Source organism: Pecten maximus, chromosome 4 (genome assembly GCF_902652985.1).
Source record: "Pecten maximus chromosome 4, xPecMax1.1, whole genome shotgun sequence".
Lineage (NCBI taxonomy): Eukaryota > Metazoa > Mollusca > Bivalvia > Pectinida > Pectinidae > Pecten > Pecten maximus.
In genome coordinates this window covers 45423360-45495448 of record NC_047018.1, presented here as the reverse complement: position 1 = coordinate 45495448, position 72089 = coordinate 45423360, and the positions used below count along the sequence as shown (strand labels likewise).

Below are 72089 nucleotides of genomic sequence, written 5' to 3'. Positions count from 1 at the left end.
GGGGAAATCGTAATATCGTAATATTAATTTTCTTGAAGACAGAACTAAATATTGATTTTGATTAAAAGTTAAATGCTTAATGGCATTTGGGATACATATCTGGGCACACGGTTTTTTCCTTGATCAGCACACATTGCTATGAGATTCCACATAAGACAATATATTTTTTTTCTTATCATGTCTTTAATATAAAGACATACAATTCGACGTTTAAACTCACCTGATTGGGATTTGCACCATTATCAAGAAGCAATTTAACTATGTCTGTGTGACCAAATTCTGCTGCATGGTACAAAGCATCGGACTGAAAAAATGAATACCATAGAACGAAGAAATCGTCATGCTACCTATACTAAACATTGTTGGCATGTCGTGTAGCTAAGCAATGTCGGATCAGTGTATGATTAAAAAAGAAACAAAATGTATAGATACAGTATGACGCATATCTCTGTGATGGATATCAATTATGTCGAGTTTCGGATTATTGGATTACCATCAAACGATGTGCCTCTCCCTCAGCTTGATTTTGTATTGGTTAAAATGCCATTGATATTTTTTGGTTTTGTTCACTTGATGTGTCAATATTCCTTTTCCCCATATATCAACTAGTAACATAGTTCTGTCGTTAAGTTAGCAAGAGGCCCATGGGCCTTAACGATCACCTGAATCTTCTATGTATTTACAATGTATTTCTAAACAGTTCCTATGTAAATAGTAGTATAGTTTCGCCCAACCTCATTATTCTAACCTTTGAATCATTTCAATTAAAATGCGATTTTCCAGCATAAACTAAAGTAAAATTTAGTCCCTCTCCAGGAGAAAACATGAAACCTATGGCCCATGAAATTTACAATTTTGATAAGTCACTTTAAGACCTCTGCCAGGTTTATAATCAGGTGACCTAAAAATGATCGGTATACAGACCATATCTGGATTGGCTCCTTGTTCTAAAAGTGATTTCACAATATCTGTGTGGCCACGTATTAATGCATGGTACAACACACATGACTGAAACAAAAGTAAACCAAGAAGTATTGCATGGAACGATAATATCAAATGCCAAAATATGTGCGGCCTATCTGTGTGTATTTTCAAACTTCCTAGTATGCACACATGTGACAAAAGCACCTAAATATAACAGTTTTACATAGTTTATCTGAGTTTTGTGCATGGAAATCATGATTGCGCATTAATGTAACAACTGGCCGCCGTAAACAGGAATTGATTTCACTTTGTATCGTAAACATTGTTGAGAATAGATTCTAGTCATCACCCAAATTCAAACATAATTTATAACGTAATGATATCAAGCGAGCCAAACTGCAGTTTATTGGTAGATAAATCGTCCATCTGCATTTTATCCATTAATTTCAGTGCTTCATTCACTTGTTCAAAAATATTTTATATTGTTATTCAATAGTTATTTCAACATTTCATCTTTCCCTTGATAAAATACTAATAAACTAACAATTGCCTATGAAATTGAATTGTTTCTGACATCTACTTTAGTATTGATTGTGAATCAACATAAACCTATGTGAAAATGACATATTGATTGGATTACTGACATGATTTGGATTGGCTCCTCTATCCAGGAGTAGCTTAACGATGACTGTGTGACCAAGTATTGTTGCATGATATAAAGCATCTGTCTGAAGAAGTGTAAATAATGTAAGATATCATGCACCGAGCAAATAGCCACCATCATGATATAGACAACATAACAAGTAATTATCTATCAGTATATGATTAAACATACATTGTTCACGTGTCTTGTGGCCAAGTCATCCCCGATTTTGCCTGTTAATTACATACGAATAAAAACGTCGATATAGCTATATGGTTTTAATCATTGAAAACATTGGAGCCAAAATGAGTATGTTTGCAGTCCAATTATTTGACAGCACAGAAAAGAGTTCAGCAGACACTTTTAAAACACAACATCAATATGAAAAGTCTTCTGGAGCAAAGAATAATTATCACAAAAGAAAAAGAAGGAACATTTACCACCAAAACATAATACAATACAGTGAATTATTCAAAACATTAGCATTAATATATTATAATCCTAAGTGTAACATTGACCAAGAATCACTTTTGGAAGCAAAATCAAAATTGATAGGCAAATAAGAAAAACCTAACTTACTCTCTAAGAGAAAGTGATGAATGAATAAATGAATGAATGAATGAATTAATTAATTAATATTGTCGACAATTACATATTGCATTGCCCAGACATTCATAACTCGTATATTTTCCTCTTCTTTCAAAAAGCAAGGTCAATAAAGTATCCAGAGAAACGTGTAATAGAGATAATCAGCGGGTATGCTATATACATTGTATACATATAATTTTTTGATTATTTTTTTAATTGTTTTATATTTATTTTTTTTTTTGATATAACAATCACCGTAATTAACTTTTCAGAATATATTTATTTTATACTGTTATATTTAACAGAAATTGTCTACCAAATTGTCTCTTTGTCCTTTGCGTTGTTACTATGTTTTATATCTAATTATCAGCACATTGTATCACATGCACTATGTGTTGTAGATCCGAAAGTTCAAAATCTTAATTTCATAGGCGACGGCCACGTGCACTTCAATATATAGCACATAGAACCCATGTATATAAATCTAGAACTGCCGGGCCATATTTTACGGACTTCCGGTTACGCAAAAAAACCCAAACACGTTATTATGGGAATTAAATCGCTAATTAGCGTTGTAACGCAGGGAAGGCCATAAAAACACGAAAGCAAAACACGTAAAAACACGAAAAACACGAAATAACGTAAATCAAAACACCTTTTTTTTGCGTTATTACGCCTTTTTCTGCGTTACAACGCAAATAAGCGGCTTAATTTCCGTAATTACGTGTTTTTTCGCGTTATAACGTGTGTCAATTTGCTACATTTTCTCTTATATGCTTTCGTAGGAATTTTCTTACATATTCTCTTGTTGTAATCAAACTTTTACTTAGTATTTGATTTACTTTAGGCAATCTTCAAAAATATCTGTTTGCTGTAACCGACCAGGGGATTTTACATATGGGTAGGTACAAAATGTAGGTAATGCTGATTCTTTTTTTTCTTTTTTTTTTTTAATCAGTTCTGAAAACAACCCAGAATATAAACTGTTTGAAAATCATTATCTGTTTTGTGATCTTAAACAAAAGAAACACACACCAACCTTATTTGGGTTTGCAAGACGTATTTTCAAACTTGCAAAGCAGCTTCCGGACATAAATATCCGGAACGGTCACGTCATTAAAAAAAAAAGAAAAAAAGGTTTATTTTTCAAAATAAAATTGTCTGAGTAGGTGTATTTTGTCTGGGTCGGGTGGGTTATGCCAAACCAACTATATCTTTATTTTGGCCTTACCGGTTTACTTCCGCATTTCTGTTTAATCTGTGTCATTCCCACGCTCGCAGTTTTCAGTAAAGTCGTCGAATAGCTTTTGTCCTTTCGTTTGTTTATGAAACAAATGATTAGACATGTTTAGTTCCTAGTTTTAATTGTGTTTGCAATAAATTTTAAGATTAAAAGATATAGCAGGTTGTGTCTTTGTTGCAATCGAGAAACATTCAGAATCGCTTGTCTCTCATATCGTGACTATTGTTTTGTGACGTAAATCCCCGTCTTAAAAGGTCAGCTCGTGCAATCTGTCATACTCTAGGAGTTGACAGAAAAATAACTTTAATATCGACAATGTTAAAGCGTTATTGAATAATGAAAGGAAGAAATAATAATATAACTATGAAATAAGATATATAAGATGTATAAGTACTAATATATATATACATGTAGTGAGTATGCAGTTTGACTCTATTATACGATAGCTTGTATGTGTTATTGGTAGAAATGGGGAAAATGCTGTGATGTAATTGTATTGTGGTGTAGTATGTAAGTTTATTTTTAATGAAATATTGTTTAAACTAAAATGCTACAATATTATTTCTTCTTTTATGTTGAGAAAAGTAACATGAACTTGCTGACGAGTATGACAGAATATCGATATTTTTTACGAATGAAAAATATCGAAATATTCTGTCATACGAGTAAAATATATGTTATATTAAACGGGAAACCATCCAATTTTCTTTTTCTTGCATGTGACATACTTAAAAAAAATCAAAACATCGAAAAATTGATAGGGTCAAAAAGTGCGGGAATCAGTAACATAACTCATGACGTCATCTCATCACGTTACTCCAAGTCAACTTGACGGCGCCATTTTGAAAGGACTTATGAACGCAATTTGAGCGATTTCTGCTGTTATCGGATAATATGTGCATGAATAGCTAACGACAAGTGAGTATTTTGTCAAAAACTAGCCTGAATAATTGAGAGATACAGCAAAATAACCAATTTATCTATCTTCGCTTCGATTGGAAAAATCGGCAAGTTTCCATGGGGTGAATACAAAGGATCGCTCTGATTGGTCAAAAACGATAAACCTATATTTTCACTGCAAAATCTTCAATGCTCATCATTGCAGTGAAAATATCGGTTTCATTATTTTGATAAATGTCTATATTTCACTGGCAAAAATGTAATAAAACATATTATGTTGGAAATGACTACAGGTAACCAAATTAACCATAATCATTCTTGTTTCTATCATTTCCCTTTCACTTCTTTTTAAAATCATGCGTCATGTTAAGTGTGAGCGTGGATGTACTAGTATGTATGCATGGATATATTGCTTTAAATGAAATGATAAATTCATATGATATTGATTCAATAAGTAAGTTTAAGATTGTGTATGAGGGATAGAGGCCTAATATGTATGTACATTTATGTATGTAAGAATTTATGTTTGTGTGAATGAGAATGCTGTAGTAAAAAGTCTGAACACAAACTTGTGATATTAGATCTGTGTGCTATACATGTATGTTTTTTTTCACTATGATTAATCGAAACTTCGTGAAGGTCAAAAACACAACCTCTATTGCAATCCATTCGTAGTTTTGTGCTAGAAATACCCTCAAACAGTATACAATAAATTGCCCCAATATAGTAATCAAGAATTTTGTTCAAAGTAATTAAAATTGATTGACAATATTGCTGTAATTTTTTAACACAATACGAATATAGCGGAAGTCTGGTTTGCGTTGAAATATTGTGAACTGAAATGAAAAGTGTTATACTTTGTTTCATTTGTACACAGTGACTGAAACCTACACTAATAACCAACTTAAATGAAATTTCCACTTTCAAAATGGCCGTCATTCGCCCTGATAACCACACATATCAAATGTTCTTATAACTGCTAAATCAATTATTCTGACAAGAACGCTACTTGATAGATTTATGTTGGTTTACACAATAACCACCTAATTTGGAATCCAATATGGCTTCCTTGTCCTAGAATCTGAATGGCAATGTCAGTGTTGGTTTACATCGTGGTCCTAATTGTCCAAAGTTACCCAGAACAACAGTAGTGCATCTTCGTGGTTTGGAGTGTAAATATCAGTATCAATAAAGGACGAACAATGTGAACAAAAATCTCGAAATAGTGTTCTTGGTCAGCCTGTCCAGGCTTTACAATTCCCATCATACATAGAGGATAGCATTTGTGATCTCCAAAAGATTAATGATGTTTTCCTTTGATCTGGAAGGTAGCCGAGAAGTCATATTTCTTTTTCATCAATGTCAGTAGATTTATTGTCATCTGTTTTTAAAACATCAAGCACTCCATTCCGCTGGGTCTTTTGTTTCTAGCAGATTTCTTGGTTTGAATGTCACAACTTTACAACCCATACCTACACGCCTATCTCTCATTGTGAGAACGGTGCCGTATTAGGTGTTTAAGTCTCCGCCGGACGAGATGTTATGAGTAAAATAGAAACGCTTTGATATGATATTTCAAATCATTGACATAAAAGATATTTACATGAAGCAAATGTGAAACGTAATATCAAAAGAACAATGACATTGGGTTTATGGGTCATGGTGTTGCAATATTTGTTAAGACACTGTCCTTCATATAATATATTGTATTTAACGTCCAAATGATAAATAACAGCGATTGCCAGGGTTAGGGCAAGTGATAATGCTTTCTATACACTATATAATTTTAAATGGACTGAATATGAAAGACATTGAAAATATCATTTGTTCACAAAAACATGACGTTTTTTTCTCACGAAATACTTAAAAACTTTTAACGGCAGTTTACTAACCGTTTTAGTTTTTTGGTATTTAGTTTATGGTTCAAACTTTCCTATTTCGTTAAAACTAATAGTTATTTTGTACCTGTTTATGACAATCTGCTTTCTTCGATAGGTAATTCAGGAACATACTTAGTTAATTAGACAAGTGCATCATCGATAAATTTGGGTCAATTGCATAGCCAAGGGGTACAACTTTAATTTGATGGCACAAAGTAATGTATCGTTGAGTAGTCTTTAAGGGTAAAAATCGTTAGGCCGACCCCTTTGGCAAAGTAACACTGCTTGAAACCTCACCCTTCGAACAGATATAAACACTCTCTAACATCATTCATTGTTTTACATTCTAAAGGTGGGGCTAACATTTGGACCTTTAATAATAGTATTAAGGGCACGATTTAAAGTATGGTCTACTTCATCTCTGCTGAAATCATGTTTAAATCTCATATTCATACAAAGACTACAACAAGGTAGTACACATACGAGGGCTGATTTATAAGTTGTAAGCCTCATATTGAAGGATTTTTGTCCATTTTACCAAAACCGCTTGTCTTGTTTACTTTAGAGTGCAACCTCGTCGATTTAAACTAACAAAATGAGACCAGTCCTTGGGTACACGGCCCTATATAGTCAGAGAATAGTAGGAAAATCCTTGAGAACCTCCTTCAATACGAGGCTCACAACATATCAATCAGCCCTTGTAATACGTGGTGAAGTGTTTAACAGCGGGCCCTAAAAATAGATGACGATAACATTAAATACGACCCGTGATTTAAAGTACAACATCAATCGTCATACACATATGTATACGTGTGTACACCTTTTTAGTTAATTCAGGGGTTATTTCCCCTGGATAATAATTTGTAAGACTTTCTTGTTTTTCGTTCCCTAGTAAGCAGTCTGTTTTCCTTCCCTGTTTGCCCGAGATAGCTTCACACCATGGGACGAATGCAGGTAGCATTTAAACGCTATCTTATTAACAGACTACAGTTTGAGTTGTACGGGTTGGATGTTTTAAAACAAAGGGATACTTTTTTTAATAAAAAAATCAATGTTTCAAATATCTGAGTTTTTGTGTTTATAAAAATGCATATAAACAGAAATGTTATCACACACATGCAGATTGTAGATTGCTAATAACTACAGGGTATGGAGATGTATCAGGTGTTAGAAATATTGGTGTTGTATAATCGGATCGTTAAATTCAGGCGAAATGTCGAATCTGATTTGAAAGATTCGTCTGAAACAATTTATATCTGATATCTGATTGTAAATAAGATAATTGAAGTGAAAACGCAAACGAGAAAATCCAAGATCATGTACACCGGACTCAAACACAGGAGCATATGAATCATAGTGTTTATATTTGGATAAAACAATCACAACTGACAAAGAAACAAAGTGTATTGATACAACATATGGTTTTCATTATCATCTTTTCAAAAGGATTGTAGGAAACAAGAGCCACTAATCAAGTTAAAATGAGGAAACATGTGAACTAGTCTGGTATTCTCAGTAGCAATCGCAAAATCACAAACTAAAGAAAAAAACTCACTCACTCACTCACTGACTTACAACTCAATCACCCACATCCTTAAATTGAAACACTTACATACCTACATCACACCTACAAGTACACCCTCACAGAAAAGACTTACATACCTATATCACACCTGCAAGTACATCCTCACAGAAAACACTTGCATACCTACATCACACCTACAATTACACTATCACAAAAAACACTTATTCATCTTTCCTCATTTATAAGCACTCCCACATCCTCCCTTAAATACAAAGTTTTATACATCCTTCCTTGTACATGCATACGTATTTACTTTTCCTCACAAATGCAATCACATATATATCTTCCATTTAAATATACACAAACTTTCTCTCACTCACATATACATTAATGTACACACAAGCACGTCTGTATGCATGCACAGTTGAAACTTACATCCAAATGAGGATGTTGTAATTACTTAAACACTTGTCAAATTAAATATGTATACAAAGTTATTGATACAAGTATATATATAGCATTCGCTATTTTAGAATTAACGCCGTAGCATTTGAATCAAAGGAACTTTAACAACCATGCTTGACCAATACATGAAGTTTGGACAAAGTTTGTTAAAAATGAAGTCAATTACGGGACAAGCAAATATTTTCATTATATAATACATTGTAACATTTCCTTGACCGGGAAACCAAAATTCATTCGAAGTATTCTCATAATTGACCATCTTGTGAAGTAGATTAAAATGCAAATTAAACATGAACCTGCTAGATCGCTAACAAAGATTTTCTTGAAAAAAGCAACAGTGACTTTGTCCTTGACCTCGACACAATGAAAAGAGCATGTGTTCGAATTATCATTGTACTTGTCCATCATATGAATTTCGATGAAAGAGATTAGAGAGAGAGACAGACACAGAGAGAGACAGAGAGACAGAGAGACAAGGAGAGTCCATCTAAAAAGACAGTCCACGGTTTTCGAACCTCATCCGATCCACAACCGCGCACCTCAATTCGCCAAAGAAAATCGAGTATGATTTTCTGATTTCTTTAGAAACCCGACCAACCTCTTTGAAACTCGAACTCCTATCAGGTAATTCATTTGCCAGTTCTGCAGTAAAAAAAGATCCATTTGAATAAAACTACAAAACAACATCGTATTTATAATTATTGCCATGATACCATATATATGATTTCAAATGCTGATGACATTGCATTTGAAGTTTAAAGAAAATATATCGATAATGACAACTGAAATGAAATCTACTGTAGAACAAAATCAAGTAAATTCAAATCAGCAGACGGGGTTACATTTTTGAGGAAACATCGGATGTGGTACGAGTGCAATAGACACAATAGAGTTCAGAATATTGTCAATAAACTGATTTTCTATTTTTAGGAACAGTGACTTCAAAATCAACAAAACGACGGCAAAATATAGACAACAACTTTGATTTACCCAGATATCATTATGAAAGTACAAGAGAAATGAAACCGAGTAAGCGTTTTCTACTTCATCGACAGCATCCGTCATTTAAATGTAGAACAAATCAAGGTAATGTCACATTATCAAAATGAGAACGCAATATAAAATGCAAAATCTGATAAGCTATAGCAATGGTAACCTTGACCAGCTAGCCAGTTACCAAGCCAAACAAACAGATACACACAAAATAAAATTTTAAAAAACCTTTCTATAACATATTAGTATTTGCTAAGCGTCACATGCATCCTTCGTTGTTCAATGTTCCCTATTCGGGTGGTGTACAAGAACTTCTATGTTAAATACAAAGGTAATTTTAATTAGAGGTTATTGGGTCAGTCCCTCATCCTTCACTGGTCCCTCACTGATACAATCTGCCAGGAGGGAATAACTATTATATATCAACACAGGAGTGTACGTATGAGGATCGATCACAGATTCATTTTTTTTTTTGTATTTAATTTTCAGTTGTCCTATGTCCTTTTAATTCATCAGTTTAATGTTACCAAGTTCTCGACTTAGTAATATGATTCAAATTACAAATCTTATCAAGTATTAATTCTAAAACATGTATACTATATCACTCGAGGAAATCAAAAGCATTTCATTATCTCTTAGCCATTACAAAAATAGTATACGTGTCAGATCTTCAGAAAATAGAGGTGCATAATTTTTCCGCGAATTTGACTCACCGTTTTATGCAGGCTAGTGGTAAGGTCGCACAACGCGGATGTTTTATCATATGCACTGTTGCACACCGACCTACTTAATCAACAAATACACTGCTCATATTTCTGGCCGGGTAAATGTCCTGTTCCGGCGGACGGGTGTACTACCATAGCCTCTAGGTAATGGTCGTGATAACACACTGAACTTCTGTTTTGGTAAATGTGTATCCTACGATTTGTAACAGAGGAGGAATGTCTAATATTGGACCTACAACTTTTTAAAACATTTGATTTATACATGATGTTACACACATGATAGTCGTGGGTGGATGTGAGTATTCGGACTTTGGTAAAGGCGGGCTATCATCTGAAACTCTGTGAGTATTTTTGATGTTTCTATAAGATTGATTAACCATAACCTAACGTGTTTCAATATATAAATTTCTAAACCAAATTTTTCTTATAAGATGTCAAATGCGAACATTTTAAACCAGACTAATGAAACCACACCAGAACTGACTAATATCAGAGACCTATATTAATTAAGTATATAGGTCTCTGCCAATATTTGCTTTGCGTAAAAGGACAATTCTGTCATTTTTTGCATAATATGACATGATGATATTGTATTACAGGACGTATCTGACATTTGTATAATAAGAACTGTTGGAAGTTATTGGATACTCCTGATATTTTTGCATAACAGGACACATCATACATTTTTGTATAACTGGACATTTACGACATTTCTGTATAGCAGGTCATATAGCAGGATATATATGTGACTTTTCCCTTTTTTGACAACACGTCTTGTCTGACATTTATTAAACGGCATATCTGATATTTAACATTTTCGTATAGCAATACATATCTGACATATTTATATATAACTTAGCAACACAAATGACGAGGGAAGACAACTTATTGACTCGTGCCCTGACCGGGCCTCGAACTCACGATCTACGGCACCCAATATATGTATATCAGGGAGAATAATTTTATTATCTAATAACAGGATATATCTGATATTTTTGGACAAGGGGACATGTTTAAGATATCTTTATAATATGTCAAATATGATGTTTATATAAATATATATTTTATAACAGGACATACTATTCAAGATACAACGCAAACACTATAACGAACGAAAATCCCATCTCACAGCGTTAAAAAATTTATTTATTAAGTGGTAAAAGATTTGATTTTAGCATAACAAAACATATACAAAATGCAGGTAATCTATTTTATCAAACTACAATAAAATAACCAATATGAGGTTTACCAACGAAGAGGAAAGTGGGTGGGTGTTCAAAACTTTAGTCTTTGTTGATCAATTCTTGAGACAGGTACACATGCGATACAGTAAGTAATGAAAAGATGGCTCTCCGTTATGATGTGTCTTGTTGAAATATTTGGGGTATTGTAACCCCTTTAAAACAACTGAGCTATCACATATTTTCCTTAAAGTTAGCCTTATCATCCCAGTGAGAATTGCAAACATAGATCATTTGAATTATTGATGTTGATGATATTTCCACTTTTGTAGAAATCGCATTAAGTTGCATATATATTAAACTGCTGGTGGTAGTGGTGGTGTGGTTGGCGTGGTAATCAGACCCGGGTGCCAATAATGATACAAAGCAAGGATTTATATATCGGTAGTATTCGTTTAAAACAATTAACAGCAAACATCTGAAAATTAAGCCACGATCTGTGATGTAATGATAACTAGTCTAATGCATTGTACCTGTATGTTGTTTCACTTTCCAAAGTTAATATTTAGTTACATATTCTACAGCAAATGAGTAGAATTATTCACGTGATCACAGGGCTTTCCTCAGAAACACAAACTAGTTTGATCCCTGTCCTTGGACAAGACACCAACTACTATGTTCAGGGAGGTCCAGCCTTTAGTGACCCTGTCTGACCCCAGTTCGAGAAACCAAGCAGACAAAGAAACCGTGATTTTTTATTATTATTATTATTACAATAAAAACAATATAGTCCGTTTCATAACTTCTGCGAACTTATTTCGATGTTCGCATACATTCTTCTTTTCTTCTGAACAGAATGAAACTTTAGTTAAGCAACCTCTACAGTATATATATGTTGTTTAACTCACACTATTGTGTGGAAGAAAATTGCATATAAAGTTGAATGGTGTCTAAGGATAAGTGTGCCGTACATTCAATACAAGTCATTGCTTGTTTTACAATACGCATCTTACTGATGTTTTGTTAGCTTGACGACTGCTGTATAGTCAGTTACGAAATCGAAAATAATACCAATAACGAAACGATACTGTTACAGTGTTTTATTCACTGAATCTCTAAACCCCGAAAACTCCATCAGGATGCGGTTATAGTGACAAAGGTATTGAAGTATTACGAAAGGTATAATTTGTTTTATCAATATATGATAATAATGATAAGAATTAATGCAGAAATATCCTAGTTCCATAGGTAAGAATTTGGTATGCTATCTATTGACGATTTTTTATTATCGCTACTCTTTCCTGTGTTTAGCGTTTAATAGTGCATTTCAAATAACGTGTTTGTGTACATTTGTTTACACAGTCCGTGACAACTGATAAAGCAGTCTCACACGGTAATTGGACTGGGTACTGATAATTCACACAATTTGTATTTAATATGAAGCGTACGTAGGTGATGTGGTATAATTTGTCGTTTTATGTTGACGTTCTGTTATAATTTGTCTCTGTGTGTCGATGATCCAGTAGTTGTTGTTATTGTATGTTAATGATATGATATGTGCTGTACATGTGTGTTGACGCCGTAGTATATGCTGTCGCTGTTTGTTGCCAAGTGCTGTACTTCGTCGTTTCACGTTGCTTGTCCAACCAACAAATTACACGCAGTAACGCTCGAACCAGTCAGAAAAATGTAAAACCTGAAATAAACATTACCATGTCAAATCATGTCTTGCTGCATTTCACAAATTTAGATGCTCTCTCGAGTAATGACCCGGGGGTTTATGATAAAGCACATTATAGGGAAATGTGGCACCATTCAATTTTAACTCCTTAGTACATGTACTTTGTGTCGGTTTAATAAGATGTTGTCTGTTGGCTCGCCAGTTGTCAGTATGATACGACAGGATGGGTGTCACGTTACCGTGTCCAGGTGTGTCGCATATCAGAATGATTGTATTCTAAACACTACCAAAGCGTTAGTCTGAAATAATCGTCAACAAAGCATAAATCAATGGAAAACGAAACCAAAGCAATCTTTTGATAGTGTTAGTCCTGTTTTGGGTGATACATTGAAGATTTGTAGCAAATTCGTTGCATACTTTACCGTGTAAATGATATTGGTATGCATTTTACCTTCATCACATGATGTTCAAGCATGGCTGAATCGGATTATTCCACGTCCTTCACGGCCGTTAACTAGTCTGAGTGTTTTGTGTGGATTTCGCATAATGTGTACCCAGTCTGGTTACCCTACTCAATTATACACTTATCTGGTGGGTTGTAATGCTAAACTATCCTTGTTTGGCATTGTAGAACCGTCACCGTATACTTATCGTCTGAATTATATTGCTGTGTTATCTCATTCCAACCTCTGATTATTTCTAGTTGTTATATACAAAGCTATCTATGTACCTTATCAATTTAAATGAAGAAAATAATGTTGTATGCAGATTTTGCTTGCGGACTACTTTTTATGATGGCAAACTTGGCATCATCATACGGTTACAACGTCAACAATTTTGAGGTATTCCCATTTCTAAGATTTTTTTTCTGTTTTTGTTTTTGTTTTGCAGTTAATCTTGTTTCTGGAAGCCATGAATATATTTCAAAAAGCTTTTGCAAAAGGTATCTACACAAATGTCAGATTAGGAATACAGAAACCAAATTTGGTGAAAACTTAAACTTAAAAACTAAATATTTCAATCCGTTTACTGTTCCTGGTACAATAGTAAAATTTATAGTTAGAATTTTCTGCTCCGATTTTCCGGTAAAACTGATATAATATGAGTCATCGAATAACAACACCTCGTGTATAGTTTTATTGTTTGCTGTGTGTTTAAAATCACTCACAATATTTTGCCCTCTTAATCAGAGTTATTACAATGACTATTAATTCTGGAAATATTTCTACTTCTGTCGGTTTCTAAAGAAAGATTATGCGCATATGAAGTTAAATAATATTGCGGACCTATATATGTAGGTCACATTTACTCCAAACATTCATGAGGTCAAATAAAGTTTCTTTTGCCATATATACATTGTTATTAAAGGCAATAGGGTGATGACGGAAGGAGTGAGTTTCGTCAATATATAGCCTAATTCAAGTTTAAAAAAAAAAAAAATCTTTTATAAATGCGAGCCCTTTACATTAAGGATAATATATCTCCACAACCATTAACAAACTCCTACCTATATACTTCACTTAATATATAATAATATAATACCCCTATCACCATTCGACTAATTAAACAAATATTTCTTCATTGTGAAAAATATGTTGGTTAACCATTGGCAGCAAACCCAATTTGGCGTAAACCATTGCAAATAATACCACGTTTTTTTTAAACTAATCTAGGCCACAGTATATAAACCGTACAAGGAATGTTGCAGTTTACGAGGCCCTTAAGGAAATATTGTGATAGGGCTTGATAACGTCAGGACAAGTACATTCTGACAATTGATCTGTTACAGCGCTGCGCGCTGAAGTGTGTACAGTACATTTTCAATAGTAGTACAGCAACTGATTGTATTGAATCGACAACCGATAAGCTTGAAACAATGTATCGACCTTCCTGATTGGTTCTGTGCCGAAAGGGGCGGGGCGAACACGGAGTATGTACTGTACCAGGACCGTGGCTGTGTCTACACACGTGTGCGATAATTACATGACTATGCAAAACAACGACAACTTTTACGTTTGAGTTTTAAGCATTTAATAAAGATCTGATACTGGGTTACTACACACATTTATATGCCATGTTGTTATGAAGAACTTATATTTACATATCCACACTGTCGGAAAAATCCAGACATGAACGAAGCAGGGAAATCAAGAGCATCTTAAATACTTGGCTTACATTTCTTTTTGAATTCGATGAATTCTATAACATCTTGAGTCACCTTTTTACTTTTCAGTGGTTTCCGTTTGACGATGGGCGCTAAAGACTTAGTCGCATCAAAAATCTTCATAATTTTGTGACATCCTGATTAGACAAACCGGTCTTATCACTGATGGCTGAAAATGAGAGTCCTTCTGAATGTAGATTAAAAACAGTTTTTCTCGTTTCCTCATCTTTACTTTTCCCTCTGGTGTAAACACGGCCCTTAGAATTTTGCATGTTTGAAGTAGTACGTTATATGTGTACCGTCGTGTACACCGTCTAGACCTATAATTTCCCGGGGGTTTTTGTCAGACACGTAAGTAACCAAGGTGATTTGCATTACATAAGCTCACAACTACATGTATATAACTGCAACTTGCAAGGTTTAACCAGCTAAATTTACAATATATCTAATATTTATAAATCTAAAAGTTTATTATGCAGATGTTCTTTCAATATGGACAACAAAGTCAGTGTATTTTGAAAATTACGCACGTATTGATTGATGATCGTCAAGCTAACCAGCCCTTCGAACTTTGTCACCAAGCTGACCCGGTCGACCCTTCAGTTCGGTGATATATTTTCCCAATACACTGATTTGAGAGTGTGAAAGTCCATTGTATAGGGTAGATAGCATTTGCACTTCCTTTCACACCTCGTGTACAAGCTAAACTATCTGGGTCACGATCGCGATTCAGTTTACATGTAATTTGGAAGGGTCAAACATCAGACAAAACAGGGTTCCGGAGCAAAGGGGCTTGGCACGATAGTGATGACGTTCCATATATGTATGTATAGTATATACATTCATATATGGACCTTCATTTATAAACTTGTCACTGAATATTTCAGAAATTCATTTTTAAACGGGACCAATCCCGGATCAATATCATCCAAAAACTTTACCACATTTCCATAACCCGCCATTCTCGCAAGTTTACTCATGTGCACACGAGTGCTGAGAAAGGTGTGTGCATTCAGTTCGACCAATCAAATCAACGCTTACTCAGCGCAATCGACTTTGTTAGAGTACTGTCGATACACAGTAATGTAGTACCAATACCTGTCGTACTAGTGTTACACTTTGACCGTACACACTTCAACGCGCAGCGCTGTAAGACAAAGTATATTAAAGACGCATATAGTTACACGACATCAATATAATACTTTGTATCTGAAGAAGGCACAAAGTTTAGACAATTTAGTAAATTGATGAAAAATGTAGCTAATTTATTATTTTACATCGACATTTAAGTAGTCAAGAGAATCGGAAACGTAGGTATATAAGGGTGCCTTCATAGGAACAGTGAGTTTGTTTTGTTTTGTTTTGAAATTTATTTAGCCATATTTGTTTTGTTTCATCGCCTACTACACGTGTACTTGATGGTAGGACATTCGGGAAATAGAATCAGTTCTGTGAACCATCTAATTTGAGAAACATAAAAGCATACAATCTGTCTCATTATAAAAGTACAATATATATATATATATATATATATATATATATATAAGGGTCAGTGCAGATCTGAGGGAGTATGTGTCTTTTGTTTCAATATGTACCAAAGATCTGTGGTCGAAGACGAGAAACATTTCTCGTTGAATGTTCTTTATATGAAAATCTTCGAAGAGAGCTGTATCATAGTATGAATTTTTCCTCAAACAGTGACACAGCTTGTATATTTTGCACTCTTATGACCGACCTACAGTATGCAAAGAGGTTTGGTATGTTTTTGAGAGATGCCTTTAAGGCCAGAGAAGACTATCTGAACAAACAAAGTCAAATTAAAATTTTTAATATTTCATATTATAATATATTATACATGTATTGTAGTTATATTAATATACTGGTAAGTAAGTAAATCAGGACAACTTTAATCTATGAACTATATATGTACGTCATATCTGAAATTCATGTTAATAGCAGTGAAAATGTATGCTACTATGTGTATTTTCTTATACCTGTCCATCAGTATTTGTGTCACAAATGGAGATACAAAATGCATTAAACATTTTTGTCATTGCAGTCTTTTGGCCATTATTTATTTTTTTATTTTTATGATAAATATGATATTGATTTGCATATTGATTTGCACATATTATTTTATATCAAACTTTTCTTGCAATGTTTTGTTTTTGTAAATATTATATTTCGCAACAAACTTTATACATGTTTCTTATGATGTACTGTGGAATAAAATAAAAGCTGGAAAAAAAGTTGAAAAAAGCCCCTTTGTGTAAAAACTGCAAATAAACGCTCTGTTTGGTAGATTTGAATTAAAACACTAATATATAACGAAACTTTTAATTGTATACCAAATACCAAATATTTTAATTGGGATATATATCATAATTGTTTGCCACGCATTTTGTTACATCTAAATCCAAAGAAATAATTCATACCTTTGTTTTCCAATAGTATAGATTTGTTTACAACTAATTCTTTTCACAACAGATGGCGCACAATTGCATTATATATTTGGATTATCACTTTATTAGGCGCAGGCTCTCCCAAACAAAACAAAAAACAAAAAAAGCCAAAAAAACAGTTGGGGATAATATTTTTGTTTCTGAACCCTTTAACCTTTAATAATTCAGTTGTTGTATGTCTCATGAAATAGTCATAAACCACACATTTCATAGAAAGATATGGTTTATATTTCAGGACACGAACTGAATAGTAAAATGTTTAACCTGGAGAAACACATCAAATCGCAACAGCTTGGTCAATATCTTCAAGGATCAATAATTGATTCCGAGTCCTGACGACGGAATTGACCAAGAGGTTACGACTGATCTCCCGCAGGGTTGTCTCTTCAGCGCTTCTTCTGATATATACATATTCAAGATAACACATTGTCCCATTTGTCACACTGCCATAACTTCAAAACAATTCATCGAATTAGTATTCAATATTATCTATACATTAGGATATTAAGTTTTTTGTTCGTTTTAATTTATTTCAGTACGCACCCTGCGCATGAATTGTTTTAAGTAACATTGCATATTCGTTGTATTAGACACCAATGACTCACCCATAAAAACAATGAATAATTATTGCTTGGTTAGCTTTACTACTACAGCGAAGTGAATTACGAAATAGAATATAATACCACTTAAAAATATTACTCGATATACATACGTATCAGCTTCTAATGTTTTATTCGTTTTACTTGTAAACCAGGAAAACTCACTCAGCATTCTTTTATATCATCAAAATTTCTGAAGCATTACATAATTTGTTAAATCAAAAAGTAATATATTTTTTTTTTTTTAAATTTTAGAAGATTTTTCAACAGTACATAATACATTTACAATTCAATTTATCCATACATCATACATACAATCCTTCCATTCTTCATAATTAGTTAAAATTCAACAGTATATTGAATATGATATATAAATGATCTACAATGTAGCTTTAAAAAGTTGGCATGTACTGTATTTATGAAAGAAAGAACGAGGGATAGAAGAAATTAAAGAAAAGAAAAAAGAAAGTCAGTGTGGAGAAAGAATTGTTTAATAAGAGGGAGAAGGGTACATGAGGATTTGACAATGGGCTTGATGTATTAAATAAGAAATAAGTGAATCTGATCATCATATTGCCAGGAACTTTGATAATATAAGTCAACTATAGAAATACAAAAGGGCAATAACTCTTACTGAAAAGCACCACCAAGTCATAATAATTTTATTACATTTTTACCAGTGAAAATCGAAAATTATTCATTCAATATGTTTTTTATGATACTTTTCACTTGTGAAAAATAATCCAAACATTTACCAAGATAAGATACCATGCTATATGGAGGGACCAGCTACACTAGTATCTCATAGAGTTCCGAAAAATAGAATGAAACCTCTAAACATATTTATAATTTATGTAGAGACCAGTAATCTTCGCCATTTTTCCCAGTCCTTATTAAAGATGTTAAGATGAGTTTCCCCTTTACTGGTTGCAGTATATCTAAGAGTGTGGTATGTTTCTTTAATGTAATTTTTCAAAGCTGATAAAGACAGACTCTTTTCCTGGCATCTTGTGCTATTTATATATTGCTTGATAATTAAAATAATTAAATTATCAACATTGTTTTTACCTTCATAAAATCCAAAGATAAAAGACTCTTTGTTAAACTAAAGGGAATGAATTATAAATCTAACAAAATTCAAAATTTGTCAAAAATAGCTGTACTTTTTCACATTCCCATAATGCATGAACTATTGTTTCATTCTCATTATTACAATGGTAACAGAATGGACTATCAGCTAGGCCTATTTTATAGAGATATGAGTTGGTAGTTGGAATATATTGATTTTTCTCAACTGAAGCCACTGTAATTTTGTATTTTTAGAAATTTTGAAAGGTGTTTAATCTTTCTCCATATATTATCATCAAAATCAAACAATGCTTCCCATTTCTTTTCCCAGTAGATGTTATATTATTTTTACACAGACAGTTATAAAATTCTCTTGCTCCCCTTTTCTGTTTGAAAAAAAGTCTAAGTTGGCAGGTATGTAAAGGTGTGATGGCAACTGATTTCTTAGACATAAAGACGACCAACCCGCTTTAAATTACAGATGTAGCATGACGTTTCTTTTATTCCATTAATACCAATCATACTATTAACAGATCGATGTCATCAATTTAATATTCATATTATATCATTATACTTACACAAGAGGATAATATATAAAACAATACTGATCACTCTTCATTATTAACATTGAAAATATTTCAGATCAGATTAACCGGAGGAGTAGGTTTATTTGTGATATTGACAACATATGATAAACAATGTTGCAGTATCTCTTAATCAGGGTATACTTTGTATCATAGTGATATGTGTAAATTAGTTTGTCCAGATACATGATCGACCTATATATTCCCGTCACATTTGGATAAAACAGAAGCTGATGTCGACTATAGTACAAGTGAGTCATCAACAGCCATCACTCAGTGATAATGTATGTGTAGGAAATTTCTGTCGTCGAATGTTTCGTTTACGAATAATCATGTATTATTTCATGAATGGAATTTGATAAAGGCTATTGTAACTGATGCGATTTCATACTGAAATGAACTTACGAAAGTTTATTTTCGTCTGGCAGATAACATCTGTAAGTTTCAACTGTACTGACTTTTTATATAAATTATCAAATGTTATCTTATTTTATTTTCTCTCGTACTTTCTTTCTCTTCACCCTTTCTATCAGCCTTCTTGATAAATTCTTGTATCCACATTATTATCATAGTTGTGTTGGAAGTTCAAGGGGTTGGTATACTTTGCATATAATAATCAATTAAAGATTTTATTAGAATAGTATCGGCAAACTGCCAGGGTTTGAATGAGAAAGGTAAGCGGAAAGATGTATTTTCATATTAAAGCGCCTTAAGGGCAATATTTATTATGTACAGGATACCCTTATTACGGTTGAAATGGGAAATATTATTAGGTCAGAATGGGGATATAGCTCTCACTTTAGTTCATTTAGATTTAACGCTTGGGGTAGCAATTTTATTAAGTACTACTTTTGAAGGTAAAGTTCTGAATGAAAAAGAAAGGATGTAGAAGGTAATTTTATAGCCTTAGACATGTTGATAAATGATAAAAAAAGTGACTTTGATAACAGTGTATGGTCCAAACTCTGACACCCCTAGTTTTTACCAGCAAGTAATAGATGTGATAAATGAATAGAGTAATGACTTTTGTATCATTTGTGGAGATTTTAATTTAGTGCTGAACCCTGACCTTGATTATGATAGAAGTTATAAACAGATAAATAATCCTTAGGCACGAGATCAAGTAATTGATCTGATAGAGGAATTTAGTTTAGTAGATATTTATAGAGAACAACATCAAGATTGTACGAGATATACATGGAGAAGAAACAATCTCATTAAGCTGGCACGTTTAGATTTTTTTCTTGTATCGGAAAATATGTCAAGTAATATACAAAAATCTAGTATTGAAAATGGCTACAGATCTGATCATTCCGTACCTATCATTACATTAAAAATTACTGACTTTAAGAGAGGAAGATGTCTCTGGAAACTTATCTATAACACAAAAAACTGGGAATTGATACATGCATACCTAGAGGTGATAAACCAAGGCAATTTCTAAAAAAACGGAGACCTGTTTGTCTTTTAAATATTATCTACAAAATTACGTCTAGGTTAAAACTGTTTTAGATAGATTAATTAATTCTGACCAGATAGGTTTTATTTCATGCAAATTGTTAGGGGAAAATACTCGATTAATTTACGAAATTATGCAGTATACAGAGGATAACGATATTGATGGGATGCTTTTAATTGTGGATTGTTAAAAAGGCGTTTGATTCGGTGAGCTGGGAGTTTATTGATAATGTATTCAGATATTTTAATTTTGATAAAGATATTAGAAGCTGGATAAAAAACATTACATAATAACTCTATGTCTGCAATTAATCAAGGTGGTAATCTGTCTTTTTTTTTTTTAAATCAAGAGGGGTTTTGGCAAGGTGATCTTATAACTCCTTATATTTTTAATTTGTGTTCAGAAATACTAGCAATAAGACTATAGAACAAAAATAATAATAAAAAGAATCAATAAAACAACTAAATTCATTTGCAAAAAAATCTGGTCTCAAAATAAGTAAGAGCAAAACACAAGTGATATGGATAGGCAATAAAAAAGTACGGTGATGATGTTTTTTACTCAGAATGGAACCTACAATGGGGAAGTCGAAAATTTACGATACTCGGTTTAGAATTTCATGTAGATTTACATCAAATGCCTAAATTAAATTATGATAAAAGGTTAGTAAAACTTAAGTCTATAATTAAACATTGGAGTAGAAGAGTATTAATAGGAAGAATACAAATCATTAAAGTTTTATTTATTCCCCAATTTAATCATCTATTTATCTCCTTACCAAATCCGGATAACAATTTTATTAAAATATTAAGCTTAGAAATCTTTAATTTCTTTTAGAAAAGTAAAGTTGATAAAACAAAAAGGGAGATAATCATTAAAAACTATCAAGAAGAGGGCCTTAAAATGATTCACATTCACATCAGAGGGTAAATGGCAAGTGTTTTCCGTAAAATACGCTAATGAAAAATGTTTTTTAATTGTGGTCCAGAATAATTATCAATTATTCATAACAAATGTAAAACTTTTTTTGGAAAGATGTTTTCCAGTCATGAAGAAAATTAGCAGATAAAGAAATTTCTATTGGAGAGAAAAAAAATATATTGAAAATGCCTATTTGGTATGATACATGTTTTAAAATAGGCAACAAGAGTATTTTCTATAAGAAATGATTTTAAAATGGTGTTATAATTATAAATGACTTATTAAAAGATAATTCTAATACTTTTTGTAATTTTGTTGAATTTTCATAAAAATTTGATGTAAACACTAACTTTCTCACGTATCAAGGTGTTACATACCATGGTACTTTGCTTTGTTTGTATTTCGCGCTCAAAGACTTGTACGTGAACCGGATGTGTGACCGGATATATGACAAAGGACATTCCAGAACGTGCGGTGTAAACACGTCAACATGCAGGTGAAGCGGCACAACACCGCGGCTATTTACTCATTTATTGGACATAGATACGCAAACTACAACTTGTGGTGAGTACCGTACATACCCAATTGTATATATTGTTTATAACTGTTGTTGACATGCTGTGTAGATAAACAGCAAGGTATTATAGTTGTCTATTTATAGATACCCACCCAGTATGTTGCACTGGTGTATACAGGTGTGCTTAGCGTATTGTATAGTCATTAATAGGGTATGATACGACATGTACAGTTATATAGATGATATTTTAGAGATATACCAATCATGTAGCATTATATACATATTAGTTAATGTCTACATAGTCTGAATTACGGATGGTCATTGTTATATGCACACGTGTAACGTGAGTGCATGTCAGTGTAGTAAATATTAAGGCGTCGTGTGTCATACTTTCAGTAATTTAAGGTGTAGTCATTTTATTGCATATATGTATTATATCAGTCAATATAACGGTTGTAAATAGGTTAGGTTAGTTGGGCCATAATTATTTAGTAGTATATTTGTATTATATTTTAGTTTAACCCATTGGTGAGGATAGACCATAATGTGGTGTGGATGATCCTGGAAGGATCATGGTCAGAACAGAGTCCTGACAGGGACATATGCCAGACTGATGTGTGGTGGAGCGAGGTGACCTGAGTACTGTGGTTGCGACTCACAGCCAGAACCTTGATAGACAGCCATGAGTGGTATTCTTTGCTGGCAATATAGAACTGTTCGTGATGAGGCTTGATGGTGCCGTCTTGTGAAGAGAACTGGGTTTCTTGTTGACACTCCATGGTGGAAATCTGCCCACCAGTGTAGACTATTTAGGTGACCTCATAGACAGTGATGGAAATCTGCCCATTCCTAGAGTGAACCATTTATTTGTGATATATGTTCTTATTGAATGCGTGAAAGTGAGTGTGGATGTGCAATTGTTCATAGTGTATCATGTAATTAAATGTTGTAAATAATGTAAATACAGTGTGTTGTGTTTCTATCTCTGCACCAGATTGCACAATATGCTCATCCCGTTACAATTTTTTTAGTGTTAACACTATCAACAAAATATGTGTCCAATGATCATACTTTAAATACGTTGATTAGTTATCTATATATTCTTCTAAATTAAGAAGTATTCATGAAGCATAAGAGAGGAACTCAAGAGTTTTACAATTTGTTGTGCCATAATAGTACCAAACCCACGTGCAAAACCATTTGAAATGAATTGTTTGATTTTGATGAGGACACGTGGAAAATGATATATATGATACCTTTTACTGTCACCAGAAATTTTAAATTACTAGGGTTACAATACTGAATAAACCAACACATTCTAACAACAAACTCTTATCTATTTAAAGTTGCGCTTACATATAGTGCTATTTGTGTTCATTGTGTTCAAGTGTGAGACATAGACAATTATTCATAAAGTAAAGGAATCAAAGATTTTGAGTTCCCTCTTGATGCATTGTTTATTCCATTTGGTTATAAAAAAGGAAACCTTCATTTTTGGTTTATTTCGTCAAAATAGCATTAGCAGAAAGGTAGAAATCTCTCTCTCTCTCTCTCTCTCTTTTTCAGACATATTGATAAAAAAATGACTGAATGCAGATAAAGCATTATGGGGAGTACATAAAATCTCATTTTTATTGAGGGGAGATTTTCGGAACCTTTCCAAAAGAGAGAAGTACATATGAGGAGACCTTTCGAAAAGAGAGAAGTACATATGAGGAGACCAATTCACTGTCCTTAAATATCGATAACTTATTTGTTCTTTTTCCTCATTGATAATGTCCTCATTATTCAAGTATGTTGAATATGGTTTGTCGTTTTTAAGGCATGTTAAACCCGCTTCAATATCGTTTAGAACTTAAGTAATGACACTATGGTATGCAAGTAATGTAACACTGTCTCCTTTAAAACAATATATAAATAAAAATAACTCGATGTTATAGTTTTAATGATATAATTGTATCTGGGCTGCAACTGTCATTTTACCTAACTTTGCAACAACTCACATTGAAGTCAAAACAAGCATAAAATGTCGTCATGTGATTGTGCTGAATTAATAAATCAGGGTCTCTTTGCTCCGACGGAAATACTACTATTTTAAGAAAGGTGTCCTCGTTACACCACTAAATGGGGAATACTCCGATATTTTACGGGAAATCTCCTCATACCCTAAACTATTAACTCATGTTTTATTGATAGAGAGAATTGATTCTACTGTTCAATTGGGCTCCCCTACATACAGTACATGTATCCTCACTAACACACGTCTCACTGAAAAATTCCAACGTTTTACGGGGAGTCTCTTCACAACGTCTCACTGATAGAGAGTGAAATTCTAACGTTTTACGGGAAGTCTCCTCACATGGTCTCACTGATAGAGAGTGAAATTCTAACGTTTTACGGGGAGTCTCCTCACATTCTCACTAAATATCGTCTCACTGGTAGAGAGTGAAATTCTAACATTTTACAGGGAGTCTCCTCACAATGTCTCACTGATAGAGAGTGAAATTCCAGCGTTTTACGGGGAGTCTCCTCACATTCTCACTAAATATCGTCTCACTGATAGAGAGTGAAATTCTAACGTTTTACGGGGAGTCTCCTCACATTCTCACTAAATAACGTCTCACTGATAGAGAGTGAAAGTCTAACGTTTTACGGGGAGTCTCCTCACATTCTGAGTAGATAACGTCTCACTGATAGAGAGTGAAATTCTAACGTTTTACGGGGAGTCTCCTCACATTCTCACTAAATATCGTCGCACTGATAGAGAGTGAAAGTCTAACATTTTACGGGGAGTCTCCTCACAACGTCTCACGGATAGAGAGTGAAAGTCTAACGTTTTACGGGGAGTCTCCTCACATTCTGAGTAGATAACGTCTCACTGATAGAGAGTGAAATTCTAACGTTTTACGGGGAGTCTCCTCACAACGTCTCACTGATAGAGAGTGAAATTCTAACGTTTTACGGGGAGTCTCCTCACATTCTCACTAAATAACGTCTCACTGATAGAGAGTGAAAGTCTAACGTTTTACTGGGAGTCTCCTCACAACGTCTCACTGATAGAGAGTGAAATTCTAACGTTTTACGGGGAGTCTCCTCACATTCTCACTAAATAACGTCTCACTGATAGAGAGTGAAATTCTAACGTTTTACGGGGAGTCTCCTCACATTCTCACTAAATAACGTCTCACGGATAGAGAGTGAAAGTCTAACGTTTTACGGGGAGTCTCCTCACATTCTGAGTAGATAACGTCTCACTGATAGAGAGTGAAATTCTTACGTTTTACGGGGAGTCTCCTCACAACGTCTCACTGATAGAGAGTGAAATTCTAACGTTTTACGGGGAGTCTCCTCACATTCTGAGTAGATAACGTCTCACTGATAGAGAGTGAAATTCTAACGTTTTACGGGGAGTCTCCTCACAACGTCTCACTGATAGAGAGTGAAATTCTAACGTTTTACGGGGAGTCTCCTCACATTCTCACTAAATAACGTCTCACTGATAGAGAGTGAAAGTCTAACATTTTACGGGGAGTCTCCTAAAAACGTCTCACGGATAGAGAGTGAAAGTCTAACGTTTTACGGGGAGTCTCCTCACATTCTGAGTAGATAACGTCTCACTGATAGAGAGTGAAATTCTTACGTTTTACGGGGAGTCTCCTCACATGGTCTCACTGATAGAGAGTGAAAGTCTAACGTTTTACGGGGAGTCTCCTCACAACGTCTCACTGATAGAGAGTGAAATTCTAACGTTTTACGGGGAGTCTCCTCACATTCTCACTAAATAACGTCTCACTGATAGAGAGTGAAATTTTAACGTTTGACGGGGAGTCTCCTCACAACGTCTCACTGATAGAGAATGAAATTCTAACGTTTTACGGGGAGTCTCCTCACATTCTCACTAAATATCGTCTCACTGATAGAGAGTGAAAGTCTAACGTTTTACGGGGAGTCTCCTCACAACGTCTCACTGATAGAGAGTGAAATTCTAACGTTTTACGGGGAGTCTCCTCACATTCTCACTAAATAACGTCTCACTGATAGAGAGTGAAAGTCTAACGTTTTACGGGGAGTCTCCTCACATTCTCACTAAATAACGTCTCACTGATAGAGAGTGAAATTTTAACGTTTGACGGGGAGTCTCCTCACAACGTCTCACTGATAGAGAGTGAAAATTTAACGTTTTACGGGGAGTCTCCTCACATGGTCTCACTGATAGAGAGTGAAATTCTAACGTTTTACGGGGAGCCTCCTCACATTCTGAGTAGATAACATCTCACTGATAGAGAGTGAAATTCTAACGTTTTACAGGGAGTCTCCTCACATTTTCACTAAATAACGTCTCACTGATAGAGAGTGAAAGTCTAACGTTTTACGGGGAGTCTCCTCACATTCTCACTAAATAACGTCTCACTGATAGAGAGTGAAATTTTAACGTTTGACGGGGAGGCTTCCCATATCTTACTTGATCTGGTCTCGCTGCCATAGATTGAACTTCCTGTTTGATGGGGAGCCTTTTACTCTAATTGACTATTACAACTTATATTACTTGATTATTTAACAAGAGATCCCAGAGGGATCTTGGCGCCCACCATTGAATGATCTTTATAGGTTCCATGTCAGATTGATCTTTTCCCTACTTTTCCCTTCCTCTAAGTCTTACTAATCTGTGTAAATTCAGAAACAGCCCTCTAGTACTTTTCAAACAAGGGGAACCTATATATAAAATTTAAGATTTAGCGATAATGGCTGTCTGTCAGCCATGTTGTTTTCGGATTGGTCCCAAAATGCAACACCAGGGACCAAGGGAAACCTATATATGAAATTTGAGAAAGATCCCTTCAGTACCTTCTGTAAAATAGCGATAACAAACTTCAATTGTCAAAATCGAAGATGGCTGCCTGTCAGCCAGGTTGTTTTCTGACTGGTCTCAAAATCCAATATGCATAACTAGGCACAGAGGGCAGCCTACAAATGAAATTTCAGAAAGATCCCTTCAGCAATTTCTGATAAATAGCTATAACAAACTTCCATTGTCAAAATCCAAGATGGCTGCCTGTCGGCCATGTTGTTTTCCGATTGGTCTCAAAATGCAATATGCATAACTAGGCATCGAGGGGAACCTACATATGAAATTTGAGAAAGATCCCTTCATTGCTTTCTCAGAAATAGCGATAACAATCTTCAATTGTCAAAATCCAAGATGGCTGCCTGTCGGCCATGTTGTTTTCCGATAGGTCTCAAAATCCAATATGCATAACTAGGCACCAAGGGGAACCTATATATGAAATTTGAGAAAGATCCTTTCAGTACTTTCTGAGAAATAGAGATAACAAACTTCAATTGTCAAAATCCAAGATGGCTGCCTGTCGGCCATGTTGTTTTCCTATAAGTCCCAAAATGCGATATGCATAACTAGGCACAAAGGGGAACCTACATATGGAATTTGAGAAAGATCCCTTCAGTACTTCCTGAGAAATAGCGATAACAAACTTCAATTGTCAAAATCCAAGATGGCTGCCTGTCGGCCATGTTGTTTTCCGATAGGTCTCAAAATGCGATATGCATAACTAGGCACCAAGGGGAACCTACATATGAAATTTGAGAAAGATCCCTTCAGTACTTTCTGAGAAATAGCGATAACAAACTTCAATTGTCAAAATCCAAGATGGCTGCCTGTCGGCCATGTTGTTTTCCGATAGGTTTCAAAATGCGATATGCATAACAAGGCACCATGGGGAACCTACATATGAAATTTGGGAAAGATCCCTTCAATTCTTTCTGAGAAATAGAGATAACAAACTTCAATTGTCAAAATCCAAGATGGCTGCCTGTCGGCCATGTTGTTTTCCGATAGGTCTCAAAATGCAATATGCATAACTAGGCACCAAGGGGAACCTACATATGAAATTTGAGAAAGATCCCTTCAGTACTTCCTGAGAAATAGCGATAACAAACTTCAATTGTCAAAATCCAAGATGGCTGCCTGTCGGCCATGTTGTTTCCCGATAGGTCTCAAAATGCGATATGCATAACTAGGCACCAAGGGGAACCTACATATGAAATTTGAGAAAGATCCCTTCCGTACTTTATGAGAAATAGCGATAACAAACTTCAATTGTCAAAATCCAAGATGGCTGCCTGTCGGCCATGTTGTTTTCTGATAGGTGTCAAAATGCGATATGCATAACTAGGCACCAAGGGGAACTTACATATGGAATTTGAGAAAGATCCCTTCAGTACTTTCTGAGAAATAGCGATAACAAGAATTGTTTACGGACGGACGGAGGGACGGAGGGACGGACGGACGGAGGGACGGACGGACGGACGACGGACCACGGACGCAGGGCGATTTGAATAGCCCACCATCATCAGATGGTGGGCTAAAAACCAAAAACGTTTTTTGTTGAATTCATCAAAACGAAGAGAGAGTACAAAGATATAAGGTTTTATTCGTTATTTGAAGTACTCACTTGTACATGCAATAGAACAAAGAATGATTAAAAAAAAATATATATATAATTGATCGACATCTATAATCAGCATATGTTGATGAACATTTGATACATTGAAGGATGTTTTATTCATTTAATGCAATATCAGAATACCACTCATCCGGTTTCATGCAGAGTAAGTCCTTACAATTTACAACAAACAAGTCATAGCCTTGGAGGATATCGACAGTTTCAAAGATATAACCCATTGCCTGGGTTAGGGAAAGACCCAAGCGTCATGATTGAAATTGCTCAGTCATGTTACTGTATATATGGTTATTGGTCGGGAATCTTAACATGCACAATTTCAAAGATATAACATAGAAACTAAGTTCCTTTCCCTAAGGGTGGGAAAGACTAGCTAGTTTTACACGATTGTGTCCATCTTTCAATGCCTTGCAATGCTATAAATGGTTATGAGGATGGGATCTCACCTGGTTCAAACAGAATTTAACAATTTAAACAATTAAAAAATATATGTCTAGGAATGAAAAAAATTTCAGAGCTATGTGGCTTGTAAATTCCTATTATAACCCAAGTAGAAGTTTGATCCCTCGACGTTGCACTGTATACTTTGACCCAGAGGATTATTTTTAGCATTTTAAAATATACATATCTAGGACATGATATGAATGAAATAAAAGCTTTCTGGCACAAACATTTTAGAAAGAACATTTTTTAAGTTAATAAACACTATTTTATTTACAGCCTGTACGGAATCTTTTTAAATATTGGCCCTGAATCTATTTAAAGCAACAAAATGACAGCTATTGTTTTAGAAAACTGTATTTGCCATTCCTCGAAAAATTCTTCGAAAGATCTATAAAGTATTTTCAGGTTGATTGTCAATATTTCAATGTGTTCAGATAGATGATATAACTCATCCTAATTCTAGGATACCCGCCCCACACTCTTCCTTAATTTGCGGAAGTAAAATTATATCAAGTACTTTAAATGAGATTCTGGCGCCAACCATTGAATGATCTTTTCTCTTTTTTCCACTTTGCTTATCAATCATTTGATCTCAAGGAAAACTTTATTTGAAATCTAAGAAAGATGCAAGAAGAACTTTCTGAAAATATGATAGCAAACTTTAACTGACATAATCCATGATGGCAGCTGGTCAGTCATTTTGTTTTTCTGATCAATCTTAAAACTAAATGGGCACAAAGGATTAAAGGTGAACAGGTACATGTGAAGTTTGAGAAATATCCTTCCAGAACATAACAATAACAAATTTCAATTGTGAAAGTCCAAGATGGCAATCCGTCAGCCATTTTCCCCTCAATCAGTCTCAAAATCAAATTGGCAATTGATCAAGGTGAATCTAGATGTGAATATTAAAAAAATTGGGATAACAAGGATTGTTTATGGACCAACGTATGGACAACAGAAGAAGCTAGACATAAAGGCGATTTGGGTAGCACGCTTACCATCTATTGATGGTGTGCTAAAATTTAATAAGTAACAAGGATGGGGAGTATTGCAACAGCAATACAAAGTCCCCTGCCTGAGCTAGGAGTGCACCTATTTATTTCCCATTTTTTAACTACATGTTATACTGATCATGTATACAAAGTTTCGTTAAAATCGAAGTAGTACTTTAGGAGGAGTTGTTCGGACAAACCTCAACCAATGAGAAGCCGGCGGCCATTTTGAAAAATGATTTTTCGGGAAAAAAAAATGTGGGATGCACATCTACATGCTATAATGATCATGTATACCAAGTTTCGTTAAAATCAGAGTAGTATTTTAGAAGGAGTTGTCCGGACAACTGTTGCGTGACAGACAGACGGACGGACGGACGGACTAAACCGTCGAACGGACTAAACCGACGGAGTAAACCTAAAGTTCCCCCGTTTTTCAAACGGCAGGGGACTAATAATCTTTCAGTATAGAGATGTAGTATTATGTATACATAGTCTGAATAAAGCATACTTCATGCTCTAATATCTGCATTGGTCATTATAACATAATAAACAATATGGATATTGCAACACTAATCAAAATTTTAAAAAATCTATGGACAAATTGGAGAAAGGGCAATGATTTATTGCTCTTTCAGTTTGTTTTACATCTGCAAAAAGATGTTGATAGTGATCTCAATTAAGCATAATGAGTCAACTAATCTTACCTGTTAAGGTATGATATTGCTTACTTTGACATTATACTGCAATTCAAAATCTTAAATAGCACAGTATGCACCAAAATAACACACGTCAATGATAATAAATCTTGGAGGCTACCTTGTCTTGGCTGGAAAAAAATATCACTTTTTATGATAAGGCAGTGGGATACTTATAGTGATGCCTGGCACTAAATCAGTCTTTCAAACTACTTTTGACTGGCCAGTAGCAAATCACTCGACACTTTAGAGTATGAACATTACATAATACTGGTTGAACAGTCATTTTACACATGTATGCTAGCTTTAATAAGTACAATATTATCAATTAAAAGTCAGAAAACATCTTGAAAGAAAAACACACACAAAACTGAAGTTACAGTGGTGTTCATTGAAGAGTTCAGTATATAGCTTGAGTAAAATTGTTCAATACATATTTAATTTTGTTTTCTTATCATACAATATTAAACAAATTTTTACTGTCAAAATCACAAGATGACAACCAGTCAATTATTTTTATCTGATCAGTCCAGAAGTCAAAAAGACAAAACTAGAGACCAATGTGCACCTACATATGGAATTTCAATATAGAATATGTTTACAAATTAAAAGGGTACAACTAGGAGAACAATTTGAATCAAATGCGTGAGTACCTCTCAAGAAACAATGAGCTTTCATTGTCAACAACTATCATGACAGCAATTTTGTTTATTTGATCAGTTTCAAAATCAATACAAACATAACAATGGACTGAGGAAAATATATAAAAAAAAGATTCATTTTGTAGTTCTCAAGAAATAGCAATAAAATAATGAAAAAATCAAAATTAGGAATTTTACAATGACATTTGAGAAAGATCCATCTAAAAAATCAGTGTTATAATTTCAAAGTCAAAAAGCCATAATGGCAGTCAAGCAGACATTCAAAAATCAAAACAGCACAATAGACCAAAGGGAACCTTACTTCACATAAAATGTCTGTAAGGCTTGTTTAAGGATGGATGACAGCAAGAGGCTGAATGCAGGGCAATACATGTATTTAAAGTGCACCATCTTAGGGTGAAGATGGGCTATAAATTGTTACTTTGAAAAATATGTGATGTAAAAAATATGTCACTTGGATGTTCCAATGGTTTGACACAGAATACAGAATGTCCTTCGTTTTAATTTCATCACCATAATTGTTACTCAGTCATGTAAGGAGCAAATCAATTTCCTTTCTTTTCCAGTAGCTTCTTTTGCAGCTTGTTATGTTGTTGGACTAAATTCCAAACATAGTACTTCAAAGCTTTCCATCCTCTCTCTTCAAACAGAGATTTTACTTTATCGTTCTTCCTTACACCAAGCATGATGTCTGCTTTGGTAGGTGTTTTTTTAGTGGACAAACATTGGTAAAATACCCTTTTCAGGAGTATTCTGTCTTCTTTCTTCCATGGTTTTCTGGCTTTTGCCTGCTTTTTCGGCACAACTTCTGAAATAAAAAGAAAACCAACCTATACTTAAGGTATCGCAATGCAGTCTTTTTCTGATGTTTTGACAATTCTATTGCTGCATGTTAAATGATTAATTTCAATACAACAAAAATAAAGAAAATTTTATCTACCTGGTATTTTGCAACAATTGCAAAACAATTTATATCAACTTATATTAATCAAGCTTGTTGGCAGGGATGAAAGCATGCGAGGGGTCCAACTGTAGGAGGAAACTGAAGAACCCGGGGAAAACCGGTGACCCCATACCTATTCTCGCCCGATTGGGGAACAGAACCCCGCCACCTAGGTGAAAGGCAAGTGTGTTGCTGCTGTGCTAACCAACCACCAACCAAACCAAAATAATATATTACCACAGACTGTATGTATGTATGTATGTATGTACACCGATAAATATACTTATAATATTTCAAGGGGACTGCTGGATGTATATTGTGAGAATGTTGAGCTTTGTACTTTAGATAGGCAAAGGAAAATATTGTATACAGGTTTCTATTAACAGTAAAGTCTATTAACAGAAAAGTGTAATACAAAATGAAATGTTGAAATTGAAAAGCCATTTCACAGAAACCATTGTATGCAAAACATGTTCCCCTAAGGATGTTTCTGACCAATTTGGGTTGAAATCCATCAATAACTTTATAACTAGTAGCGATTTAAAGGAATTACCTCTATTTCCACTATAGGGCCCTGCCCCTTGGTCCCTTGGGGTCAGAGTCTCCATTTATGCAAAATCTGTTCTCCTTCCCTGTATATTTTGGACCAAATTTTCTTCATATTTCCTCTATTGGGCCCCATCCCTCTGGCCCCTTAGGGGTCAAGAGTCACCATTTATGCAAAATCTTTTCCCCTTCCCCCAAGGATGTTTCTGACCAAATTGGGGGTCAAAATAGTCATTAAGGCAAAATCTGTTCTCCTTCCCCCAAGGATCTTTTTGGCTAAATTTTGTTAAAATCCTTTTAGTATTTTATGACTAGTAGCGATTTAAAGGAAATGTTGACGGATGTTGGACCCCGCATCATGGCATAAGGTCATAAGAAATGGAGTAAAAACAATATTAAGTCACCAAACTTTATAAGGGGGATTTAATTACCATGATCAACACTGATTTCAGCAGTATAGTCATCATCATCTTCATCATCAACTCCAAAACCATCATCCACACCAACATCATCATTCAATATGTCCTTGTCTTCAGCAGTATCTGAAAATAAACAAGTGGAGCATAAATTCCCTATATAGATACTTGATATATTTCGTAATGACCCAAGACACTGATAATCAGTATGGCTAATCCTCTTAGGATGAGTGGATTGCTATCGTCAATTTTTTTCTTTATAAATTGTGCGGACACGATCACAATGATATGCCATTAAGGGCATGACTTATCTGAAAATCAACAAAATGAAAAATAAATTGCCAGTGCACATTTAATCTACTTGATTTAAGAATAATGTACACAAAATTCATGAGTATTAGGACAGTATTATGGAGAAATATCTGAAGTTAGCTGTAATGCAAAAATTATGACCCAGCTTTCAATGCAAAAAACAAACACCAATCAACCATTAAGAAAGCAGCTGTAACAAGATATAACAAGTTATTGAACATTAAAGTATCCCTCAAGAATTTTCACCTGAAACTCCCTCTAAAAGTTCTATCAAAAACTGGTACAGACCATTATAATTTATAGTCAAGTTTGTTGAAATCTACATAACTGTTCTACAGAAGAAAAAATAATGGATGGCCAATTGGTTTTCTTTTAATGGTAAAATGGTAAAATTTGGTGACAGCAAAATTAAGGCACTATGTTTTTTAATTATCATAATTTACCTACCATTCAAAGGTTCATCCTCTAAGTCAGGAAAGTCCTCAACATCTGTAATAATTCAAAATATACAATACTGACTGATTATTTATGGTATTCAAAGTATTAAACAGCAAGTGTTCTAAAATGATCCAAGGCCAGAATAGTAAAGGATATAAGGTTATCAAATGACTTTTCAAAGATTAGGTGATCATAAGACTATATTCATCAAAATGAGTATAGGCCAAAACATGAAAATCTGAAGTACATGGTTCAATGCTTCAAATATGTGATGGTTTGTGTTTCTCGATGCGAAATACCAGTCTATGTTGTCTTTGCGAAAGACAATTTATTGCAATTGGTCTGGATTGGATGTGACAGGCCTCCTGTATTTTGTTCAGTAGGTAGCCACCAGCTACTACAAAGATGCCCTGCCTGTTCACATGACTTTTATCCAAGATCGACGACTATCAAAATTTAATCATTTGTATAACTCAAGTGAGCATTACTGTGGTGGGAATATGATCTACATCTGTTGTAGAGTTCATGATACACCAGCTTTGTACACACATAGTGATACCATGTCATATGGCTGCTTAAATTTAAAAGTTATATACTATATTTATATATGTTTATAACACCTTTATATAATAAGATGGTGGCAAAATGAATGACACTGAAACATTTTCTTAATCAGATGATGTTGTGCACCTTACACTAGTTAAGAGTCCAGTATATTTATATCTATGACGTCTAATAACAAATAAAACCTATATACCTTCCAATGCAATATTGTCCAGTGATTTCCCTGCATATTTGTGAGCATGTCCAGCATCTGAAGCAATTAATAGTTTGCTAACTTTAGCAAGCTCAAGTGTCTGCTCTTGCAACCGGTAGTATTGGCGATGTACTGACAGTGTATGCCCCATGTGATTTGCCAACCATTCAAGCTCTGTATTTGAGTTCAGGTCTACAATCTGAAAGGAGAATTCCACAAATTTATGTTTAATCCAACAACAAGGTAATATACCAAATTTCGCTATAAATACAATTGACATAGAGGCCATGATACATAGCGCAGTCAGTAGAGTAATTGCAATTATGTAACCATGGTAGGTCATGTTTCTCAGGGAGCTGAGAAAACTAGAACTGTCGCTAGGATGGCTGACTAATACCCCCGCAATCTGTACGAGTCAATGGTGAATTGGAACTCTTAATTAGAAGGTAACTAAGAAAACCCAGTAATAAAGTGACCAGTTGCCATAGCAACCATAATTATGAGAAAAAGAAAGTGAGATGCACGACCTGCATATGGTCCTCTATATTTGTGTGAAGTTTCATTGAAATCGGCCCTTCGGTTTAGGAGGAGTTGTCCGGACAAACTTAAAGTTATGGTTCTTATCGGAAAACCTGTTTATAGTGACCAGTTGCCATAGCAACCATAATTTTGAGAAAAAAAAAGCGGCATGCACATCTACACATGATCATTAATATGTGTGTGAAGTTTCATTGGAATCGGCCTATCGGTTTAGGAGGAGTTGTCCGGACAAAATGTGTCTACAGACGGACGGACGGACGGACAACCTTATTCCAGTATACCCCCCTAACTTTGTTGCGGCGGTATAAAAAGACGTCTTTATATTAAGACCTATCTCATCAATTGTGTTTTCAAGACAATTAAAAATTGTATATCTGTGTTAGAACATACAACCCAATTCATCCTGTCTTTAAATAAATGACTTTGTTTGGATCTATTAGGTAAGTTAAGAAAATCCTAGAACAGAAACTAGATATATCAATAATTAAGAAGACAAGAGATCCCAGAGGGATCTTGGCGCCCACCATTGAATGATCTTCATAGGTTCCATGTCAGATTGATCTTTTCTCTACTTTTCCCTTCATTTTACTAATCTGTGCAAAATGAGACATCCCTCCAGTACTTTTTAAACAAGGGAATCCTAGCTATATAAGAAATTTGAGATTTAACGATAATGGCTGTTTGTTTGCCAGGTTGTTTTCAGGACAGACTGGTCCAAAAATGCAATACAAGGGACCAAGGGGAACCTACTTATGAAATTTGAGAAAGATCCATTCAGTACTTTGAGAAATAGAGATAACAAACTTCAATTGTCAAAATCCAAGATGGCGGTCTGTCGGCCATATTGTTTTCCAATTGATCTCAAAATGCAATTAGCATAACGAGGCACCAAGGGGAACCTCCATATGAAATTTGAGAAAGATCCATTCAGTCCTTTCTCAGAAATAGCGATAACGAACTTCAATTGTCAAAATCCAAGATGGCTGCCTGTTGGCCATGTTGTTTTCGGATTGGTCTCAAAACGCAATATGCATAACTAGGCACCAAGGGGAACCTACATATGAAATTTCAGAAAGATCCATTCAGTACTTTCTCAGAAATAGTGATAACAAACTTAAATTGTCAAAATCCAAGATGGCTGCTTGTCGGCCATGTTGTTTTCAGATTGGTCTCAAAACACAATATGCATAACTAGGCACCAAGGGAAACTTACATATGAAATTTGAGAAAGATCCATTCAGTACATTCTCAGAAATAGCGATAACAAACTTCAATTGTCAAAATCCAAGATGGCTGCCTGTCGGCCATGTTGTTTTCGGATTGGTCCCAAAACGCAATATGCATAACTAGGCACCAAGGGAAACCTACATATGAAATTTCAGAAAGATCCATTCAGTACTTTCTCAGAAATAGTGATAACAAACTTCAATTGTCAAAATCCAAGATGGCTGCCTGTCATCCATGTTGTTTTCCGATTGGTCTCAAATCGCAATATGCATAACTAGGCACCAAGGGGAACCTACATATGAAATTTGAGAAAGATCCCTTCAGTACTTTCTCAGAAATAGCGATAACAAACTTCATTTGTCAAAATCCAAGATGGCTGCCTGTCGGCCATGTTGTTATCCAATTGGTCTCAAAACGCAATATGCATAACTAGGCACCAAGGGGAACCTACATATGAAATTTGAGAAAGATCCCTTCAGTACTTTCTGAGAAATAGCGATAACAAGAATTGTTTACGGACGGAGGGACGGAGGGACGGACGGACGGACGGACGACGGACCACGGACGCAGGGCGATTTGAACAGCCCACCATCTGATGATGGTGGGCTAAAAACATGATGTTGACTATCAGGGTTATAATCCATTATCATTCAGCACATTCTACAACATAAAAACATGATGTTGACTATCAGGGTTATAATCCATTATCATTCAGCACATTCTACAACAAAAAACATGTTGTTGACTATCAGAGTTATAATCCATTCTCATTCAGCACATTCTACAAGACAAACGTAATGTTGACTATCAGGGTTATAATCCATTCTCATTCAGCACATTCTACAACATAACAAGAGATCCCAGAGGGATCTTGGCGCCCACCATTGTATGATCTTCATAGGTTCCATGTCAGATTGATCTTTTCTCTACTTTTCCCTTCTTCTAAGTCTTACTAATCCTAATCTGTGTAAATACAGAAACAGCCCTCTATAGCTAGTACTTTTCAAACAAGGGGAAACTATATATAAAATTTAAGATATAGCGATAATGGCTGTCTGTCGATCATGTTTTTGGATTGGTCCCAATATGCAAAACTAGGCACTGAGGGGAACCTACATATGAAATTTGAGGAAGATCCCTTGAGTGCTTTCTGAGAAATAGCGATAACAAACTTCAATTGTCAAAATCCAAGATGGCTGCCTGTCGGCCATGTTGTTTTCTGATTAGTTTCAAAATGCAATATGCATAACTAGGCACCAAGGGGAACCTACATATGAAATTTGAGAAAGATCCCTTCAGTACTTTCTGAGAAATAGCGATAACAAACTTCAATTGTCAATATCCAAGATGGCTACCTGTCGGCCATGTTGTTTTCCGATTGGTCTCAAAATGCAATAGGCATAACTAGGCAACAAGAGGAACCTACATATGAAATTTGAGAAAGATCCCTTCAGTACTTTCTGAGAAATAGCGATAACAAACTTCAATTGTCAAAATCCAAGATGGCTGCCTGTCGGCCATGTTGTTTTCCGATTGGTCTCAAAACGCAATATGCAAAACTAGGCACCAAGAGGAACCTACATATGAAATTTGAGAAAGATCCCTTCAGTACTTTATGAGAAATAGCGATAACAAACTTCAATTGTCAAAATCCAAGATGGCTGCCTGTTGGCCATGTTGTTTTCGGATTGGTCTCAAAATGCAATATGCATAACTAGGCACCAAGTGGATCCTACATATGAAATTTGAGAGTGATCCCTAAAGTACTTTCTGAGAAATAGCGATAACAAACTTCAATTGTCCAAATCCAAGATGGCTGCCTGTCGGCCATGTTGTTTTCTGATTGGTCTAAAAATGCAATATGCATAACTAGGCACCAAGAGGAACCTACATATGAAATTTGAGAAAGATCCCTTCAGTACTTTCTGAGAAATAGCGATAACAAACTTCAATTGTCAAAATCCAAGATGGCTGCCTGTCGGCCATGTTGTTTTCCGATTGGTCTCAAAATGCAATATGCATAACTAGGCACCAAGGGGAACCTACATATGAAATTTGAGAAAGATCCCTTCAGTACTTTCTGAGGATTAGCGATAACAAGAATTGTTTACGGACGGACGGAGGGACGGAGGGACGGACGGACGGACGGACCATGGACGGACGGACCATAGCCCACCATCTGATGATGGTGGGCTAAAAATACTGGTAAAATTTTACCTGTGAAACTGTTGCTATATATTTCCTCATGTTGGTCGAAGTCATGAGTTCTGGTTTGGTGAGACCAGCATTTTGTGTCATAAAGTGCAGTGCATCCCATCCCTTCAAGTAACCATCTTTTGTTGTTGGAGCTGCAAAGAGGTATTGGTTTTCGACAAGCAATAAAATATCCTCTCTTGCCGCATTCAATGTATCAATGGCGTTGATCATATCTTCTGTCAATATAACTGGCACTTTTCGTTCTCTTTTTCCAACAATCTCCACAAGTTGAAGTCTACATGAAGCGTAAACAAAATCAGTATTAAAAGAACACATGAGGGAGGGGCAATTGATAATATGAGCAAATATTACATAATCGAGGTTAAAAAACTTACCAGTTGCTTTGCATATTACCGTTTTCAGATATTCAACAAGAGGGCAAGAGGGCCTGTATCGCTCACCTTGTTGATTTGACCAAACAAAATAAATAATATTCATGTTCAATTTCTAAATAGCTCTATTTGTTAATGTCTAAAAGTGCTATTTAAGGCTATGAGGAAGGGATATCAACTGCTTCAAAGATATAACCCAGAAACGATGTCCACTCCAGACTCCCTAGGGGTGTGAAAAGCCCCCGGGATTGTTTATGTATGTAACGATTGTGTTTTAAGAAACTGAGTTCTTGGAGTGAGGCAAAATCCCTTGGCTAAATTTTGCATGGTCTTGTTTATCCCTTCATGTCTAAAAATGCTATATCTGATTATTGAGTGGGTATCTCATCGGTTTTAAAGACATATCAAGGAAACCCGAGTCCCTAGGGGTCAGGAAAGACCCTCAGGCCTACTTTTCCATCATGATTTTGTTGATCTCTTGATGCACAGCAATGCTATATATGGTTATGGGGTGGGGATTTTAACAGTTTAACAAAAGGCTCATGAGCCTGAACTGTCACCTGAGTTTTGAATATTTTAGCATATTTGACCCCTGTGACCTTAATGAAGGTCAAGGCTATTCATTTCATCAATCTTTATAAGCCCTTCACCCCTGAATGCTACAAACCCAATATATCAGATTTCTGAGCCTTTTGGTTATCAATAAAAAGTTGTTTAAAGATGTTAACATTTTGACCCCTTTGATCTTGAATGAAGGTCAAGTTAATCCATTTGAACAAATTTGGTAGCCCTTCATCCCAGCATGCTACAGACCTAATATCGGGTCTCTGGGCCTTAATTTTTGTTATTAAGAAGAAATTGTTTAACGATTTTAGCATATTTGAACTACTAATGAAGGTCAAGGTCACCCATTTGAACAAACATACGCTATAATTTGAACTATTGCACGGCTAAAATGACAATTGCATTCAATGTGCGAACTATTGAACACCTGTGATGTTTTGGAATTTAGTTCTACACTTTAAGCTTCCAATTATATAAGTCACTCAGATGTCAACATTGCAAGACGACAGTTGTGGAGACTTCAAGGCCTACAGCAAAGTCAATATTTCAGTGATTCTAAGTGTGTTTAAGTGATTATGTAATAAAACTTGTATATCATGGGTGTCTTTGCCCTCAATACTGGTAATCGATCGATGTTCTATTGCACTCTACCTTTGGCCTCATGCAATAGAACATCGATCGAACACCAGTACCAGTACCTCGGGCCAAATATTTTAGACTATTGCAGACACCTATGATATATTTGTATTTTATGGATTTAAGTTTCTCAGACATACCTTTCCAGAAGTTTCTTCTCAAGAGGTTGAAGGGTACCAAGTACTTCAGCATTACCAGCCTCATTCCAGTTGGTTCTGTTCTTGTACGTTTCCAGAAGTATTTGTCCCGTCTCACCTCCCCTCCTTTTATTAAAGACAGTCACACGAGTAAGTGCAACCAGTGCCAAGTTTCTCCAGGTGTTGACTGACGGAGTACTACGCAATAGTGGAATAAGGCGTTGTTGTTCATTAAGAAGATAGCGCCTCAGCTTTACCACATCTTCTGTTAGTGGAAGGAGGTTTGGATCATTATGATGACGCTCCGACAGCGTCCGAGAAGCATGGCTACTGATCTTGTCATTCCATTCAGTTGCATGCAATATAATGTAGTTTTCAGCCTCTTTTCGCCCCACTTCATCTCCATTTCGTATTGCACATCCTCGCTTCATTTCTGCCATTTTTTTCAAAGAATGTCCAAGTTTTAAAGCCAAAGATGGCTTCTCATATTTTGGCAGACCTCTTTTTGTGAAAGCTTCCTCACCTGACTGTGATGTTCCAGCAATGTTCCAAACAACCTCAGTAATGTTATCGAAATTTCCAGGTTTGAGAATGTCATTGAAGTTTTGTAAAGAAGTTGTTTTGCGCATTTCAATTAGCAAACGACCCAATTCCCGAAGTTTTTGTCTAACATTAGCTATTCTGGACTTACCCACTTTTTGGATCATGCTTCCACCGAGAAGTCTAAGTGAATTGTCACTTTTAATACAATCTAGCACATCATCTTGCTTCATACCAGTAACAACTGTTAAAAACTCTTGATCTACCTTACTGTTCTTTGTCAAAGCCATTGATGATTCAAGCAGTAACTTAGATGATAACTGTACACGTGTCTCCTTTTGCTCCTCGGAGCCTTGCATTTTCAAAGGACAGGTCTTAGAATGGCGCCAGAGTTCACTCTTCAGGAAAAATCCCAGGCAAAACTACAAGGCAAGAATTCTTTCAAGGACCTGACATTCTTCGGACGTCTATCCACAATCAACTGCAAATCATTATCATTTTGATCATGTGTTGACATAATTGAAACATTGTGCTGAAAATTACCCATGTTCCTAATTTTTTTCCATGCCAATGTCCTCTCTTTGCTTCCCTTTTTCATAGCAATAATCCTGGCCACCTCCATTTGATCCTTGTGCTTATTTTCCAAGTGTTCAGAAATTTAAGCAAATAGCTGTCCACAATAGTAACAAGCTTGCCTTTTGTCATAAACTCTCTGTCCATTCATTCCATGGGAAACCGGTGTGACTGAAAATTAAGATTGAAAGCTGTTAGCATTTATTTCAAACTTTAAATTACTCTATAACAACATGGTTCAACTAGGCAACAAACTTTTAACGGGCACCATTTTACCTCTGACTTACATCTCATATTTTTCCAGTTGCAAGGAAATCAAGGCCATTCACACGTTATCAATCTCCCAATTTGTACCATGCTCATGATCAGTGGAATTCTTCCTTACTTCTGACTAACTTTGCTTCATAATATCATAACAAAATGATCATCACTAAAAAGATACAGAATTTGACCTTGTCCATAGGTAAGTTGACTCTTTATTTAATCCTGACCAACAAATTCCTTCAAAGTGTCACAACTAGATGTTCATCTTGACCATTGACCTAATGAACTTGACCTTTGATATGTTGATTTCTTGTTAAAATCCAAGCAACATTATTACTTCATGGTGTCATAGCAATTTGTTTCCAATAGTGAATATATACAAAATTTGACCTTGACCTTTGAACCTGATGACTTTGACTTTTGACCAGAGTGCAATTTTCTTTACCAAGTTTCATGAAAAACGATCAATAAACATAAAAGTTATAGTCAGGAATAAAATTTGTTGACAGGCTGACAGAGTGATTGCTATAGCTAGGGCACCGTATCTCTGATATGGGGGCCTTTATTACAAATAGGGAGCATTTTGTCATCATGTATATCGTAATAATAAAGTGATTCAGGTAATAGTGATAACATCGGACATAAACATTGTCAACATATTCATACCTATGATTTCGTTACCAGTACTTGTTTGAGAATCTGTGACTGAAACAGGTGTAGTATTCAAGTCTGAATATAATGAATGAAAAACTTAATACAGATCTTAGATCTTTAAATATATTGAGTAAAATTCACTGATTCATGTCTTTTTTCCTCCTACAAAATTTAGTTAGGGCTATTCCAGTAAAATATTTACAGGACAACTCCAGGTTTGTTTACCTGGGACCACCATTAAATTAGTCGTGATCTAATTTAAACACTACCTTATAATAAGTTGCATTTTTTCCAGCACAATCTATACATAGAATCTCATTTTTCCTGGAGTACTGGAATAATTTTCTAAGATGTCTAAGCAAAATCTAAGAATTTTTGTTAAATAGTAAAAACTCAATATCCCAGACAGTCATCAGAAGATGGTGAGCTAAAAGCTTTAATCACAACACATGATATAATGTCCACAATATTCTTATAAAATATCACACAAATGGTAAAAGTGTAGCATGAACCTCTACATACAAGACATTCCAGAGGGATCTTGGCACCCACCATTGAATGATCTTTATAGATTCCATGTCAGACTTATCTTCTCTCTATTTTTACCTTTTTTTCTTCCCTCTTATAATTTGATAACATGAACAGATGGAACATAAATAAATCTTTATTTACAATTCTATAAGAATTTTTAAATTTAAATGGTGTATTATGTAGATACACAGGACAAAAAAAAAATTCAAGTTACTTTAGTATCCAAATTTTAGATTTTTAACATTACCATCAGTGTCGTTTCCTTGTGTTTCCAACTCATCATACACTGTTGATACATCAGAATTATTACATGTATCAGACGGCATTCTGTCCATGCTTTCAGTTTTGCTTTGCACGTCAGAGTCAGAATCTGAAAAAAAAAGAAAAGAAAAGAAAAAAAATCAAATATTGAAAATTATGAATTGTGGTGAATTTTTTGTGAATTTTGGAGTGAATAGTGAATCTCCCGATCTAGCCAGAGTTTTCTCTGGCCCTGACACCATGTCTGGTGTAGGGCCAGAGTGCACTACTATATAAAAATGTGGAATTTTCCGACACGTTTGGTGTCGCTAAATATTTGGTGTAAATAAAATAAAATTGGATGTGACATAACACCTACCTTATACATGAATAAATGAGATATTTATTTTGCTCAGAACACTAATTTAGTCCCATCTAGGTGTTTATTCTGTCTGTATAGACCTTCGCTTTACACTGACCAAAATTGTATACTTCACTCTACGCCATATTGCTACCTGGTAACTATGTAGGTCGCGGGCGACTTAATTACCCTACAATAGACATGGTGTCAGGGCCAGAGAAAACTTGGGCTACTCCCAATCTAGCTTTGACATGTTTCAGTTTTGTTTGTTTATTGGCTCTACTGCATAATTCTCAGTTTCTTTTGCAAGTTTTTCTTCACTCCTGTTTCCTTTTTACAATCTTGTGAGACTCAACTTCCAACAATTTCAATTCATTTAATTCAACAATTTCGGAAATACAAAATAATGCCATACCTTTGGTTTTGTCACTGGAATTTGCTGGTAAATCTGCATCAGGCAATCTTCTGCAACCTGTACATAATTAATTAATATCATAATTACTTTAGGAAGTAAACTCATTGGTTTCAGTTTCAAATTACATCATTTAGGGTTCTGTCTTTACCATTGAATTATTAAAGTATCCAAACTTTAGATTATTATCAACAACATTACCATCAATATCGTTTCCTTGTGTTTCCAACTCATCATACACTGTTGATACATCAGAATCATTACATGTATCAGACGGCATTCTGTCCATGCTTTCAGTTTTGCTTTGCACGTCAGAATCAGAATCTGTTAAAAAACAAAACAAAAAAATCAATATGCTAAAACATGATATTCACATTTGAGCAATACAAGACAAACAAGATAATTCAACGAATTACAGTCCCCCACCGGGTTGTTATCTCGAGATCCAATAGCAATGAGTGTGAATCTCGAGATGCAATAAGGTCATGTATTTTCTTCAATGTATTGAAAGGTGAAGATGTAGTTTACAGAGACCCGCTTCTATACAGGAACCATCCCATTCTCACTAAATACATGTACACTGTAGGTATACTCTATAAATGATCTCTATATAAAGGACACAAGTCTATGAAGGACACCTTTAGTTTTTCTATTGGGTATCCTTTATAGACAGGTTTTACTGCAATAGACATGAAATTGTAATAATAATAACAAGATGTTGTTTGTTATGCTTACATTGAATTCAACAGTACTGTATATTGATTAAATGGTGATCTGAGAAGAACACAGGTTTGTTTGTCACTGGGAATAATTTGGATGAGAAGACCAAGTCAAGAATTCCTCCAAGGCAATGGGTAGGCGTGGTCAGTAGTTGGTGAAGTTTACAAGATTTTTGAAGGCTGTCCATCTTTGCGAAGTCCATGTTGAAATCTCCAACAAGAATGTTTGTACACTTATGTAACTTTGCTTGTGTTGTGCATAGCTTGAATAACTGTAATATAGCTGAATTTAAATGGTTATAAGATGTGTTAGGAGGTATATATATGCATCCAAGCAGCAAATTGCCAGTGATGATTCCAACTGCTTCTATTTGTGGTATGTTGATTTCCAATATGGTTTGGATGGGAATTGCAGAGTAGATGACACAGTTTTGGTACGCGACACACCGCCTTCCCACAGGGAACTATACTACCAAGTATAAAGTTCTAATCCTTAATAGTGTAGGAGATAGAACCTGGACAAATTTTTCTTTCTTTAATGTAGGTCAGAGGTCAAAATATAGGTCACAGTGACCCGGTTTAGGTACGCGACACACCGCCTTCCCACGGGGAACCATACTACCAAGTATTAAGTTCTAGTGCTTTATAGTGTAGGAGATAGAGCCCGGACAAGCTTTTTCTTTAATGTAGGTCAGAGGTCAAAATATAGGTCACAGTGACCCGGTTTTTGTACGCGACACACCGCCTTCCCACAAGGAACCATACTACCAAGTATTAAGTTCTAGTCCTTTATAGTGTAGGAGATAGAGCCCGGACAAACTTTTACTTTAATGTAGGTCAGAGGTCAAAATATAGCAAAATAAAGGTCACAGTGACCCGGTTTTGGTACGCGACACACCGCCTTCCCACAAGGAACCATACTACCAAGTATTAAGTTCCAGTCCTTTATAGTGTAGGAGATAGAGCCCGGACAAACTTTTACTTTAATGTAGGTCAGAGGTCAAAAAACAGCAAAATATAGGTCACATTGACCTGGTTTTTGTACGCGACACACTGCCTTCCCACAGAGAACAATACTACTAAGTATTAAGTTCTAGTGCTTTATAGTGTAGGAGATAGAGCCCGGACAAGCTTTTTCTTTAATGTAGGTCAGAGGTCAAAATATAGGTCACAGTGACCCGGTTTTTGTATGCGACACACCGCCTTCCCACGGGGAACCATACTACCAAGTATTAAGTTCTAGTGCTTTATAGTGTAGGAGATAGAGCCCGGACAAGCTTTTTCTTTAATGTAGGTCAGAGGTCAAAATATAGGTCACAGTGACCCGGTTTTTGTACGCGACACACCGCCTTCCCACAAGGAACCATACTACCAAGTATTAAGTTCTAGTCCTTTATAGTGTAGGAGATAGAGCCCGACAAACTTTTACTTTAATGTAGGTCAGAGGTCAAAATATAGCAAAATAAAGGTCACAGTGACCCGGTTTTGGTACGCGACACACCGCCTTCCCACAAGGAACTATACTACCAAGTATTAAGTTCTAGTCCTTTATAGTGTAGGAGATAGAGCCCGGACAAACTTTTACTTTAATGTAGGTCAGAGGTCAAAAAACAGCAAAATATAGGTCACATTGACCTGGTTTTTGTACGCGACACACTGCCTTCCCACAGAGAACAATACTACTAAGTATTAAGTTCTAGTGCTTTATAGTGTAGGAGATAGAGCCCGGACAAGCTTTTTCTTTAATGTAGGTCAGAGGTCAAAATATAGGTCACAGTGACCCGGTTTTTGTATGCGACACACCGCCTTCCCACAGGGAACCCACACACTAAGTATGAAGTTCCAGTGTCTTATAGTATGGGAGATAGAGCCCGGACAAATAGTGTGCGGAAGGACGGACGGACAGACGGACGGACAGACGGACGGACGGACAGACGGACGGACGGACAGACGGACAGACGGACGGACACAACGCAAACCTATAGTCCCCCCCGGATTCCGGTGGGGGACTAATAACAAGACACAAAACTGTTCTCACCTTCCTGCACTGGCTTTTTAGTAAGGATATAACTTGAAAATTTGCTAAAATTTCAATATATTTTCTAAAATCAACAAAACTCTTCACAGGATAGTATGGGAACTATACCCTGTATATGCACTGCAAAACAAACAATTTGTTATTTGTTGTAGGTCAAAGGTGAAAAAGGTCAGAACGATTGACCTACTTTTGACATATAACACATCACCTTATCTATAGGTGAACCCAAGCCACAAGCATGACATTCAAGTGTAGGAGATATTTTCTTTGATGTAGGGCAAAGGTCAAAATGTGGTCAGTGACCTAATCTTTACACCTGATTCATTTAGTGTAGTGTAGGAGAAAGAGCGGGACAAGCTCATGTACAGATGGGTGGAAGGACACAACACAAATTCTATTGCTCCATGATGTTCCCAGTTGGGGACTATTTATCAATATCATACGATTGTACAAAAGCGCTTATCTCCTAAATTCACCGGATGTCATTTTTACCCACAAATATCACTCTTTCTGAAACGTGATATGAAAATACATCTAATATCTTATATAATTCATTCCAATATGTCTATAAACTGATTTGTCCGCTATATGCAATCTATACATACCAAGTTTGGTTGTAACATTGCACTTTTTGAATCAACAATATTATAAGTCTTGCTTCATGACTATGTTGCAGACAAAAACAAAAAGCCTTTCAAGGATGGTTATGATGACTTAACATACACATTTTCTGTCAATAATTACTTAATATTTTCACAAGCAATTGAATCCAATGGTCTGTAAATTCTTCATTAAATTCAAATTTTTCTTATTTGGACCCTCCTATGATAACTCTCGTATGTTGTTACAATGTTCTCCACTAAGGTACTGGTTCATTCATAGAATTACAAATGCTAAAATTATTGTCAAGGAGGTCAGTTGTTGCACCCTTGGCCTCAGTGAACACAGCTGATTGGGTCATATATTTTCGGGTCAGATTTGAAAATTTTCCTAAGCAGCATGCTGATGAAATTGCATAACTATATACAGTAAAACCCCGTTATATTGCCACCCGTTATACCGCCAAACTCGCTTATTGCCATGAATTCATTCAGAATGGATTTCCTACCACGTTAATGCACCCGTTTTACCGCCGGATTCCGCCATCATATTCCAGAACAAACAGTAAAATAATATCATATTGACCTCGTTAATACCGCCAAATTGAGTCCAGAAGGATATGTTTATATGTTATTGTTACGTGACTGACTGCCAACTGACAGGTAAATAGCTGTACACACCGTGAGCACGTATACACACACGAAGTCGATGAACCATCGCTATAGTGCTTTGTGGTATTTCTTTAGATAATTTTCGTAAGTTATGATGAATAAAACGCACTTTTGTGATACCGCTCCACGCTTTGTTAAAATATTATGGGACTCTATTACTCCAGAGACAACAGTAAGATGTCGGATACACAGAGCTATCGTACCACGTGATGACGCAACATTAACAATAACAGGAAACCCTGGACAAAGATCTAAAAACATTTCTCGCGCGAGTTATTGATGAAACGTTGTCAAATTTCTAGAACACAAGCATTCTACAGCTGAATAAGAAAATGAGAAATGTTTATCTCTTCAACAGTTTGTTTTGTCAGTTTGTCAGTTGAAAGCAAAACAGACGACAATTGATCATTTTTCGGCACCGGTAGAACATGCACACAGTTAAATGAGGTAACGGTGAAAAGCATGTTACAATTACTAGATCATGTGACGCAAATTACGATGACATTCTCGGGGAAATAATTGAAATTAATATATATTTATCAAAGCATATACAGTAAACCCCCGTTATAATGCCACATTTTGTTCTGGGAGATTTTGGCGTTATATCGAGTTTGGCGAAATAACGAATTTGATCCAATAATGAGATAGGTCCGACATGTTTTAAGAAGGCAGTGTTGGATCAACGTGTACCTTTTATATTGTAGAAATGATGTTAAAAATTCGCAAAATATATACAAAATATGTTTTTATTATCATACAATTTGACATTTTAAATATATGTAGAAATAGATTGATTGCATCAAACACATCAGTAAAATCAGTCAAAATTATTCAAGGCTAGGAGTCCGACGTCGACAATAACAACGATCATGTCACTGTAAATATTTTACATGTTCAAAAAGTCGTACATTGTTTTCTGTTTTGCAGAACACTGTGAAATATTATTTATTTTGTTTTGGATAGATACACATTTGTCTATGTCACTTGATACAGTACTCGTTTGGTATTCTAAAAATTTGATTACAGTCTATAGCACGCTTTGCTTCCGTGAATGTTGGGGGCGGGGTCATTTGTGTTTCCTGTCGTTCGTCGTCCGAGTCACTCACTGTCATTAGTTTCAGTTACCGATTTCACGATTTCATTTTCAGGAATGACCTCTGTTGGTTGTAAATGTTTGTCCATGTCCACAAATTGTCTTACTGTAAGACGTAATTCTGGATCTAAGTCCAGGTCATCTTGCACGGTGTTTAATAAATTCCCAAGTTCTACATCCGGGACCTCAAGTGATTGACGTTCACTTGCTTCATCGTTGCGCGTGACTAAACCGCTGTGATACCAACAATTAATGATTGTCTGAGGGGTCACGTAGTCCCAGGCATTTTTTACAAATCTGATGGCAGTGTTTAATAGTAAAACTGGTGCTTCCTTTCTGTCTATGCAGTCGACAAGGTGTGTCAATTGTTGTTTCCGATAATGTTTTTTAAAACTCTGGATTATACCGGAGTCCAGGGGCTGTAAATGGCTGGTAGTCGTTGGGGGTAAAAAGTCGATTTTCACATTAGAAAGTTTGGGAATAATGTGGCTTGGGGCATTATCCATTATCAACAGCACATTTCTACGTTGACGCTTCATAGATTTGTTGAAATTCACCAACCAATCGTGAAAGAGGGCCGATGTCATCCAGGCGTTTTTGTTGGATGTGTAGTTTACATACAAGTTCACATTAAAATTTTTAAAACACCGTGGGTTGTTCGATTTCCCGATCACCATCGGTTTTATTTTTTCACTTCCATCAGAGTTACAACATAGTGCCACAGTAATACGATCTTTTATTTTTTTAATGCCTTTCGCACAATCAGATGTCTGGAAGTAATCGGTAAAATAGACCCGTTTCGTCTGTAACAGGAGAGGAGAAAATGTAGCGGCCAGACCGGGGTTCGAACCCGGGACCTCCGAACACTAGCTGGATGCTCTACCAATTGAGCTACCTGGTCACCGATGATCGACCCAGTCCAGTCCCGCCACACACCTCCCTCCTTTTTTTCAAGTCTTCACCCTCGAAGACACACGAGACCCTTATACCACCACCGTGGGTATTTTAGTTGGGCGCCAATTTTGTAACAGGAGAGGAGAAAATGTAGCGGCCAGACCGGGGTTCGAACCCGGGACCTCCGAACACTAGCCGGATGCTCTACCAATTGAGCTACCTGGTCACCGATGATCGACCCAGTCCAGTCCCGCTACACGTCAATATTAAACACATGCATCCTTGGGTTCGTAATTTTTTATAACATCTGCAGCTTTTTTCCTGCCTTCATCAATGAGGGCAGTTGGGATACTTTCTCCTGAAATAACCTGAGATGAAATTTTATGTCGTGTTTTGAACCGGTTAAGCCAGCCGTTAGAATAATGGAAATTTTGAATTCCAAGTTCATCTCCAAATTTCTGTGCTTTTGTTTTTAAAATATCGTCCGATATTGGAATGTTTTGTGCTCGGGCGTTAGCAAACCACACATACAGTGCCGATTCCAAATCAACATGATGAGCAGAACGATGACGCTTACGAGCTGGCGATCCTAAATCACTTTCAGAATTCAATATTTTGGCTTTATCGTTTAAAATATCACCGACAGTTCGTCGTTTCACGGTAATATCCCATATGGTGGAAAAATGATTGGAAATACTTTGTTGCGTAGCCGTTGGATGAGACTCGGCATATTTGATTATTTGAGATTTTTTGTCAATATCTAACGCAGTACGTTTTCTCTTGAGAGAAGCCATGGTAAAAATGAGTTATGAAATGCATGGACAATAGACTGACCACAGTGATTACATTTAAAGGTAAATGAGTGTGCAGGGTGTGAACAACGTCTCACTCGATAACACATGATTTTAACTGCTGATCGGCTGTAAACACAATTCTATTTTTAGCCGAGTGAAATTACCTGGCGGACCTATCTGGGGTGCGGTAAGGGGAAATTGAACATTTGTTTTGAAAAATGTGTGGCGGATGGCGATAAGCGCGTTTGGCGCTAAAACGGGTGTATTAACGTGGAGAGAAATCTGTTTTTTCTAAATGTGTGGCGATAAGTGAGTTTGGCACTATAACGGGTGGCGTTATAAAGGAGTTATACTGTACATGTATATGTAAAATTTGATGCAATATTTTGATATGAATTAATTATTTTTGATTTTCAAAGTCTACAGTTGTTAGGGAAGCACTATTCATAGTGTTTGGACAGCAAACTTGGGTTTGAGCGGCAAACCCGATATACTGCCAAACTCGTTATATCGCCAAAATCGCAGAGAACAGAAGGTGGCGATATAACGAGGTTTTACTGTATATATACAATGTATTGTATGTTGCTGCAACAACAAATGTAACACACATTATTTTCATTGTTTAAAGTATTTGATATGCATGTATGAGCATGTGTTGTAGTCATTATGATCTATATCTTCATTTGTATTTATATCTAAATTTAGGATTTGTAATGTACATCAGCAGGGAAACTCTTGGAGCTATGATCAGTATTTGTTAGCAGTGATATATACATGTACCACTATATCTTGGTTACCATACAAACTGACATATACACAATGCTTTCCTTGTTTTAGTGCACACATCTATGAAAACTATAAGAAATATAATGAGAATGTCGTAATATTGTGCACCAAAGTGAACCCTGCATGGCAATTAGAATTAGAATTGGCCAATTCAATCATGTTGTGTGAAACATCTATAACTGACATACTTATGTAATTATTAAACTAAATAACAATGGATAATAAAGAAACAAGAGATCCCAGAGGGATCTTGGCGCCCACCATTGAATGATCTTTATAGGTTCCATGTCAGATTGATCTTTTCTCTACTTTTCCCTTCCTCTAAGTCTTACTAATCTGTGTAAATTCAGAAACAGCCCTCTAGTACTTTGCAAACAATTTAAGATTTAGCGATAATGGCTGTCTGTTGTTTTCGGATTGGTCCGAAAATGCAACACCAGGGACCAAGGGGAGCCTACATATGAAATTCGAGAAAGATCCCTTCAGTACCTTCTGTAAAATAGCGATAACAAACTTCAATTGTCAAAATACAAGATGGCTGCCTGTCGGGCAGGTTGTTTTCTGACTGGTCTCAAAATCCAATATGCATAACTAGGCACAGAGGGCAATCCACAAATGAAATTTCAGAAAGATCCCTTCAGCAATTTCTGATAAATAGCGACAACAAACTTGAATTGTCAAAATCCAAGATGGCTGCCTGTCGGCCATGTTGTTTTCCGATTGGTCTCAAAATGTAATATGCATAACTAGGCACCAAGGGGAACCTATATATGAAATTTGAGAAAGATCCCTTCAGTAATTTCTGAGAAATAGCGATAACAAACTTCAATTGTCAAAATCCAGATGGCTGCCTGTCGGCCATGTTGTTTTCCGATAGGTCTCAAAATGCAATATGCATAACTAGGCACCAAGGGGAACCTACATATGAAATTTGAGAAAGATCCCTTCAGTACTTTCTCAGAAATAGCGATAACAAACTTCAATTATCAAAATCCAAGATGGCTGCCTGTCGGCCATGTTGTCTTCCGATTGGTCTCAAAATGCAATATGCATAACTAGGCACCAAGGGGAGCCTACATATGAAATTTGAGAAAGATCCCTTCAGTACTTTCTCAGAAATAGCGATAACAAACTTCAATTATCAAAATCCAAGATGGCTGCCTGTCGGCCATGTTGTTTTCCTGATTGGTCTCAAAATGCAATATGCATAACTAGGCACCAAGGGGAATCTACATATGAAATTTGAGAAAGATCCCTTCAGTACTTTCTCAGAAATAGCGATAACAAACTTCAATTATCAAAATCCAAGATGGCTGCCTGTCGGCCATGTTGTTATCCGATTGGTCTCAAAATGCAATATGCATAACTAGGCACCAAGGGGAGCCTACATATGAAATTTGAGAAAGATCCCTTCAGTACTTTCTCAGAAATAGCGATAACAAACTTCAATTATCAAAATCCAAGATGGCTGCCTGTCGGCCATGTTGTTTTCTGATTGGTCTCAAAATGCAATATGCATAACTAGGCACCAAGGGGAATCTACATATGAAATTTGAGAAAGATCCCTTCAGTACTTTCTCAGAAATAGCGATAACAAACTTCAATTATCAAAATCCAAGATGGCTGCCTGTCGGCCATGTTGTTTTCCGATTGGTCTCAAAATGCAATATGCATAACTAGGCACCAAGGGGAATCTACATATGAAATTTGAGAAAGATCCCTTCAGTACTTTCTCAGAAATAGCGATAACAAACTTCAATTATCAAAATCCAAGATGGCTGCCTGTCGACCATTTTGTTTTCCGATTGGTCTCAAAATGCAATATGCATAACTAGGCACCAAGGGAAGCCTACATATGAAATTTGAGAAAGATCCCTTCAGTACTTTCTCAGAAATAGCGATAACAAACTTCAATTGTCAAAATCCAAGATGGCTGCCTGTCGGCCATGTTGTTTTCAGATTGGTCTCAAATTGCAATATGCATAACTAGGCACCAAGGGAAGCCTACATATGAAATTTGAGAAAGATCCCTTCAGTACTTTCTCAGAAATAGCGATAACAAACTTCAATTGTCAAAATCCAAGATGGCTACCTGTCGGCCATTTTGTTTTCCGATTGGTCTCAAAATGCAATATGCATAACTAGGCACCAAGGGGAACCCACATATGAAATTTGGGAAAGATCCCTTCAGTACTCTCTGAGGATTAGCGATAACAATAATTGTTTACGCACGGACGGACGGACCACGGACCACGGACGCAGGGCGATTTGAATAGCCCACCATCTGATGATGGTGGGCTAAAATTGTTATATTAATCTTTTTGTTGCGACAACATTTACTTCTCCATAGCCTTACCAGAGCTAGACACATCGCTGCTTTCTGCAGTATAATCCGAGTCTTGATCTATTTCTTCGTCTACATACTCATCCTCTTCCTCACTTCAAGCTGGAAGCAGGATTACTGAAAACAATATCGCATTCATTCAATTTTGTAAAACTATATACATGTGCATTGCTTATAAGATTTAAATGGCAAAAGCTAGTTACGCCATGTTTACTATATTTGTATCTGGAGGTTTATATGTAAAAGAACTACAGTGGACCCAAGATAATCCGGACGCCGATAGTCCGGAAAACTCACAGTCCAGACGGAAAACAAAACTTTGCAAGTGTAGATATAATGTTTTGTTAACGCTCAAATGGACGACCGACACATATTCAAAACATCACAACTTAGTATGAAATTGTCATAAATAACCTTTGTCTACATTGTCAATCAGAATCCGAGTGAATGACTGTTAATGCATGCTCTGATCCTTCACAAACTAGTGGTGAACACATTAAATTTCGTAATATTGATTTATTTTGTACAGTTCATTTTAGATCAGTTTGATGCAAATATTCATGAGATTTTATTCTTAAGATTGTGTACATTAAGTCAAATTCAACTTAATGGTATTCATGTGTATCTGTATACTTTTTTAAATGAAACTTTTTACTTATGGTTCACTATTTATGTACAATTCTGTAAGGTTAAATGGTGTTAGCTAGATACACAGGACAAAAAAGGACACTGCCTTTAATTTTGAATTAACTGAGTATCCAAATTTTAGATTCTGATCAACAATAGCTTTACCATCAGTGTCGTTTCCTTGTGTTTCCATCTCATCACAATCTTCTGATCCATCAGAATAATTATCAGATTGTGTTCTGTCCATGCTTTCAGTTTTGGTTGGCACATCAGAATCTGTTAAAAAAATATAATCAAGATTCTAAAGAATAAATTGTTATGAAAAAATGATTAACATGCAGTTGAAATTGATATGAATTTTTTCAATATTGAAAACTATGAATTGTGAATCTTTTGTGAATTTTGGAGTGAATAATGAATCTCCCGATCTAGCTTTGACATGTTATCTTATTTCCACCAATCTGGTTTTTCTCAGTCACCTCCTATAAGCTTCAATAAGTCAAACTTTTGGTATCACTGATGCAGGATGCAACAGCGGTATGTTTCAGTTTTGTTTGTTTATTGGCTCTACTGCATAATTCTCAGTTTCTTTTGCAAGTTTTTCTTCACTCCTGTTTCCTTTTTACAATCTTGTGAGACTCAACTTCCAACAATTTCAATTCATTTAATTCAACAATTTCGGAAATACAAAATAATGCCATACCTTTGGTTTTGTCACTGGAATTTGCTGGTAAATCTGCATCAGGCAATCTTCTGCAACCTGGACATAATTAATTAATATCATAATTACTTTAGGAAGTAAACTCATTGGTTTCAGTTTCAAATTACATCATTTAGGGTTCTGTCTTTACCATTGAATTATTAAAGTATCCAAATTTTAGATTATTATCAACAACATTACCATCAATATCGTTTCCTTGTGTTTCCAACTCATCATACACTGTTGATACATCAGAATCATTACATGTATCAGATGGCATTCTGTCCATGCTTTCAGTTTTGGTTGGCACATCAGAATCTGTTAAAAATATAATCAAGATTCTACAACATTACATGTTACAAAAGCGTTAACAGGTGAACAGTATGTGCCACTAACAAATTCCCAAATTTGCCTGGTTTTCATCATTATTGTTACCTCCATGTTTTACTAGATTTGTATCAAGATATTTGGATCAAATTCCTTTTGGATAAAGTACATGTGCAGGTATGAAATAATTTATCTTCTGCAAATATTAAATTTTAATTGTGTTAATACCAGTGATTCAAATATGAATTTATTCAGAAATAGTGATTACATTATAAGTTACTTTCATTATGAATACACAATGGCCATCTATATATATATTGCCATTTTGTTTTTTCTGATCAGCCTCAAAATCAAAAGGGCACTTACAACTATGGGCAATAGGGCAAAGATTGATTGCTATTCTCAGGTTGTAAGGTTGGTCCTATACAGGAATATGTATAACTAGGGACAAGGGAAACCTACATGTACATATGAAATTTGAGAGCTAATAATAGCAAACTTTAATTGTCAAAATCCAAGATTGCTGCATGTATGTCGGCCATGCTGTTTTCAAATTGATCTAAAATGCAATACATCAACAACTTGGGACCAAGAAGAACCTACATATGAAATTTGAGACAGATCCCTTCAGTAATTTCTGAGAAATAGTGATAATGAACTTCAATTGCAAAACTGCAAGATGGCTGTCTGTCGACCATGTTGTTTTTCAATTGGTCCCAAATTTGAAATGCATTATGCACAACTAGGGATCAAGAAAAACTTGCATAATATGAAAATTGAGAAAGAATCTGTCAGTAATTTCTGAGAAATAGCTATAACAAACTTCCAATTGTCAAAGTCCAAGATGGCTGCCTGTCTGCCATGTTTTTTTTCTCAATTTGTCCCAAAATGCAATATGCACAACTAGGAACCAAGGGGAACCTACATATACAATTTAAGAAAGATCCTTTCAGTACTTTCTGAGAAATAGTGATAACAAATTTCAACTGTCAAAATCAAAGATGGCTGCCTGTCAGCCATGTTTTCTCCCCGATTGGTCCCACAATGCAATAAGCATAATTAGGGACCAAGGGGAGCATACATGTGAACATTGAGAAAGATCTCTCAAGGTCTTTATGAGAAATAGTGATAACAAGAATTGTTTACGGAAGGACGGATGGACCACGGCTGCAAGGCAAATTGAATAGCCCACTATCTGATGATGATGGGCTAATAAATAGTCAAAGGCTACTTAGATATTCAGTGCATGAATGAGAATGCATGAAAGTCCCTCACCAGAAGTCTCCAAGTTGACATCATTCTCACAAGACTGAAAGAGACAATATGCATATTCACTAATTAGGCCATCCTTAAAATGGGTAGGTAGGGCTGAATTTTTTTCATTCAGTTGTGAAAACAGATTTTCAACCTTTGATATGAAAATAAACCAAAGTATAAACTGTTGAGAAATCATGATTTATTTTGTGTTCTTCAACAAAAGAAACACATACAAATCTTATTTGGATTTGAGAGACTTATTTCAATTTTGCAAAGCAATTGCCACACATAAATATCCAGAACTTTCAAATTGTTGAATTTTTTTTTTTTAAAGATAAAGTTTTTCTCTCTCGCATTTTTCACTCTAAAATGTTTTTGTGTTGGTGTATTTTTTCTGGGCTGAGGGGGTTCACCAAACCAACTTTTATTTTCTTTTAATTTGGCTTTATCAACATAATTTTTGATTTCAGAATTGCTACTTATATTTCTTACAACATTGACAGATATGTAATCAGTTAAAATCATTTTTACTGCTGAACATTACAAAGTGCACCAAGTACTATAGATTTCAGCAACAACAACAAAATAATTAAACAGGAATACACATTGTCAACATATTTTCCTCAAATTTCGACCTATGACATAGATTGTGGTAGGGAGTTCATGCGATATTTCAAGCCCTTTGAACGGATGAAAATATATGTGATTATGTGATTGAAATAGCATATTTATAAAATGGATACAGTTTAATTACTGATAACTTTATCTATTCATTTTAAGACATAAGAGCAGATATTTACCCATTCTGTAGACTTACCTTTCTCCACCACAAACTATCTTCCCCATAATCATATAATAATTTGTCGCCAGGGGAAATTTGCCTTGTTGCAAATAGAGCCAAATGTACTTCTCCATTTAAAACAATCTTTTTCATCTTGCAGTTAAAGTGTCTCTTTAAAATGCCATCATTCACCAAATTGCCAGCCCTTCCAGTTGTGTTGGTTGCATCTATGCTGTATGTAAATAAATGTAAACATCTTATCAATAGCATTGAACTAAAAAAACAAGTATCATCTAGATAGCACAGCAGCTTGCGTGAACAGGTCCCATCTGCTTTACATGTGTCCCAAGCACAATTCTAGTGATTTATTTTGCCCATTTTTGTTTTGTAACTAAAGATGTTAAACCCTTTTCAACTGCAGATAATGCATTTAGGAGCGAGGCCATATTTGTTTACATCAGATGTGTGGTTTGTTGTCCACATACAATATTATATATGACAAAAAAAATGACTGCTTATTGACAGCAAGCAAGCTTTCCATTTTATAATTAATAATTGACATCTTCATGTATACATTTCAGTGAAATCCATTATGTACATAATTTAGGTGATAAACTTGATATATATATATGGAATGAAAAAAAATCCAGGTTTCTCATGGTAATCTTGTTTCCTCCAACAAAAACAATTTTACTCTACAGCTGACAGCGATCCAGGCCAATTGCTTATAGCTAGCGGAGTGTTTAAAATAAGTTCATAAAACTTTCAAATCCTAGCGAGAACCATAAAAATTTTCTTGATGGAATTCAGGAACATTACAAGTGTGCTTAGGTGGCTTCATTTGACACGGTCAGTTAATTTTGTGATTACAACTAGGATACATCGCTTCAAGAACCAGCACTGGTGACATTGTCACATATCTGCAAACAAGAATTACTCACATGAAAGCAATTAATGCCTTTCTTAATCGTAGCTGCCATTACTAGTGTTTGTAAGGTCGCCATCTTTAATTGGACAATGCTAATAAAGAATCGTATAACTGTCACAAAAATCAGGATTTCAATTTCATCAGAAAAAAAAAAAGAAATAAAAAAAAGTTTTAATAAGTTACTTTGTTTTATATCACAACTAAAGTTGCTATTATCATCTCCTACCTATAATCAGAACAAGAAGCAATACAAATAAAATTAATTAATTAATCAATGTGTAACTTTTATTTAAGGACGTTGTAGCTAGTATCCGAGAATCAGGAACGATAACTCTTTACATTCGGAACTCCTCTAGATTATTTCTTTTGTGGGGTCATCTAAACGCTTAAATTCGCTTCGATGTCAAGCGTATTTATAACATAGACAATAACATACAGCTGTCATCCGAATGATGCAGCTGTCAGACGCAGACGACAACATGGATTCTTCCCGGAAGGATAGAGGTCTGTTTGCTGTTGGCCATGGGGGTAAGACTTCCCGAAGATCTAAAAGGGGGGCGCATTTTAAAGTAATCTCAATTATTGATGTTATTTTAAGTTTATTCATTAAATAACTGAATTATATTTGAATGATGTTGTTGGCTTTTTTTCATAACACCCAATACAGTTGTTACGGCAGTCGCGGATCACTCCAAAAACTAAAGCTGTTTATGAAAAAAGTACGACTCCCAGGAGGGTGTTTGTTGTACACATTTGTTAATAAATCATGTTTTAGTGTCTACAACAAAAACTTGATATACAGGAGCAAATTACGTACAGAATTCAAGAATTTGTTAATTCCTCAATCCGCTAAACAAGATGTGGCCGCCATCTTGGATAACGGACATTCGATTGGGAAATGTTTTCTAAGATACAACACACTGTCAAACACATAAAAATGCAATTGAATGATGACTTATGGTGTTTTATTTGATAACAATTCATTATTTTGTAATCTTGGATTGTTTTTACAACCGTAATCATGCATTGCTCAAAGAGTTATTTATCGGCTATAGCGGATCACTGTTTTATTTGCGCACGCGTATGTATTCGCATACTACTCGTACACGTGCTTTCGCTATTTCGAATTTTGAATGGTCACCATTATCAGATAAACAACTTAAGAAGAGGAGCAGTACAATTGATCAAGTAATAATTTTACTGCCTACTAATTTCCCCTCATGTCGCCCCTAGTTGATGCCATGTGTTGACATTAAAAATAGCTTGTAAACATAGGCCACTTTCGAATGAGAAGAGTCTACCGTAGCCTACCTTGAATCGTCCAGTCTGTCAATTACAATCCAAAATGGTCGTTGAATTAATTATTCATTCACTTGCACAAAATCAGATGCATAACTTGGTATAGGTACTAATTGTATCAGCTTCATCATGTCGTTCTGCTGACAGAGCAGACGCTCTCACGGATATAGTCATTTGCAATGTGATCACTCGCCGATTACTGTGTTAGCGGTCCAATATTGCATGCTGAATAAGAAATTCCAAGTGGTGTTCATCCAAGCTAATTACACTAGACTCTATGTAGACCAAAACTAATAAAGTACCATCAATCGCCATGCCCCATTAGCTGTCACTGTCACACTGAACCAAGTCAGTCTGAGGTGACGTAGAGCTGTGACGCAGCTGATCCAGGGGTCGTCTCAAAATTGTTTCAGTCAGTGCAATAATTGTTTAGGGAGTCGTGTTAAACTTTTAAAGTTTAAACGAAGAAAAACTATTGTAACAGTTACAGTAATGTGCCAAAAGTATGCGGTCACGTCATATTTTTACTTTATATTTCGTGCATTTTGAAAAATTTTCAATACATTTTTATGACTTCGTTTTTAAATGTATTTTCTTGAAATTCCATACACTAGTAGACTAGACAATTGTTAGCTCATTCACCTGATATTTTTTACATACTTTTCCGCTACTTAATTTTCCAAAAATATATAAATATAAGCATGTTGCCAGAAATGTGAAGTCACTAAATGCTCTTTAAAATATTCTTACTTAATGATTTCATTGCTAATTTTTAAAAATCTTAAACATGCAATATCTCTTGATATTAGCTACAGAAATTTATGCAAATATTGTAGCTAGTTAAGTTGTTGTTTTAACACCATTTTGTTCAACCAATGCGTTTTTTAAAACCCTTGAACATGTATATGTTTAATAGCTTAAACATGTTTCAGGTTATTTCAAACCATAAACATGTTCGAGTATAAAAAAAACCAGGCCTATAAAATTCTTAGTTTCATGAGAACTAAATTTTAATTTCTATTCTAAAATGTGAAAGAAACTCTATGCCGATTTGTAATTATTATATCACTTTGTTTTCATTCGCAGAGTTAAACAGGAAAACATAAGAAAATTGATAATAGAACAGTCTAACGACTAGACTATCCGTCACGTACGGCTCGGTATTTTTTCCACGGATGACACTCAATTTCCATGTATTTAATTTGGATAAAAGATACAATCAGTGTTTCCTGCTTACAATTTTGACTTGTTGAGATGGAATACACATTACCGATATCGTAAAGATAGATCTACTACAGTTCTAAAATGGTATTCCCCAAAGAATATATCTAAGGTTAACATCGTTGACGTCGTCGACATAAAGTTGAATAACGCTAAATCCTGGGAAATGACGTTAAAGTTGTTAGTTGTAAAGAACCACCTTTTTGAGTTGTTATGCACCTAGTTTTTAGTATATTCAGAACAAAAGCTTCGATTTAATATTAGACGGGGTCTATTGGCATCCGAAAATTGCGTTTTGAGACATCCCAGCAAATTTGACTCGTCACCAGGGTCCCGCAAGGGGACGTGATCAGTTATAGACGTACTGATCCGCTATAGCCGACAATTCGGTAGGTCTTGTTTTGCTTGTTTCATTTCGTATGTTCAATTCTATTCAGATCTTTTGGTATCACAAGAAAGGTAAATAGATTTGCTTTCTGGAGATATACAATACCTGTCAAAAAACAACACGTAAAATCGTGTGCAGCGATTGTATCCAAAGTGATCCACTACTGCCGCAACAACTGTACCCTATATTTTGGTAATGTGTGCATTTAGTAATATATACTGAAACATTTAAATTATGTACTCGGGGTTCATTTTGGAGGGGGCCATATGGGGCCATTGGCCATCAAATCTACTGAATGGCCCACATGATTAGGAAAAATCTTTAAATTTTCTTATGTAATGACCCACACATGATATTAGTTTTCTTGAAAATCAGCTAAATTTAATGGCCCATCAATTTGATAAACCAAAATAATCCCTGTGTACTGATGTTTCCAGTATATGACGTCATAGAATAGAGAGATGTACCAAAATTGGAGTGAAGTATTTAGGGGGGTGGGGTAAGAAAATGTCACATATTTCAAAAACTGACCATAGAAAGTTTCCGTAAAAAATCATGGCTATGCAGTAAAATTGATGACATATCCTGTTAGTTTTTTGAGAAAATTTATTTTAAAATGACACAATTATTTTACAATTTTTGAACTAAGAAATAATCATAAAAATAACCATATAAAATAGAATCATGATAACGAAATCTGCGGCTTCACGTGCTATTATATTTGTATAATAAGCATCCAATACATAATAAAATGTGATATATACATTCACTAGAGGTTAATCAAGATACAGAAGCATTTATTTTATATTTTAAATTGAACAAATGACGAGAAGATAGTTTATGTACAACATTTAATCATATTCATATCATCACATACAAGAGATCCCAGAGGGATCTTGGCGCCCACCATTGAATGATCTTTATAGGTTCCATGTCAGATTGATCTTTTCTCTACTTTTCCCTTCCTCTAAGTCTTACTAATCTGTGTAAATTCAGAAACAGCCCTCTAGTACTTTTCAAACAAGGGGAACCTATATATGAAATTTAAGATTAAGTGATAATGGCTGTCTGTTGTTTTCAGATTGGTCCCAAAATGCAACACCGGGGACCAAGGGGGACCTACATATGAAATTTGAGAAAGATCCCTTCAGTACCTTCTGTAAAATAGCGATAACAAACTTCAATTATCAAAATACAAGATGGCTGCCTGTTGGGCAGGTTGTTTTCTGACTGGTCTCAAAATCCAATATGCATAACTAGGCACAGAGGGCAACCTACAAATGAAATTTCAGAAAGATCCCTTCAGCAATTTCTGAAAAATAGCGATAACAAACTTCAATTGTCAAAATCCAAGATGGCTGCCTGTCGGCCATGTTGTTTTCCGATTGGTCTCAAAATGCAATATGCATAACTAGGCACCGAGGGGAACCTACATATGAAATTTGAGAAAGATCCCTTCAGCACTTTCTTAGAAATAGCGATAATAAGTTTCAATTGTCAAAATCTAAGATGGCTGCCTGTCGGCCATGTTGTTTTCCGATAGGTCTCAAAATGCAATATGCATAACTAGGCACCAAGGGGGACCTATATGTGAAATTTGAGAAAGATCCCTTCAGTACTTTCTGAGAAATAGCGATAACAAACTTCAATTGTCAAAATCCAAGATGGCTGTCTGTCGGCCATGTTGTTTTCCGATAGGTCTCAAAATGCAATATGCATAACTAGGCACCAAGGGAAACCTACATATGAAATTTGAGAAAGATCCCTTCAGTACTTTCTCAGAAATATCGATAACAAACTTCAATTATCAAAATCCAAGATGGCTGTCTGTCGGCCATGTTGTTTTCCGATTGGTCTCAAAATGCAATATGCATAACAAGGCACCAAGGGGAATCTAAAGGTGAAATTTGAGAAAGATCCCTTCAGTACTTTCTGAGAAATAGCGATAACAAACTTCAATTATCAAAATCCAAGATGGCTGCCTGTCGGCCATGTTGTTTTCCGATTGGTCTCAAAATGCAATATGCATAACTAGGCACCAAGGGGAACCTACATATGAAATTTGAGAAAGATCCCTTCAGTACTTTCTCAGAAATAGCGATAACAAACTTCAATTATCAAAATCCAAGATGGCTGCCTGTCGGCCATGTTGTTTTCCGATTGGTCTCGAAATGCAATATGCATAACTAGGCACCAAGGGGAGCCTACAGATAAAATTTGAGAAAGATCCCTTCAGTACTTTCTCAGAAATAGCGATAACAAACTTCAATTATCAAAATCCAAGATGGCTGCCTGTCGGCCATGTTGTTTTCCGATTGGTCTCGAAATGCAATATGCATAACTAGGTACCAAGGGGAACCTACATATGAAATTTGAGAAAGATCCCTTCAGTACTTTCTCAGAAATAGCGATAACAAACTTCAATTGTCAAAATCCAAGATGGCTGCCTGTCGGCCATGTTGTTTTCCGATTGGTCTCAAAATGCAATATGCATAACTAGGCACCAAGGGGAACCCACATATGAAATTTAAGAAAGATCCCTTCAGTACTTTCTGAGGATTAGCGATAACAAGAATTGTTTACGGACGGACGGAGGGACGGACGGACGGAGGGACGGACGGACGGAGGGACGGACGGACGGACGGACGGACGACGGACCACGGACGCAGGGCGATTTGAATAGCCCACCATCTGATGATGGTGGGCTAATAAATCTAATACACATAATACTATTACACTCCATACATACATCCAGTTATCTATCTATAATCATCATACTACATAAAAACAAAAACATGTTTGGCATATATGGGGTAGACTCAGCCTAACACTTTTAATGGTACTATTCCCTCTCTTGGTTTAGGCAGTAAAATTGTGTAGCTGTGCAAACAAAGTTTCACAGATTACTACCAATTGTATAGCAGACTATACTGTGGCTGTGCGGACTGGCGGCGACAGATTACCACAGTACTGCAATATGGTTGACAGATTACATTGTAGCTGTGCAGGTTTCCCATGCTACAGATTACTACAATATTACGTCCAAATGCAAATATATGATCCGTAGCTGTACAAACTTGTTGTGACAGATTACTACGTTTATAGTATTGCAAACCTAATCCAGAGGAGGAACAACACCTTAGCCTGAAATTATCATTATATAATTAGTCCCTACCCCTTCTACTCAGACTGGCCGGCACATTGGGCTCTAGACCAGATGTAGGCAGGGTAGCTATGACACATATGCATATAGCTTATAAAATGCCTCTAATATCAAATTATAAATAATATATGAGTATTTTTGGGAAAGTTTTTTATGAGGAATAGCCATCCCTCTTAGTATCCGAATGAAAACAAGGCCATAACTCGGATATGTCATGTAAATGATTTAGCTGAGTACCCCAAAAATGCTATAATAATGTTAAGATTATAAAATATATTTGTATATACATTTGTACTGCACCATCAAATAGTCCTACACGCAAATACACAATATAGTAGGAATCTAAGTGTAGCCTGTATTCGTCCACTATAATGTTTGTAAAACTTAATGTTGTGTCGGCCAAAACACGGTTCTATGGATACGTAGCTGTCAGTGCAATTTGAGCGTCCCTGATCGTGGATTGTGGTGTTCGTATGTACCTGCAATAAGCGTCCGAGGACCACCTACCCAGCACTTTGATAAGATGGTCCTCGATATGCACTGCTGCTGCAGATGTAGCCGCTCCTATTCGAAAGGAGTGCCCATTGTATAAGTCAGAGTTTATATTTAAGCATTCCAGTACATGCCGCAGTTTAGTAATGAAAACTGTTCTAGTCAAGGGTTGTCCGCCGACTGTCACAAATAATGGGTCTTTTGGGGAGGGCGTCTGCCGTTGGCGACTTTCCATATACTTGCTACATACACAATGCGGGCATACAAATTTGTTCGTTTTAAAGAGCTTCAACATGATTCCTTCTCTGAAAGGATCCGTTTTCGACTTTTTCAAATATAGAAGTACATAGTCGTTAGCGATTGTCATGTCCTCTACACAAAGATTGTCGTTAGAGTCAAAATTTGATTTCACCGTAAACTCGCCACATCTCAAAAACCCAAAAAAGGCTATTGTACAAGCAGTTTCTAACATGAGGTCACAAAAGGAGTTCGAGTTCTTACGCAAATAACCACATATATTTCTTAGAATGTTAAATGTAATTGGATATCTTGGTTTAACTGTTTTCACGCGCCCACGTTTCACCCCTCCAAGGACGGCCTGCATACGGGCTAGATTAGCATTACTAGGGTAAGGTATGTCTTTCTGTAAGCACATAAATCTAATTCCACATAGGTATAGCTTGATGGTTGCGTAAGAGAGGTTGCTATTGTGGCAGTGGGCCACAAAATAGATCAACATATCCTCTGTGACAGACATGTCACTGTAGTTCACACAAGCCATAATACCTGACATCAGGAGGAATTGAAGAAAGGTTTTGAAACCTGTGCTGTATGTTTGCCTTGTACTTGGGGCTATAGCATTCTCCCACAAGCCGTCTACAGTTCTTCGGAGTTCCACAAGATGTCCTTCGGATGTGGCACTTGGCATGGAATGTAGTCTGCTTCTGGGGCTAGTGTGCGGAACCGTGCCATCTGTAAACGAGACAGAGAGTCAGCTATCAAATTAAGTTTGCCAGGTACATGTGTAGCCATAACCACAAAGTTATTTCTAGCTGCGCACATAGTAAGACGCCTCATGAGTGGCATGATATGCGCCGATTTCGAGCGGCCTTTATGTAAAATGGCAACATTGCAGTCGCGATATTATCACACATAAACATGATTCGCAAGCCTTTCCATCCGTGTCCCCATATCATGGCTGCCACGACTATGGGGTACAACTCCTTGAAAGCTATGGATATCTCGTCCGTGCTATGGACATAATCCTGTATATTTGGTGGCCATGCCTGAGAGAACCACTGTCCCTGTAGGTAGCCCCCGAACCCTCTGGTTCCAGACGCATCTGTGTACAACTTGATGTCCTCTGTTGTAGTTATCTGTAGATCATAAAAAATGCCTACTCCGTTCCAGTATTGCAGAAAAGTTAACCACATTCTAATGTCCTCCCTACATTCGCTATTCAGTTTGACATGGTGGTGTAGGGCTTTCACAGTAGTCGATAACTTAATGATGTGTGATACGAAACTGCGTCCTGGGATAATAACTTTACTGGCAAAATTTAAATGACCTAATAGTTGAAGAAGTTCTCTCTTTGTACACGACTGACGGTTTTGAAATGATCGGATTATCTCTGTATCTCGCTGAAGTTTGTCTATCGGCAGTCTAGCTTCCATTTTATGAGAGTCCAGAATGATACCTAGGTATTCTATCACTGTGTTTGGTCCGCAAGTCTTATGTAGAGCCATCGGTATATTTAGGCCATTGAAGATGACATACAACATAGACATATTTCTGTCACCACATTTTCCTGGTTCTTCAAATGTGATAAAATCATCCAATAGATGTAAAATATGGTCAATGCCATAATTGTTTCTAGCAATCCAGCATATGGCTGTTGAAAGATTGTCAAAAATCTTGGGGCTGGACCGGCACCCAAAAGCTAGCTTAGTATAATAGTAGAAGCTGCCCTTCCAACCTATACAGTACAAGTGCCACTGTGATGGATGTATAGGCATTAACTTAAATGCGTCCGATATATCTGTTTTGCACATTGTAGTATCATTACCGAGTTGTTGGATAAGATTGATTGCGTCATCAATACGGACATATGATAAGGAACATTCTTCTTTGCTAATTAAGTCGTTGACACTAGGGTGTTGTTCATCCTGATGTGGTGACGAAAGGTCTACTATGAGCCTTGGTTTCCCTGAATACTTTCCATAGGAGACACCGATGGGACTGACTCTACAAGAGTGAAAAGGCAGTTGTTTGTATGGTCCACACAGAAATCCTTTGCTTACTTCGCTCTCTACGAGTTTGTCCACAGTTATATCATCATTTATAGCTGACCTCAGGTTTTTACATACTTTGGTTGTCAGTTCTATATTTGTTATCATTGTGTCGAAACCATATGTCAGTCCGTCACATAAATAATTGACAAATTCGCGATCCGGATGTTCAACAAGTTCCTTTCTCAATCTGTCTATATTTATGGGTGTTGTGGCTTTGCTGGAGTTGTCTTTCTCCACTGGTTGATGGGGTAGTCATTGGGCCTCGTCACTGCGGGATCTTGCATTTAAGTTCTTACGGCACGACTTCGCTCCATGGCTGGTAGCTTTACATGTGTGGCAGATGTGTTTGAAATGACATCCTGTATCATAGTGGCATTTCCCATCATTAAAGTTATTGCAAACTTCAACTCCATCTATTTTGATTTTTGGACGTCCATATTTGTCCGTGTCCTTAGAGTTCGCTCCTTGTGGTGAGCCGTTATATTGTTGCTGTGAGTTTTTCCCTGACCGCCTATTCTTTTGTTGGGGACAGAATGATGTGGAGTGAGTTGTGGACGAACATAATTGACATGCGTTCACTTTAGCGTTGCCAACCACCATGCTCAGGAGTCCATTATCTTTCAGGCCCCAATTAACTTTCTGGTTATTATCCCTCAGTGCTGTGGCTGCTTTTAGGGCAAACTGGCAATGATAATCATAGAATTTCTGGCCATATATGTTGGATATTTCTATGATGTGGGCCTCGTAGATCTCGAGCTCTCCTCTTCTTTCTGGGAATTTCCCACACATTATCCGTTTAAACTTGCCAAAAGCAGTAATAAATTCCGAAATGGTCAGTGATTTGTTTAGTCTCTGGTCTTCACTGTCGTTCGTGTTAATGTATATGCCCCTACGTTGGTGTTCTTCTGACCGTTCAGTGTCGTACTTTGGTATTAGGAGCGAGGCCAAATTAACGTAACGACCCTCAAGAATTTTCTTTTTATTAGCGTCGGACACAATATCAAGATGGGGAATACTTTCAGATGATATGCCACAAGCTGTGTACCCACCTTGTACTCTGTCCGTTTGTGAGGTTCCCTCTGTGTCACGTCTCATCGCGGCGTACGCTGTTGATAAGTTGTAGCCAGATTCTGTTGCGTCATGTCTCGCTAGTATTCCTCGTTGGTCGTCTCGCGACCCGATCAGTGTCATTACGGTTTGTTGAAGACCCATGACGGTCTGTTGCATGCTCTGCATAGATGCCAGCATACTTTGAATGACGTCCGTATTTTGAGCACTGGGCGCCGCCATGTTGTTTTCTGTTTGAGCTGCCGTTTCCGGTGGGCTGGTATTACTGCGCGATAGTGGCGGACTTGTTGGCGTGCTGTTAGCTGGTCGCACCTCCGCGTCGCAATGTAGTCCGCCGTCTGTCCTTGCAGGGTCGGGCCCGTAATTGTTCGTGGGTTCAGTCTGCATAGGGTAAGCGATCGGACCATCGATTTCGTGCACGTCCACGTTCTCGGGCTGGGAATTTGTTTGACTCGTGATGACGGAGTTTGATCTTCTCGCGCTGCGTCCCGCGTTTTCTAAATACATGTTTTTTAAACCAGTCTTGGTGATGCCCGTATTAGGTGCAATAATCCCTATTTTCTCCAATTCTGTCCTTAATTGCGGCACTGTCCAATTTGCAGGGTTTGAGGAGTCCCATGGATTGTTTCTGGTTGTAGATCTGGATCTACGGCTAGCCATGGTAGGAGCTAAATCTACAGTTCAAAATCCCTCCTGGGCTACCGAACGCAAACTCAATTTAAGTGCGATGGTAGGGAAACAACACACATCTTTGGCAATAAATTCCGTCTGTTCAGTCCAGGGTCCTTAACTATTTTTAGAGTTCCGACAGACTTATTGACAATTCACGTTCAATATTCCATACGTAAACAAAGGATTGTTTAGAAAGTTGTCTATGACTGCAAGTCCTTTTGATTCACACACTAGAGAAGTATCCTCGTTCACAGCACATATGACATGTTCAGAATATCGTCCATCTGCATAATAATACCGTTAAGATGTTATATTGCTATGATTTGATCCAGATTATGAAGATTTTTTTGAGACACATTTGAGACGTCTTTCTGTTACTGAGGCTGTAAAAACAATGGCGTCCCCTCTAATTTTCTTAACCAATCAGAGAGCTCTACTGATGGTTACTATATATTTAGGATTGTATCTTGATTGTGTACATACTAGATCCAAAAGAAGTTATTCATTACATTATATCTTAAAAAATCCTATAACTTCTGATTTCATCTACTTCTATATATATACCTATTTTTAATCATGTAGTATATATCTATGTTTGTTCATTTAAACCTGGCTTATTTTCATAAGCCTCAATCAAAAGTAAAAACATTGAACTTGTTGCCATTTTAAATGCATTAGGTGCATTTGGGTTTTGTCCACAAAGAGGACCAGAGGTGTATAATTATAGGGGGTCTAAAGGGGGGTCTAAAAAAAATGTCAACCACACAAAGTTTTTCTTCATTTAGGCAGTGATACATAATTATCTCCTGAGCAAATAACCAAAATTTCAGAAAAATTGAATGTCAGGAATTTTTTAGCCTCACTAGCTCCAACCCCCTTAAGAAAGAGAGATAATTTGATAAATACATATTTTAGAAATATTTCAGGACAAAATATAAACAAGAGATCCCAGAGGGATCTTGGCGCCCACCATTGAATGATCTTTATAGGTTCCATGTCAGATTGATCTTTTCTCTACTTTTCCCTTCCTCTAAGTCTTACTAATCTGTGTAAATGCAGAAACAGCCCTCTAGTACTTTTCAAACAAGGGGAACCTATATATAAAATTTAAGATTAAGCGATAATGGCTGTCTGTCGGCAATGTTGTTTTCGGATTGGTCCCAAAATGCAACACCAGGGACCAAGGGGAACCTACATATGAAATTTGAGAAAGATTCCTTCAGTACCTTCTGTAAAATAGCAATAACAAACTTCAATTGTCAAAATACAAGATGGCTGCCTGTCGGCCAGGTTGTTTTCTGACTGGTCTCAAAATCCAATATGCATAACTAGGCACAGAGGGCAACCTACAAATGAAATTTCAGAAAGATCCCTTCAGCTATTTCTGATAAATAGCGATAACAAAATTCACTTGTCAAAATCCATGATGGCTGGCTGTCGGCCATGTTGTTTTCCTATTGGTCCCAAGATGCAATATGCAGAACTACAGACCAAGGGGAACTTACAAAAAAGTTTGAGAAAGATCCCTTCAGTACTTTCTGAAAAATAGCGATAACAAACTTCAATCGTCAAAATCCAAGATGGCTGCCTGTCGGCCATGTTGTTTTCCGATTGGTCTCAAAATGCAATATGCATAACTAGGTACCGAGGGGAACCTACAAATGAAATTTGAGAAAGATCCCTTCAATACTTTCTGAGAAATAGCGATAACAAACTTCAATTGTCAAAATCCAAGATGGCTGCCTGTTGGCCATGTTGTTTTCCAATAGGTCTCAAAATGCAATATGCATAACTAGGCACCAAGGGGAACATATATATGAAATTTGAGAAAGATCCCTTCAGTACATTCTGAGAAATAGCGATAACAAACTTCAATCGTCAAAATCCAAGATGGCTGCCTGTCGGCCATGTTGTTTTCCGATTGGTCTCAAAATGCAATATGCATAACTAGGTACCGAGGGGAACCTACAAATAAAATTTGAGAAAGATCCCTTCAATACTTTCTGAGAAATAGCGAAAACAAACTTCAATTGTCAAAATCCAAGATGGCTGCCTGTCGGCCATGTTGTTTTCCAATAGGTCTCAAAATGCAATATGCATAACTAGGCACCAAGGGGAACATATATATGAAATTTGAGAAAGATCCCTTCAGTACATTCTGAGAAATAGCGATAACAAACTTCAATTGTCAAAATCCAAGATGGCTGCCTGTCGGCCATGTTGTTTTTGGAAAGGTCTCAAAATGCAATATGCATAACTAGGCACCAAGGGGAACCTACATATGAAATTTGAGAAAGATCACTTTATTACTTTCTGAGAAATAGCGATAACAAACTTCAATTGTCAAAATCCAAGATGGCTGCCTGTCGGCCATGTTGTTTTCCGATAGGTCTCAAAATGCTTTATGCATAACTAGGCACCAAGGGAAACCTAAATATGAAATTTAAGAAAGGTCTC

General features: G+C 36.0%; 3 protein-coding genes and 1 long non-coding RNA gene across 7 annotated transcripts; 1 reads left to right on the top strand and 3 right to left on the bottom strand.

The window, feature by feature from the left end:
* Positions 1-22411: 22411 nt before the first annotated feature.
* LOC117324816 lies at positions 22412-23484 on the top strand. The gene is made up of 2 exons (XR_004532069.1): positions 22412-22569; positions 23039-23484. It is a non-coding gene; the product is annotated as an uncharacterized LOC117324816 (long non-coding RNA).
* Positions 23485-31509: 8025 nt separating this feature from the next.
* On the bottom strand, positions 31510-41825 carry LOC117326231. The gene is made up of 6 exons (XM_033882894.1): positions 40908-41825; positions 39197-39470; positions 35213-35411; positions 34465-34506; positions 33721-33831; positions 31510-32608 (listed from the first exon to the last, which is right to left on the bottom strand). The coding sequence occupies exons 1-6, from the start codon at positions 41801-41803 to the stop codon at positions 32346-32348; spliced, it is 1785 nt and encodes a 594-aa protein (XP_033738785.1). The 5' UTR covers positions 41804-41825; the 3' UTR covers positions 31510-32345.
* Positions 41826-42088: 263 nt separating this feature from the next.
* LOC117326232 (dentin sialophosphoprotein-like) lies at positions 42089-59958 on the bottom strand. 4 transcript variants are annotated; one of them, XM_033882897.1, is made up of 9 exons: positions 59052-59958; positions 58147-58342; positions 57348-57381; positions 55947-56063; positions 55749-55805; positions 44681-44803; positions 44483-44539; positions 43714-43836; positions 42089-42188 (listed from the first exon to the last, which is right to left on the bottom strand). In XM_033882897.1, the coding sequence occupies exons 2-9, from the start codon at positions 58261-58263 to the stop codon at positions 42103-42105; spliced, it is 714 nt and encodes a 237-aa protein (XP_033738788.1). In that variant the 5' UTR covers positions 58264-58342; positions 59052-59958; the 3' UTR covers positions 42089-42102. The 4 variants fall into 4 exon arrangements, 3 of the variants coding, with proteins under 3 accessions (XP_033738788.1, XP_033738786.1, XP_033738787.1); XM_033882895.1 differs by lacking the exon at positions 59052-59958 and having other exon boundaries at positions 58147-59028; XM_033882896.1 differs by lacking the exons at positions 44681-44803; positions 59052-59958 and adding an exon at positions 55211-55321 and having other exon boundaries at positions 58147-59024.
* A 6716-nt stretch (positions 59959-66674) lies between these two features.
* Positions 66675-67997, bottom strand: LOC117326575. The gene has a single exon (XM_033883334.1). The coding sequence runs from the start codon at positions 67995-67997 to the stop codon at positions 66675-66677; it is 1323 nt and encodes a 440-aa protein (XP_033739225.1).
* Between the last annotated feature and the right edge of the window lie 4092 nt (positions 67998-72089).

Excerpts from the sequence above, each read along its gene's own strand:
- LOC117326575 (XM_033883334.1), bottom strand. The coding sequence starts at position 67,997 with ATGATAACAAATATAGAACTGACAACCAAAGTATGTAAAAACCTGAGG.
- LOC117326232 (XM_033882895.1), bottom strand. The coding sequence starts at position 58,380 with ATGCTATTGATAAGATGTTTACATTTATTTACATACAGCATAGATGCA. Across the intron at positions 57,382-58,146 it reads ATAGTTTGTGGTGGAGAAAG|TCTTGTGAGAATGATGTCAA; the intron begins GTAAGTCTACAG and ends TGTCTCTTTCAG. Across the intron at positions 42,189-43,713 it reads ACAAGGAAACGACACTGATG|TCACACCGGTTTCCCATGGA; the intron begins GTAATGTTAAAA and ends CTTAATTTTCAG.
- LOC117326231 (XM_033882894.1), bottom strand. The coding sequence starts at position 41,803 with ATGCAAGGCTCCGAGGAGCAAAAGGAGACACGTGTACAGTTATCATCT. Across the intron at positions 34,507-35,212 it reads GGACAATATTGCATTGGAAG|ATGTTGAGGACTTTCCTGAC; the intron begins GTATATAGGTTT and ends GAATTATTACAG. Across the intron at positions 33,832-34,464 it reads AGAGGATGAACCTTTGAATG|ATACTGCTGAAGACAAGGAC; the intron begins GTAGGTAAATTA and ends GTTTATTTTCAG.